This window comes from Prinia subflava, chromosome 1 (assembly GCF_021018805.1).
Source record: "Prinia subflava isolate CZ2003 ecotype Zambia chromosome 1, Cam_Psub_1.2, whole genome shotgun sequence".
NCBI lineage: Eukaryota > Metazoa > Chordata > Aves > Passeriformes > Cisticolidae > Prinia > Prinia subflava.
The window spans coordinates 148,874,610-148,933,529 of NC_086247.1; the positions used below are offsets into that span (position 1 = coordinate 148,874,610).

Below are 58,920 nucleotides of genomic sequence, written 5' to 3' on the forward strand. Positions count from 1 at the left end.
TATTACTAAGCATAAACCTATGTAATAGAGACTAATATTATAAAACTTTTTTATTGAAATTTTTCTGTCTTTGCTTTGAAATAAATATTATAACTAGAAAACCTGAAGTTTGTAATAATATATCTGCAAGTTTCATGCTCAGAAAAAAAATCCTTATATGCCTATTCACTTCTCTAGGATTCTTTTTTGACCCTAGTTAACTTATTTCAGAAAAGTAACAAGTCAAAAACAGTGGGGAAGCTCCTGTGCAAAGGAATAAATAAATACTCACTCCTCCCCACATCCACTTTTTTTTGTGCCACTCAGGAAGAAAAATTTGCTGCTCAGGTTTTGTAATGATTTTTAAGCAAACAAAGGTCACTGAATCATATAGAAGAGTCTACCACAAACCACCTTTCTTTTTTTTTTTTTTTTTTTTTTTTTCTAAGAAGAGAAAGTGCAGTAAACCACAGGACTTACATTATATTCCATCCCTCTAAGTGAAGGTTCAAGGAGTCACTTCTTTCTGTGCAAGAGCAGCATTATCTCAGCCCAGCTGTCTCCCAAGAAATAGTTGGGAAAAACCTCCTCACTGCCTTTCTCATCCCTGTGTCCCCTTCCAGCAATCCCTCCCCACTCTGGAGGTGCTGCTGCTCCAGGAGCTGTGCTATTTGTACATGGGGGTGTTGAGGGAGGTGTCTGTGTGAGCCATGGAAGGAGCTGATTACTCAGGGTCTCCTGGGAAAGGCAGAAACCTCAGCTGGGGAGGCTCCAGGCTGAGCATTGCTCCGTGATCTTGTTTCATTCCTGGATTTCTGAGAGTCTTTCGCAGAAAATCAGGAGTGAACCTGGGCAAAGTGGGTGGGAAACACGGAGGGAAGTGTGTTTGTCACCCTCACAGTGGGAGATGTCTGCCCTCTCACAGATTATCTATAAAAGCCTTTATATAAATATAAATGATATTTATATGTGTATTTATATGTATATGCATATATCTATATCTATATCTATATATCTATATCTATATCTATATCAATATCTATATCTATATCTATATCTATATATCTATATCTAACTCATCCTCTATAATCTATAGTTATAGTTATAGAGTTTTTATTTATATTTATCGTTTTTATTTTATTTTATAATTATTTATATTTATATATTTGTTTATATTTATGTTTATATTATACTTATATGATTAAATATATAAATGCTATATAAAGTTTAAATAAGTTATATTTGTATTTATATATAGATTATCTCATTTTCGATTCTCTGCTGTATTACAGACAAAAAAAAAACCACAACCAAAACCCCCCCTTTCCCCTCCCCCCAAAAAACACCAAAAACCCCAAAAAAACCTAACCAAAAATCTACAAATGTGGATCTATAAATTGAACTAAAAAACTATGTTTTAAGCTGAGTGGAAGACTGGAAAACTGGTGGCTGTTACCTCTCTGTGTCTATGTGTGTAAATTTATGTGTGTGCATGAATATGCACATATATATAAATAAAATGTCAGTGTATGTGTAAGATTCATGTATATGGGTTGCTCAGGGTGTATATGGTCATTCTGGGGTTTCTCAGCCTGGAGAAGACTCCAGGGAGATTTGGAGCCTCTCCCAGTGCCTAAAGAGGGCTGGAGGGGGACTTGGGACAAGGGCATGGAGCGATGGGACAGGGGGAAATGGCTCCAGGCTGAGAAGGGACAGGCTTAGGTGAGATATTAAGATGAAATCCTTTACTGTGACGGTGATAAGGGACTGGAACAGATTATCCAGAGAGGCTTTGGCTGCCCCATCCCTGGAAGTGTTCAAGGCCAGGTGGATGGGGCTCTGAGCAACCTGGGACAGTGGAAGGTGTCCCTGCCCCATGAGTGATCTCTAAGGTCCTTTCCAACCCAAACCATTCTATGATTCTGAGATTCATATTAATTTTATACAGATGATGATTTGAACAAGAAGCAGGTCAGAAGCCTGGGAGGATTCCCTCAATCTGAGACCTGCAGCTCCTCCCTGGCTGAAGCCACTGTTGGGTGGGATGGGAGAGATCTTTGTCTTCACATCTGTGTCTGCACTCCTGGAAAAATGGGACAGGGCTCATTCCCTGGCCTTGAAGCCAAAGCACAGTAAACTTCTGCTCATAAAACTGAGTTTTCTTATTCTTCCAAAACAGGGAGGGAAAGCAAGAGCCCCCCTCTCTAAGGAGGAGCTCCTGCAGTGTTAGGGGATCCTTCCTCTCCTGCAGGGGAACCAGGTTTCCCTTCTCATTTCTCCGTGGGGTTTGCTTAGGGACAGAGAGTGTGATCTTAGTCTGGTCCAGAGGATCAGTATTTCTGAATCACCCTGGCTGATGAACTTTTAAGACAGAAAGAAGATGTCATCTCTGCATTAAGCATTGGCTGCAGAAGAAAAAAGATTAACTTTTAGAAACTAAAGAGAGAAGCTAAAAATTACACAATGGTTACAGATAATACGTCATTTTCAGGATGTCAGCACTACTTAAAATGAGATGAATCCAAGGAAAGCCAACTGACCTCTGGGTGGAATTTGAGATGGTGCCTCTCCAGCAAGAAAATGCATTAAAAATGTGAGCACAGTTTTGACAAATATCATGGTGCTGGATCCTTCCCTATAACATATATTCTCAGGATCAATTAAATAATTTGTTAATCCTTTCTTATTTAATCCTTGCAGCTTTGAGGTAGAGATTGAGGTAGGAGAGAAACTTTCAAGGGAAGTAGTCCTGAAATATCCTGAGAAAAAATCTATTTTATTTTCTGTTGAATTTTGGTTTGTTGCCAATCTCCTCCTATCTTTAAAGTTACCTCTTTCAAAACATGCAGGGCTGTGAGGAATGGAGGAAAGAACTCAGGGTGGAGCACCAGATCTCTGGCTTTGAAAGTTAAATTCTGTCTTGGAGGCTTTGGAGAGGGCACTGCACAGAAAACTTGATTTCACTGGAAGATGCACATGTGTGATGGGGAGGACAACTATCCAAAATGAAATTAGGAAATTTCATGGCAGGTTAAAGGGATCAAAAATTTATTAATCCTTCTGACTTCAGAACTGTCACCACTATCCTACTTCGAAGTAATATCAGGTACAGAACAAATCCAATTCATATAATCTCTTGTTCCCTCCAAGCTATCTGTCATAGGTCCAGTATAGATTTTAACCCATCTGACATTAACTGTATGAAGCGTGAGCTATTTGAAGCTTAGGTATCAATGAAGGTGAGTAAAGTTCACCTCCTTTGTAAGAAGTATCTGCACCTTCCATTTGTAGGAAAAGAACAGACAAATAATAAGGGTAGATTTTAAAATATATTTATGCTACCTAAAGAAATATATAGATGTCAAATAGGATTTTCAGTGAGAATGGCATTGCCATTAATGTGAATTAAGCTCCTAAACACTCTTAAGAATGATACCATAAAAGGTCTCTAGCACCAGTTACACAGACAGCTTTCCTATCCATTTCCAGTGCTAATTTCAAATTACATTTAACCTAAATTTAGAGATTTCACCCAAAGTTCCTTACGTTTCTCCAGAGTCAGAGAAGAATAGCAGACTTGAAGCAGCAGCTGGTCTTTGACCTTCTCCCTATGAGTTATTCTCCTGTACCTAAGGGGAAAATAGAACCTGCATTTTCCAGAGGCAAGAAATAATTATTGTCACCCATGGATGAAGCAAGCAGGAAGGGATCCCACATCCATCTCTGGCTTCCCCAGGTCCTTGTGCTAACCTTGAGATGGCCCAGACTGAATCAGAGGTAAGATCAGCTCTCAGTAATTAAAAACATCCCAGGGTGTTCCTGAGGGGAACTTTCTTTTACAGGTTCCTTTCCAGACACATCCCTGTGTGCACTGAGCTGTCCAAGCCCACTGACTGCTGGTGGCAAGGAGGTCACTAAATCCTTCCTGGCACTCAGCCTGGTTTGTCCCAGTGGCTGCTGAAAGAGCAGGTGTTTTGTGCTCTCTGAGAGGCAAAGTGGCTTTGGGTCACAGCTCCCTGCAGAAGGCAGCAAATGCATGAAAAATGCAGAATTGTTGAATCGCAGTAGCTGAAAAAAAATTTAGTTGAAGGTGAGAGAAGCAGCATTCTGGGCTCCCCTGGCTGTGCTGATGAAATCTCCCTTGATAATATACTGGAATTTAGATGTGTCCCATCTTCTTTTAAGTGTGTGGGGAGAAAATAGACAATCCCTGCTGGACAGGGAAGGGTGAGGAGCCTTTGGCATTGACTTTTCCTTCCTTGTCCAAAAGGAAATTCTTATTTTTTCCCCTGGACTCAGAGCAAAGCTGTTAGAGTCCCTTCTACCCCATCAGAAGGAAAAGTAATGAATCTCCACCCCCAACAAATTCAAGTCTAGAGAGCAGCTGGGGGGAAATAAACCTCAAGCTAAAAGAAACTTTTAAAAGTAGAAATGTAAATGCTGCCATCACAAAATCTAAACCTTGCCAAATGAAGAAGAAAACAAAAAAGCATTCCCCATTTGTAAAGAATAAGTATGGAAATAGTCCATAAAAAATTAAGGTGTTTAGAGGGAAAATATGGGGAGGTATTTAAAGAGCGGAGAGATATCTGCATTCATAAATGATACAGAAATGGCTTAATGGAAGAAGGCAAATATTTGATAGTAATGGATATTTGAACTTAAGAAAAATTAATACTTAAAGACAAGTGAACCATTCATGTGATGTATGTTTGCTATTAGAAAAGTATAAAGCAGTTTAATCTAAAATAAAGCTGGTCAGCTTTAAGTAAGTGTCAAATTGCCCTTCAGTTTTACCCTCCACAACCTAGCAATAACTTTGAGGTAAGGAATGGTTACTTAAAACCAGTACAAAATCATTTCATTTCTTGTTTCTTTTAAAAATAACTGGCAACTTATTTCTGTGTGATTCCTGACGATGCTGTAATTGATATGTGTGCACAGACCCATCTGTTATGATAAATGGTGCTATTTTATGGCCATTTAGGAAGCAAGGAATGGAAGGTAGATTATGAAAAATTATATATGAAATGCAGCAATCAGCATCTCTCCAGGTTTCTACACAGATTTCATCACTATAGCAACAGAAACACAATGGTGAATACAATGGCACCTTTAATTGGGAGAAAGAGGATGAGTTTCATGAGTGCAATCCCTTTTTAATGTATTTTTGAACTCTCACAACATCCCCAGATTTGGTTAAGACTAATTTCTGGCTTTCCTGAGGAGTTAGATAAAATTTGGAAATCTCAGCTATAAAATCCTTCTGCATTTCACTATGCCCTTCTTTTACGGATACAGTGTGGGGTTTTGTTTGGTAACTGATCCTCATTTTTCATGGCATAAGGATTCATCAATCAGAACCATTCCAACTGCATGATGTGGGAGAAAGGAGATGAAAACCAAATAGGAAGTGTTCATGTCTAGTTTGTAAAAACAGATCTGAATTCTTCATCTGGAAAAAGAAAAATATCAGTGTTGTGATGTCTTTCCTTCACTGTTGACTATTTGGGATATGCAATGCAGAATTATATAGTCCTTAATCAAAAAGCATCTTACACATTCTGAACAGCACCCCTCTAACTAAAATAATAAATAGTAGTTTTTCAACACGTTGAAAGCGTTGTAATTTCTAATGCCAGTCAGCACAGACTGGGACAAATTATTTTTTAACTTTGGTGCAAGCAATATTTCAGTTTAAAAGTTATGGTAAATTTAAAATTGCTTAGCTGACACAGTTTTGCACAGAAAAGATAAAGAATCTTATGCTAACCTTATGCTTTTCTTCCCCTCACTAGGATGAGGTTTATATAATAAATTTCCCATTTTTTTGAAATGTGTTGTTGATTTTATTTGGATAATGAAATTATGGTATGAAAACTCACGTCCCAAATGCTGCTTGTCAACTCAGGAGTAATGTTCATCTCTGCATGTTGAAGCTTTTCAGTGTTTTGGGATTTTTTTATAACACAAGAGAAACTGAGACCTCCTGGCCAAGAGGGGAAATCCTCATAAATTGCTGTTTATGGGATGAGTATTAACATATCTGGGATTTGTGGCCCAGTGTGAAACTGAGGGGATGATGCTGCAGAGAGCTTCCAGTGATTTATGAAGGCTGTTTACTGCACAGAGATTAGAATAGCTTTTATCACATATTACATTCCTACTTTGCTCTGAAAGAATGGCTGAAGCTATTTTGTGACCCACATAATCGTGAAGCCTTAAATGGCATAAAGTAGCTAATTGGCATTTTTGTCAAAATAAAAGACCTAGGATAAAGGAATCTCATTTCTTTTTATCAGAGAATGAAATTATAGTTTAAAAAAAAATCATGATGATGTAAAATTTAGACTCTTTTGACTGGATAATTGTTATTACAGAGTAACAGGAAATTGCTTTCTCTGTAAGTATGTATTAAAATCATTCTGTTACATACAATAATCTCCAGCTTGCTAAATGGTCCGATGAACATTTCCATCAGGAAAATTTGCTTATCACCTACTCAAATGGAAAAATATGGATTGCTCTTCTCTCTCTCCTCAGTGGCCTATCAGAATAATACTAAGAGAATTAGAGTATGAAGGAAATAAAACTGTAATATTAATATTCCTAATATTGTTTCATCAAGGAGCATTAGGTATATCCAGAAATTTCCCTCACTGTTCAAGACACAGGATATTTACATGTTGAAAAAATGGGGTTTTTTTTTATATCCCATATATCTTTATTTTTTATGAAGAAACAAAACACAAAAGTTTGATTATCTGAGGTAAAACAGAGGCAGCTTTAGGTACTTGAAGATACCACACCTTGGAATTAAGGTCCAGATGGGTCAGAATAAACCACAACCTTCAGGAGAGGCAGATTTTAAGGACCTAAACACAGAGTACAGTGGATGAGCTATTTAATACATAATAAGATGATTGACTAAAGCATCTGTTTGGCAGAGTGTGGTTATTTAGAGACTGTATTATTTATCAGACAGGAAGAGCTGAAAAAAACCTGAGTGTCAGGCACTGTCTAGAAAATGAGGTCCTCTGTTACAACACAAAATAACTGTAAAGGAAGATCTAAACTGCACAATCCCAACAGATCAGTTGGGCCAGGTGATGCGCTGGGAACCACACCCTTTATTCTTTCCTCCTTACCTGAAGCTCCTCACTGCCTGTTCTTTTCAACAGTTTTCTGCAGGAATTTTCACTTTTTCCTTAGTAATCTTGATATTGTAATTCTGCACCTATGGTGTGTTTCTGTGAGGTCTTTTTTTTCAGCATCTCCACCTCTGGTTTTGTGGTTTCCTGTCCAAAGGTGACCTTGCTGGCTCTTGTAATCTGTATTACAATAGAAGTGAGCATATATATATTTTTAAAGGGTTTTTTCCCCCAATATTTGTATATTTTCAGCTGGTCTTTAAACTTCTTGTGTAACAGGAGTGTGCAAAGAGGCCAAATTCATGGCCAAGGCATCAGTTCATTACCACAAACCTTTCCAATCCAGTGTCTCAAAACAGCTGAAGAGCCCCAGCCAGTCCTACTGATTTGAACCCAGCAGCTTCATTCCAGGTATAAATCCTTTAAATGAGGGCACTCATTTAAATACCTGCTGTGCACAGTCTACCATTAAATCTGGGAACAGCAGCATAAATGGTTTGGGAAAGGAAGAGAAGTTTTGTGTCCAAGAAGCCACATTATTCAAAGGATAACTCTCTGGGTGTTTGCAAACTCTTGTGTACTTTGAGCCACAAGGTTTAATTTGTGATATTAAAAAACAATTAATTACTTCTAAAAATATATGAGAATGTTTCCTGTCTTTTTTTTTCTTTTTTGAAGTTACACTTATGTGGAAATTAAGACCTTTAAACCTTAAAAAGTGATCAAGAACTTTCTTTAAAGAACACCAGGAAATGACTAATACAAATATACAGTGAAACCACCCAGTCATTTACACAAAGGAATCTTCCTCCAGCTCTTTAATGGACTAATGCATGCTGTTCTGTAATGGGGCTAATTTGCTCAACACCTACTTAAGGAGAAGATGCTGGGGTGCCTGATTTTTTCCCCTCTCTTGGGTCTGAAAAAACAATATATTGCCTACATGAAAGCATCCGTGACACTTTGATAGATGCAGTGAGCTGCAGCCAATGCATAATTGGATGATGCTAAGAGAAGTGTCTGAAATTGCCTCCCAGAAGCCAGGTTTTAAAAGTCTATCAAATTCAGAAAACAGAATGGGAAAAAACATCTAGGATTTGTTTCATCACTCATTTCACTCTCACATTTCCAAGCTAAAACTGGAGCTTTGAATCTGTGGCAACAGGAACACGCGACTGGAAGGTCAAAGGGATTTTCTCCTGTTATGAAATGTGTAATGTTCAAATCACCTGCCACAAGTGGTTTTTGTGTCAAAATAATCTAAAAGCAGGAGGAAGTAATAATCTGAAATAACATCAGTGTCTCAGCTGTTTAAGTCATCCTAATATTTCTTGTAAGATGTGAGCTTCACTGTCCTACAGGAGAGAAAGTTCAAGCCTCCTGTTGTCAATACCTGGTATAACATACAATGAACACACAAGCCTATTTACAGATATAAATGCCAAAACCAGGTGTTTTCTTCCCAAATAAATCAAAGGTTGTGTAGTTGGGGGCATGCTTTTATGTTATGAACATTTTCATTCCTATATGCTTACAAGAATACAAGAATTTGCTGGGTGCCAGACATGAAATTTAAAAAAAGATTTGTAGAGGCTGGTTTAATTCTCATATCTTGTCCATCAGGTTTTCATTATGCAATTTCTCTCAACACATAAAATATAAAGAAATTAAGGCTGTAAAGGGAAAAAGATGGGAAAAGGTGAGAGGGAAAAGGTGAGAGGGAAAAGGTGAGAGGGAAAAGGTGAGAGGGAAAAGATGAGAGGGAAAGGGGAAGGGGAAGGGGAAGGGGAAGGGAAAGGGAAAGGGAAAGGGAAAGGGAAAGGGAAAGGGAAAGGGAAAGGGAAAGGGAAAGGGAAAGGGAAAGGGAAAGGGAAAGGGAAAGGGAAAGAAATGCTTGTATTTATCCACAAGCTTCGTAAAACATCCCACTCAGTTCCAAGCCTACTCAGTTCTGCTGAAACTGGATTCAGTTTCTTTTTCTCTGGGTGGGAGGTTGATGTTTGACATAAAAAAATATTTTCCTTTGCAAGAAAACAAAACAAAACAAAACAAAACAAAAAACCAAACCAAAAAACAAAACAAAACAAAAAAACAAACCCACAAAAACACACACACAAAAAAAGCCCCGAAACAATTCATCACTTCACAATACCAGAGCTGATGCACCAGGGATTACTTTTTAAAGTAGCTAAATCTGGTGGTTTTCATACACACACACTATCACACAAAAAGGAACTATAGGAATCTTTATAGCAATGTTGGTAACATAAAAACTTTTATTTCTGAGATCTTGGGGCCATCAACCACCTTTGGTTTAAAATTCAAGCAAAAGCTAAAGGTATGACCTTAATAGCTGGGTTTGATTACATCCAAAAATCTCAAAATTATTGGGATTTATGGGAACATGGAAGCATGCTCCTACATTTCACTTACAGCACTGGGCGACTTTTGGACTCTCTTTATTCATTTTCTGGGTTAAATGCACATGGGGTACATGATATATAATCATGTGATTCCCTGATGTGGGAAGGGCAGACTTTACCTGGGGATTTACTTTGCTGCCTGAAATCTAAGGCCAGACACAGCCTTTCCTCTCTACTGAGATAAAGGACTTGAAAATTCAATTTTGAATTTAGCAGAACTGACACCAGGAAAAGGCCACCAGCCTTATAAATCCAGTAAACTCCTCTATGCTCTTCCACACTATAGAAAGGTGGAATTAGACCAAAGCCTTGCAAGCAGGATGGAATAGCATTTGGTTATGCAGAGAAGCAGGTTTACTAAATCACCTTCAGAAAACCAGAGAGTGTTTTGTGAGAAAATGTTTATTACTCCTCAGCCATTTACAGTGATCCTCTGCTTTAATCCATGAGAGATGGGCACTGTGGAAGCAGTGGCCACAAAGCCAGGTTTGAAAATGTGCATTTTCCAGTGAGGAATGGCCCACTGGGCACTGAGCACTGGCATGAGACAAGTGGGGCAGTGAGGTGGCACCTGGAAATGGAAGCTTCTGCCAACCTGTTTTCCCTTTGTTTTCCCTTTGTTTTCCTTTTGTTTTCTCTTTACTACAGCTGAGTGTGTCATTCAAATCCATTAATTAGCATCACCAAACCTGGAAATTTGGAGACAGATTTCAATTTACTTCTTATATATTATTCATGGAGTGCTAAGAAACATTATGGAGTTAATTTAATTGCACTGCAATTAAAATACCTGTTTCTGTGTACATAGGTAAACATGCAAAATTTAAATGAAGATGGTTGTTGTCACTGTTTCTGTAAGCATTGAGATGAGGAAATAGGTTCAAACCAAAATTTTTGCTTTTACCATTGCCCTATCTTTAACAAATAGAAAAGCTTTTCTCTAAATGTTTGCTCATTTTTATTCTTGACCCTGGATAATTTCAGAAGGAAGAACAGCCATGCCTGGTTCTCAGAGTCCAATAATCCAAGCAGATTATCTCAGCTGTTCCAAGGATGAAGCATGAAATGTTTAATGTCAAATTTATTTATTTCAGTATATTTGATATACATGGGATTTGGATTCAGCCCAATGATACATTATCTGCTGAAACCAGTGGTGGTAGGCTTGCTCCCCTCCCACTTCCCCAGGCTGCACTGAGATCCCAGAAATCCTCATTAAGGCTCAGCCTTGATGAACAGCTCCTGGGCTGAGTTTATCAGGAATACTGTCCAGCTCCCAGGAACTGGGCTGTCTAATGAGCTCCTGCTTTTAACCAACAACCTTGGAAACTTATTTATCTTACCTGGGTAACAGCCCGAGTGGAACAACACAAACACAAATAATGTTTGCTATCGAACTTTTGAAGAAAGTTACCAAGCCAAATCTTGTCCAGGACAGAAAATCATTATTTATTTGCTAAAGGCAAACCTCTTGCAGCCCTATGAGCAGCAGTGCAAAGTGAGACCCTTTGAGCAGTCCTGGTCACAGAGGGCTGTGAGCAGGATCTCCCTCTGCGTGGGGCCTCTCGAGCCTGTGAACTCTCAAGGCTGCTGTGCTCAGAGGGTCGCTGCTGAAAGCTGATGGTGGAGCCTGGGCTGACACTCCCACTCCTCAAGGCTCAATATTTCATCCGCTGAGAAGATGCAAAGGCATCTGCCCTGAGCACGTCACTGAACCCAAGTGGAAGTTTTCACCTTGTACAGACTCCTTTAGGTTCGTGTGTGTGGGTGTGAATATTGTACAAATGTACACGGAATGATTCTCTCTTGGATTCATTCGTATCCTGAGTAGGCCTATGAGCGAGTTACTGCTGTTCTTAGAGCAAATTCTACAGAATCTTTTGTTAAATTGTTTAAATTAGGTTATCAATTAAACCCTGCTAAATTCAAATATTGTTAAAACCTTTAGGCCTAAACTGTTGGTCAAGTCCCAGGCTAAGTTTGGCAGGATGATCCACTGTGAACCTTGTAACTCAATAGGAGGATTTCCCTTATTCCTTTTTATCCTTATGCTTTCCCATCCTTACTCTTTTTCCATACCCAGCCTCCACACCGGTCATTTTGGGTTGATTTTAGTTTTAGACTGATTGATTTTAGATTTTAGCCTGATTTTTCTCTGTGTGCTCTAACCACCTAGTAAGTAGTAGAGTGAACCTTGCTACTGAACTTCATCACGCTTTCACTTTCATATTGAACCTGCTTTTGCCAGTGATTCCTTGAGCAAATTAAAACTCTCATTTATGGCAAAATCAAAATACAAATATGAGGTTACACTTAGCAAAATACAGCCACATAAGATTTCAATCATAATACCTGTGAGAGCTCCGCAACCCTCTTGTTGGTGGATTCCCAGGTGTATTAGAAAATGCAGCTTGCACTGATTTTACCCAGTCTTGTACATTAATTCTCTCTTTCCTATCTGGATTTTTTGGGAGTCTGTATTATTGGCTGTTTGTTAAGGAGCGAGCCCCCCATTTAGGAAAGTAAGGGACATTAACCCATCATATCTGATATTCTGGCAGCCATGAGATCATCTGTCTTGTGCAGAGCTGGCAGACAAAACAATTTATAGGAGGCAGCTGAAGTTAAGTGCAATGGACATAATGGACATGAGCACAAGTGTTTTATTGAATGGGATGTCAGAGAGCCTGATAAATGAGCGATGGGCACCACGTATGTTTAGGAAGAAAATGTCATTCTCTTAAGGTGCTGTGGTGGAATCCCGTTGCTGCTGGGTTCATTGAAGCTGACTGTTATCTCATTCAAAGAAGAAGAAATTTTCTGTACATTTTGTTCAGGATGGGGTGAGGGGCAAGAAAGAGCTGGAAATATTTTGGTGAATTTGTGCACACAGATGTTGGAGAATCTGTCTTCTCATGCAAACATAGAGTTCTGGCTGCAGCAGTTGCAGGCTTCACTGGTAGCAGAAGCAAAAAATACACCAAGTGGAGAACACAAGGATGGCTTTTTATTTGCCTGATCATGTCTGTGTTATTACTTCAGCCACAAACACAAAAAATAGGTAATTGGAGTAAGGGTATGAAATCTTTGCTGATAAATTCTGCAGAGAGTGTTGAGACTAAAATACTATATCCACATCCACCCTCTTCATTTCAAGAAAGGCATGAATATATAAAAGAAAACCTAGAAAAGAGCTACTCTTTCCGGTGACCACTTTAAATTGTCCCTGGGGACAAATTCTACCCAGTGTTTGAGTAGCAAGGTAGGGTGACTGTTGTTGGAAATCTATCCTATGGATATCTAACTTTCCAATGCTCCTGTATAAACCCAACTTCCCTGGAAACTGGAGAGGAAACTTCAATTGCTCTCAGTCTGCCCAGACCTTGAACAGCTCTGCATTAAGGTAATGATTATCATTAAAATCAGCTTGGCCTGTCTTACCTCAACTCCATGGGACCACAAAGCAGATAACTGCAACAGATTTGCCCAAACAGCTATATTGTCCTGAGGAGTTGCCAAAACATCTCTCTTGCTCTTTCAAAAGTCTCCGAAGATCAATAAAACCACTTACTAAGTTGATGCCTTCACATATTTTCCCTGGAACTGGCCGAGCAAAGAATCAAAACTTGTGCCACCACATTCAGCTCTGACACTGCTCAGCACCTTCATCCAAATATATTTAATGGATGAGGGTACTGCAGAAACTTGCAGAAAGAAATCTGACATGATGTTGTAGAAGTCACAGAGGACTCATAATTTAGTTTCCAGGGGTGGGCAGGTGAGAAATCTCTTGTTAATTTGTCCTAGACTAGAGACTAGAAGTGCATGTCCAAAATAACATCAACTGATAGACTCCCAGGTTGTTGATTGTAGAGTCCATTTAGCCATAATATTTAAGTTTTAAAAGCATGTGGCTTGCTTTTAGCTGGTGGTAGCTAGTGAAAATATTTAAACACATTTCCTACATCTTTGAAACTTTTAGCATAAATATTGAGTAATTTGTTCTACTTGGTTCCAACACAACAGATCTCTTCTGCACCACTTCTAACCATAACCCTGACCTGTGCCTGAAGCTGCTCAGGTTGTTTGGTGTGCCCTTCTTATGGTAGTATTCACTCTAAACATGAATTATAAAAGTATATTTTGGGATGTCTTCCTGCACCACCTAAGTTGTGAGGATTTCTGATGTTGAGAGAGAATGTTTAGCTACTGATGGCTTTGGGTAGTGACATTGCAGACCACACACTTGTTAAAGCACAATAACCTCTGGTAGGCTCAGGGCTAAGATGAAATGATGAGATTCTCTCTCTGGTACCTTTCACAGAATAACAGAATGATTTGGGTCAAAAGGGACTTTAAAGATCATCCAGTTCCCACCTCCCTGCCACGGGCAGGGAACCTTCCACTAGAGGTTATTTCTTTTCAAATAACTTACTTATACATGGGGTCTCTTTTGAGTCCCGAGGAAACAGTGGATAGTGCAAACATTGCAAGGTGAGCAGTAACTGAGGGACTCCAGAAAGTAAAAGGACAATTTCCACAAAACCTTTGGGAAGCCTGGTCTGCATGATACAGTGCTACCCGCAAAAAAAGCAGGAAAAAACTCTTATTTTCCAGGAGTCTGTTTCGTTCTATTTCTACACAGGAACGGCGACACATGGAAATGTAAAACAGAGATCTGCACCACCTCTAAGGAGGCAGTGCTGGTTTGTGCTCTACTGCTGGCCCTCAGGAATTCCCTGAGAGTGCCACATTCACTGTTTCCTGACTGGAGGGATCCAATATTTTTGTGTTTATGCTGTTCTCTGATTTAAATATCAAACATTACAAACAGAAAGGAATATTCTTCCTCTGTGTCCCAAGCAATCCTGAATTTCTCACAGAGTTCATATAAATCCAGGCAGTTTTACCTGGAGAGATTCACAGTTCAGATTAACAGAATTGTTCAAAGCTGCCACCTGTTCACTGCCTTAATTCATCACCATTTCCAGGCTTATTAAAGAAACTCTCCATTGCTTCAGGAGCTGAACTGGCTTTTGGACAAACCCAGCAGGAAGAATCTGCAACAGTTGGATATCACCATTCTCCTTCCAACCCTGCAACAGCCTGCTATTTTAATGGCAATTTTAATGCTTAAACACTATTAAAAAATTAGTCAGACTTTTAAATTAGCCCCATAGTGAATTCAGGTGGTTTTTTATGTTGCTGAGGTGACATAATCACAAGGGATGTGTTCATGCTAGGTGTGATTTTGTCCAAAATTTCTGCCCCTGCAACGGAAATAAAGTGTCAATCTTTGAAGTATTTCTAGGTATGGACAGAGAACCTGGTGTTGCATTCAAACAATTTTTTTTAATTGCAAAGATCAGAGTGATTAATATTTAAAGTTCTCTTACATGGCTTTTCCAATCTTTCCTTCTTTTCCAATATGCAAGAACAAAGCAGTCTTACATCTTCTCTTATCTCTTCTCTAAAAAACATTTCTTTTTACAGTGCTACAGAGAAATGCTTGAACTACCCTTCTGGAAAGTCCAAGCACAGGAGAACAATTTTATTTTTTTCACAACCATTAAGGTCTATCAGACACCAGAACAGTCAGCAAACAAGCACTTACTGAGACCTGTGGTGAACTGGAAAGGCCAGGACAGGAAAAAAGAGACTTATGACACTTTTCTGCTGAACAATTTAGAATTAGTTTAGTACCTCTATGCTGAAGTGTGCAAATTTCCCCTGTTTCACTGAAAACTGGCCACATCCTAAACCACAGTAAATGCTGCCATCTAATGGAGTCTGAACGTTGAACAAAATCTTTTGGTTCATTCCAGAGCTCATTTCAGCTCACAATGAATAAAATTTATAGTGACCAGCATCGCTGTCCATGAAACATCCCAGGCTGGACTGGAGACAGACCCACCCAGTGTCTCTGCATCCCACTGCCCAGGGCTGCTGATCCCTGGGTTCTCCTGAGAGCTCTGCAGACCTTTTTTTAATGAACAGAAGCTGGTTCTGAAAATAATCATAGGAACATTAAGGCTGGAAAAGACCCCCAAGATCATCAAGCCCACCCTTTGATTGAACACCTCCATGCCCACTAAGCCACAGCACCAAGTGCCATCCACTCATTTTTGAACACTTCCAGGGACAGGGATTCCACCACCTCCCTGGGGAAGCTGTTCAAATGTTTGACCATAATAAATGTAATTCAAACTATACTGTATCTGATTTGCTTTCCCGTGTCTTTATTTGTCCTGAAAATAGTTTAGTTTTGACTAAATCTATCCTATTTTAATAGTCTTTAACAAGGTAAATGATATTAAAAATTCGTTACCTTGTTGTTCTTGATATTCTTGGCCTGAAAATGCTGAATCTTTTCTGACTCCCCGTGAATATCAAAATATTTTCAGTTTCCTTTTCTAATAGGTAGCTTCTTTGGGAAAATTATATTATTGTTGTTCTACTCCTCAATAATAGATTATGTCTTGCAATAAATGAAATTGAAGATACTTCTTAGAAAATAGATAAAAAAACATGTTAAGCACATGAACTCTTTATTGAACAATCTAGACTAGTCATATTCCAAACTGGAAAAAAAAATCAGTAAAATACTCTTACACATAATTAATACTTTTTTTTTTCAGAATTAGTGAAATAAATGCTTTCTCTAACTTTAATAAATGTTATCTCACAAGATACACCATGAACTTCTTTTCAGTTTATTAAGTAGTGCTTTCTAGGGATAAAGTATCATGATGGAATTTTATGTACAATCACTCTTTTCTGGAAACAATATCTCTTGCACAACATTCTTTGATATTGATTATGATTATGACAGTTTTCGTACACTGAATGATACAAAGAACAAATTATGTACAACTTTCAGGCACAGGCAACTGAGGATGGTCTGTTAAATCTCTTTAGGTGTTCATGTAAAGAGACCTCAAAAATTCTTAGACATAAACAAATCCATTCAAAGACATTAGAAGGAAGAGGATGGTCCCAAAACCACCAAAATTAGAGGCTGATTATACTCAAGTGTCTTGAATGAGCTCTTTTACAGAAGTGCAGTAATTACTTAATTTTGCTACAATAAAGCCTGTTTGGAAAAATTGGTTCTCCCTAAAGACATAAACCTTATTCTATATCCTTGTGTGTTTATAAAGAACTGCTTACAACTGATCTTTTACAGACTTCTTCTGTAAACACATGAACTAATATAAAAATGACAGATGAAAAAATTAACTCACCAACTCCAGTAGCTGAGGGAAAAATATCATTTGATCATCATATCAAAATCTCATAAATATCAGATTTTCCTCTGATATTTATGACATAGTTGTTCAAATCTTAATTGCTTCAAGAAGCATTTGCAAATCTGAACAATTACAATGCTTGAAGGCTGCCATTATTATTCTAAATTTAGAGTATTTGTGGGATCAAAATATGGTCTCCATCTGAAAATAAGTGACACTGGTTTAATTGGAAATGCTGCAGCTGGGGCAACCTCATGTGTCAAGCTTATTGCTGTCTGTCTTAGCAAAGCCATCATAAAGTTAAGGGAGGGATATGGAAGAAGCAGGACGTAATTTATCTGTCTTCTTACCACGATTTTCATTAGGCACTGATTCAAGAAGACTTTGCTTGTCCTGTATTTCTCCTTCAAAGACAGCACTCTTACATTTACAGTGGTATAAAGATACACTTTCAACAGAACGTTGTCTCAAATACCTCCTGAAATACCTTTGAATAACAACAGCTGACACTTCCTCTTGTTTTCTTTTAAGGGTAGAAGAAATTGGGCTGTAACAACTTCTAGACGGATTGTCAGCTGCAATCTTTTCTTCGATGTTTAATTCGAGACTCTCCAAATCTCCAAGTTCTCCCAAGACCCTTTTAGTGAAAGCCAGCAAGATATCCAAGCAGTGGATCTTATCTCCACTAACTATAGGGATGTCCATGGATATGAGCTGCATTTTATTAGGCTTTGGGATGCGCAAGGGGTCTGCCAGTGCATGTGCAAAGTCTGAAAGAGCAGAATAATCTATAAACTGCGTTGCCAGAGGGTCAAACTTTGCCCATGTCTCATAAAACATATCAAGGTCATCCTCACAAAGAGGATTTGTGCTTTCCTCAGTGGCAATACTGAAATTCTCTAAAATGACAGCTATGTACATATTTACAACAATGAGAAATGATATAACGATATAGCTTACAAAATAAAAAATACCAAAGGTCTTATTTATGCAACTGTTTTCCTCTGTCCATGTTACATTTGGAGCACATGAATGAGGTGCTTTCAGAACAGGGGCCAGAAAACTATCCCAGCCAGCTGACGTGGTAATTTGGAAGAGGCAGAGAATGCTACCACGAAATGTTTGGAAGTTGAAAATCTCATCAATCCCATCCACCCTGCTGAGATAGGCAAAGTTTGCCATGCCCACGATGGCATAAATGAACATAATCAGGAAAAGCAAAAGACCAATGTTGACCAGTGCAGGAAGAGACATCAGCAATGCAAAAAGAAGAGTTCGAATTCCTTTGGCTTTGCGAATAATTCTCAGGACTCGGCCAATTCGCACCAAACGAAGAGTTCTCAAAATCGTAGGGTTTCGAAATGCTCCAGAAACTAAAGGGCCTTTGAAGTAAAAAGAAAACAAAATGCTGTCAGGTCAAGTCAGTCAAACTAATGTCTTTTTGTTAGTCTGTGCTTTAGGTGTCAGAATGAATACTGATCATATTACACTGCTCTCAGTATAAACGTCATCAATTCTAAAACTGCTCAGATAAAAACTTAGGTAAAAAAAGAAAAATTGTAATATCTTTCAATAGTAAAGAGGCATCAAGATTTCTGCATAGTTTGGAAGCTACGTTCTTCCAAGTTTCTCTAATATGAGGAGTGAGTTCATGCATTCATTGCTCAAGTACCTAAAAATCCTTTTAAATCCAGTCAGGTGCTGTGCTGGAAGCTCTGGGACTCTCTGAACCACTTTCTGAGTGACGTTTCTTCTGCAGGCCTAAGCCTAAATGTGAGACTTTGACTAATGCTTGGCACTCAAATGAGATCAGAGAAGAACAAGAAGGAAATAAAGGAAAATTTTCTCTCATTGTTTATCCTCCATAACACCTAATTCTATGACCCTATTGTCACAGTAATGACACAGTAGCAATGCAAATGATTACAAAGAGAAGAGTTAAGAACTCCTAATTTTTCTGGGTTGTACAGGATGGCAAAAGGCTACTATGCTTAGGCAAGAAGAAGTCAGAGCATTTTTTCTTTCCCATCCTGTATTATATGATATGACCTGCAGCATGAGTAGGAAGAACAAACAAAATAAACTGTTCAAGAAACTAGAGCTGTATATTGATGCTGATCTACTTTGATCAATCTTAATTTGCAGAGTAAATGATCAGCATCTAGTCTTATTTAAAGAGCCAAAAAAAAAAAAAAATACAAGCCAGTTTTAATAATTTTTTTCAGTCACAAATAATTGTCCAGATTTAGAATGGTGTTGAGCAACCAAATTTTCCTGAGCTTTCCAAGTCTGCAACTGGGCTCTGCCTTCTTAAGAGGAAGTCCTGAAATATTAAAATAATCCCCATTTTTGACACAAATGTATTTTTAACCTGAATTTTCTTTTACTGTGAAAACAGCAGCTAACATGACAACATATAAAATGAAAGCATAAAATGTTAGACAACAGGATAAGTACAACTATAAAAAGATGTTACTGAATTAAATTAATATTCTGTTAATTCCTCAATAAAAATTATACTTAAAAATTTTTGAAAACTCATTTTGCCTTTTCATGTGCTGCAAAAATATAAGGGAAAACAATAAATGCATCCTTTTAGAAGGAATCACTTAGGAGATAGTTTGAAAAAGTACAAAGGATCTAGAATTTCTTTATCAAACATATGTAGGTGGTTACTCCAAACTGGATTTTGGGTTAATACTGGTATTACCTGACCTAATGATTGATACTTACTCACTATTGAAAGGACCACAACAACGAAGTCAAACATGTTCCAGCCGCTTGCAAAGTAGTAGTGCCGTAAGGCTAGTATTTTTATGGCACATTCTGCAGTGAATACAGCCACAAAAAAATAGTTGATTTGTTTAACAAAATCCTTGGTTTTTGGCTGCTCATTTTCTGCCATCATAACGATCATATTTAGACAGATGAAAATCACAATAGTGATGTCAAAAGCTTTGTGAGATACCATGTCAAACAGCAATCCTAGGAATGCGTTCTGTGGAGAGAATGAGAACTACTTAATGCCATTTCTGAGACCCAGCCTGCATTCAAATATTAATCACTAATTTGAGCTTAGAAAAGGAATTTAAGGTAACATAAATTAACAACAAGCTACTAGAAGCATTTTAGGTGATTTCTTTAGACCCTCAAAGAAAACTCACAGTACTTTCAATATTTTCAGGCATTGTGCAAGCACATCGGCTTAGAAAAAAATATATAGCAGAAAAACATTCAGAGTACATTGTGATTGCTCTTTTAATAGAAATACTTAGTGAAGCAGATATTTTAGGATAAGCAATTCTAATTAAAATGTCATAAGCAAGAAAAACTCTGAGTAGTTACTGTGCAAATCCAGGCCTGGAATTAAATTTAAGAAAATGTAAGAAATAAAGCATAAGATTATTTAAAAGCAAATAACAGCCATGGGGCATGTACTGCTCTCTATTCATTCTCACCTGCAATAATCCAATTTAGTTGCAGAAACATCATGCAACTTAAATAACCAAGATCATGTTATGAATATCAAATACTTAATATGAACTGGCTTTAAAAGTTTGTACATTTGAATAGGTGATAAATAGGTTGTAAATTTCCTTAATACACCAAAAACGACTGTGTTGGATGGAATTTTTAAACAGAGTAAAATCTAAATATTATATTGATTAAGGAAGATGAGGGACTCTAATGCAAAGTTTATTTCTTAATGCCTGGCTACTGAGTTTAAATATCATCATCTTTATATCCTCTGTCATGTTCTTCTTAAGGTGGTCTCACCGATGATCTTGGGATGGGTTTTTGGGGTTTCTTGGATCCAAGTTTTTTTAGGGCATTATAGTACTTTTTCTGTTCTTCAGTCAAAAAAAGATCTTTTCCACCTAAGTAAAGAGGAAGAATATTGTTGTTCAGATGAAGTCAAATAAACACCAACAAATTTGTGTTGAAGACAGTAAGTCACAGTTGTCACGAGTGGGCCCTAAGAGAGCAGAGAGACCAAATGTGTCTTCACCATTTCTCCTTTTCCCCTTGATCTTTGATATGATCTGGGTTGATCATGAAAGTCAAGTCCAGGTAGTCATCCCAAGTCAGTTCCCTCAACTGTGAGAGCCTTTCTGAAGTTTTGCAAATCTTTTTCCTATTTTCAAAATTATGTCAGTTTCAGAAGTAGAGTATTTTATATTTTTGGGAGAGGTAGAAACAGAAGTATATTGCTGAACTAACAAGTAAATAGAGGATGATGAATAAGCATTTTGGGACCAAGTTCTATGTGGGGTTCCTGGCAATGAATTTCTTGTTACCATCCACACCACCTGTATTACTGAGCAATCACTTGGACCCCAGTAATCACAAATCACTCATCATAAAAGCACTGAGTGACCAGCATTTTGTACAACAAACACATAACAATGTTCAACAGGGCATCTGCAATTGGAATCCCTTCAGCAAAACCTCTGAAAATTCCACTTCACTACATGCAATCTCCATGAAAAGCCCAAAAAAGCAGAAAAGAAATGAAAGAGAAAAATGAAAAATAAAAAAAAAGTCAGTTATAGCATGTACTAAGAAAAGAAAAAAAGTGTTACATCCACATAAACTTCTAGCAAATATTAAGGCTTATAAGCTACTTAACCTTTTTATCTATTGGGATTATTGTAACTGGGACTTTGTTATAAATGGTAATTCCTTCAGTGAAGTTGGATTGCTGTTCCTCAATCCCTACACATCTTTTCTCTATCCAAATTCAGAGAACAGAAGAACATCTTGTGGGTTTTATTTCAATCTTTCTCTAACAAAGGCAGTAATACTTTGACACTTGGTGTACAAAGTCAGCCTATGGACATAATAAATGATTCCGGTAGAGATTCTGTCTTACAAATGGGAACCTTGAAATTGTAAACCTCCTGCTGAGGTCTGCTTTTCTGGTGTTTTTTCAATGAGCAAGGTGCTTATTTGTTGTAATACTTCCAAGTGGATTAATTGACATAAGTTCTCTCAATATTCTGGATACTTTAAGCCCTTAAATAAGTGAGGAGGGAACTCAAGTGATAAATAACCTTGGCACAAGGAGGGTGAAGTATTCCAAGGAGGGATGAATATTGCTTTTCTTTGCAGCATTTTCCATTCTAAGATTTTGCCTTCCATTTCTTACTGAATAACAAGAACAGGGAATATAAGAACTACAGGAGAAAAGCGGAAGCAGTCATTGCTTCATGGGCTTTAAGCAGCCTTTAAATTTCTACACAGCCTCCTCCTGGGGTCATGGTTTAGATCCAAAAGCAGAATTTTTTTAAAATCTCACTTACTAAAGCTGTACATTTATTTTGTAGACAAATGAGGTTTTAAAGTGCAGCTAGTTTTAGAAGAACTTCTGATTGACAAGATCCTTTCAAGGCTCTTTACCAGGGAAGCTGAGGTTACTCCTTCCATGACTGTTTCTTCCATGACTGATTACCCTGCTCACATTTGTGAGGTGTTTACTCTCAGCAAAAAGGGTTCTTCTGTTGCCCAGAATATCCTCATAGGAGAAGAATTCCACTCTCCTGTAGCAAAGTCTAGGCAACCTTTTTGACTTCTCATTTCTAAAGCTATTCACTCCTTCCTCCTTGTCCTCTACTTAAAACAAATTCAGGACTTAGCAGGAAAATAGAATTCACAGGTAAAAGCCTTGAAGAAAGGGGGATTCCTGTTTTCAAAACATGGTTGAAATGGTACTATTTTAACTTTATCTTGTCAAATACTTATTTCAAAATGTTAGACCTCTAGATGTCAAACCAAACATTCACCTCATCAAACTGGGATTACAGGAGACCATGGGTTAACTCATGTAGTACTTATCTTTTTCCTTTGCTGGTTAAAATTGCTGATAACGACTCCAATGAAAAGGTTCAGCATGAAGAAAGAGCCAAAAATAATGAAAACCACAAAAAACACATACATATGAAGGCGTGCTTCGAACTTTGGTTGTTGATCGATCTGTTAAAAAAATCAAATCAGAAAAATAATATTGGCAAAATGAGATAATCTCAGCTTTATAATTTCCAGTTTATTATAGCATATCTTTTTATTGTCATGAGGGATCAATTATTTCTACCCATTTAAACCTTTATCTAGATGTACAAGCAGAACAACTGTCTTGCTCTATCCTGTCACTCTTTGTAAAGATAATTTTAAAAAAAGCCAAATCCTGCTATAGCAAAGTTTTTAGTAATAAATAAACAGTTCCAATCAGAAGGGATCCTGTGAATGCCCTGATTAGAAAAACAGCTCGGATTAAACCTAATGGTGGATTCCATCCTTTGGGATGCTATCCCAGACAAGAAGCAATTTAAACCAGCCATACAAGGAACAAAATTGTTATTTAGCTGCTATTTTATTTAACTACAGCCAAGAGTACCACGATGGAATGAGCAAGAAAAAATGCAAAGTCAACTAAATATAGAAAAGTTAAAAAACACTGTGCTAGTACGACAGTGAGAAACAGGACATGAAAATAGGGAAGAAATAGTGAGGATGTCAAATGTAAGGATGAAAACCTTCTCAAATAAGTGATAAAACTGCAGGCTGATTCAGTTCTACTACACATGTTTAAAAAGGAAGAACATTTGCTTCAGAGGCACAGTCATATTCTGTTTCCAAATCAGACTGGTACATAATTTTATATTATCTTCCCCTATTTTTTGTGGTATCACTCTATTATGACCAGTTTCTTTTCTCTAAGTTCCAGATATTTGGTACTCCAAGGTTATTGTTTCAATGTAGTTGGATGCACTCATCCATTTGTATTTTTGACCTGATGTTGCAAACAAAGCTGAAAAATTAACTATATGGATAGAAAAGGGAAGAAGGAAAGGGAAAAGAACTAAAATTTCATTTCAGTGATATACCTCACGTGAATCCACTGCTGCATACATAATATCCATCCAACCTTTAAAAGTTGCCTGAAAGAAAATGCATTGTTTATTATAACTATAAAAAAAATATCTATTGCTAATATAAATGTGTTAATAGTTGTAGAAGAAATGAGAAGTGTGCTATAAAACTATGCATCAATTTCAAGATATGCTTGGAAGTATGATTCACTGGAGTTTAATATAGAGAAAAAAATATGCTGAAAAGAAAACAAAAGAAAAGCCGTGATTCATGTCAAATGTGCTTTAATGCTAACTCTTGTTAAATTCATTCTTTTATAAAAACAAAGGAACACTGGAAGTTTCAGCTTAACTAGCAAATATAACCTAAAAGGATAAAAACAATTTCTAACAAAACAGCAGATGGTTCCATCCTGCAGCTTTTATCAGTCATAGAACCTTTTGGAGGATCCAGAGCAAAGAACTTCAATTAGAAAAGATACAGGAATAACAGAGACTTTTTAAAAATGCCTTTCTCTCATTTGCTGTGGTATTAGGGAGGTCAGTGAATTAGCATCCCAACACTTCAGGACTTTTACAATGAAAGAAAACACAGAATTCCAAATAAAATGGTCCATAAGTTTTCTTTCTTATCCAGTCTGAACCAGAGAAAACAAGAATAACTTTAAATACAGTAACAGGCAAACTGTTTCAGGCTCAGTTTGTTAATCAAAATTAAAACAGAATTGAAATTCAAAACAAAATTGAAAAGCTGTGAAAGAGTTCTTGGTTTTAACAAAGACTGCATATGCCCAAGTTTTCCTTAGGAGGAAGTGAGCAACTCATAGGTAAGGAAAATATTCATGGAAACTAAAAAGTTCCCAGTTTCAGTGAGATAAACAGAAGCATAATGGTGTGCCTTGGTTAGGCTGTTCAACCCATTCCCTGAGGAAAACAAAAATGAGCATTTCTATAGAACTTACCACTTGGAGAAGAGCCAAGTATCCCATGCTAGTATTGTCAAAATTTACAGCACTATTTGTCCATGTCCCATTGTAGAAAATACAATCATTTTTGTTTTGAATTAAATGACAATCTTCAAGTGAGCATTTCCAAAATCTGCTTCCAAGCCATTTTACTCCTAGAACATTAAAGAGGAGCCAAAAGACAACACAGACAAGCAGAACGTTGAAGATTGAGGGGATGGCTCCAAAGAGGGCATTCACAACAACCTGAATGAAATGGATGAAAAGAATTAATTATTTGCATTCAAATGATCACTTTTCCCAGAAAGCCACTGAGTTTTTCTTCTTCTGTATCTCTTGAAAATTCTCATCCATATAAAAACCCAGACCCCCAAAAATTTTACCTTTATCCCTTCAAATCTTGACAAAGCTCGTAGGGGCCTCAGTGCTCTTAAAGTCTTGAAAAATTTCAGGCTGGTCCCAGAAGAAGAAGAAAGGGATGAATCTTCAGAAACAGAATCTTGTCCCCAGGAAACAAAGGACAGCTGTGTTCATTGAATTGGAACCGGGATCATTAAATGGCATACAAATTTTTTAGCAGACAATTCTAAGATTAATGTTACAGTATATCTCACCACTAAGTCAAATTAAGAAAATACACATTCAAAGTTATCACAATATAATTTTATTTCATTTTTTTTGTGAACATATGAAAAAATGAATTAATTTTGATTTTTTTAAACAGCTCATATCATTTTGTTTAATAGTAGTAAAACAAACTGGTAACTATGATACTTCCAAATTGGTAACTATGATACTTCCATACATTACCAGCCCAGAAAGGTTTATTCAAATAAAATACTCCCATTTTCTACATAGTTGTTTTCAAAAGTATATACAAGAATTTGTTATCATACGTGAGGATGGGGATTTGGAAACAACCTTTAAAAATAATAATACAAAAGCTATCTGGTTCATTTTGGATATTTCTAAGAGAGAAATGACTAATGACAGAGATGAGAAATGACATTAAAGATGATTTCCATAATGAGGTTTTTTACTGTTCATGATTTGTCCCTTCCTATCTGAATTTGTTGCCTCATTGTTCAGCCATTGGATATTTCCATGCTTATCCTCTGCTCTGGACTGCCATTTACATTAGGAAACTGTAACTGCTCAAGTATTCTTTACAAATAATCATAATACTAGATCTTTCTATTGAAATTTCCTAATACTTCACAGCTTTCATTGCTGACTATCCTGAGTCTATCAAAAACTTCTCTGATGTTACAAGTCTGCAGTTTAGACATCCTTATTTTAAAATATTTAACTTCAGAACAATCCCAGTGTGATGCTGACAAGAAAAAGTTCCATTTTTTTACAGCAAGAATATAATATTTAACATTTTCTACATTCAGAGCAAGTAAATACGTATTGAATACTGCATTTATCTCACTCTTGGTGATTCCAGCATTTCTCTTTAGGGCTGTGCAAAGCAAAAGATACTTCCCTGTCTTTAATTCCCTGGTAAATGATTTTTCTAACCATGCCTTTCAGCTGTCTTTGCCATCTAAATTTCTTCTCCTTCAAGGAAGGATCTATTTCTGTTTCTAAATGCCAAAATCACAGGTTTGGTTTGAGTTGGAAGGAGTCTTTCAGATCATTTAGTCCACAACTGTCAGTAGCTTCACATTTTCTACAGTTTTAATCAATTTATTGTAGTTTTATTTCTGATCACTAATTGAACTCTCTCTCTACAACTGAAAATATTTTTAGAGCCATCATGGTCCTCAATGATGGTGATACCTCATAAATTTTTTTCAGCAACTTCCTGATTATGCTGACAATTTCCATTTAAAGTCCTAAAGCCTCTTTTGCATTGGAAGTTTTTCAATCTGCAAACTGTCTTTAACGCTTGTATTAATTCATAATCAGAATTTACAGGTAGTTCTCTAGATAGAAAATGTCAAAAACTTAAATGTATGATAAGCTGAGTATAATACTTACACACACAATGATGAAGTCAAGCAAACACCAAGAATTTGTGAAATAACTGTGCAAACCAAGAGCTACCCATTTCAGAAGCATCTCCGTAAAAGAGGTGTAGATAAATATCTTATTAGCATAATCTAGGATAATTTTCACTTTTGGGCTATTCTGCAGGTGAATATCTTCAAATGCCTGGAATTTCAGAATTCAGTTTTAAAACAAGTCAATAGTTTTATGGAACATTATTTTTGAATGGCACAAGAATACACAGTTTGGCTTATTATAACCATTTCATATTAAATTATGGGCAACCACCACTTATTTTTTATACTTAAAAGTAAAATACTAAATTTTAAAATAAGTACAATCTCATTTTCACATTGATTGAAAAATCCCATACTTTCAGGTTTTTATGTTCAACACTTCAAAAAATGTCTGAAGAGGGTCAATTGTAGCTAAAAATGTTGGCTTCCCAAGGTAGTTAATAATTTGGAAGGGGTCAGTCTAAAATTCTTCACAAAAAAGCCTGAATTGAATACATTAACAAGTGTCTGTCAGACTCTGACCTTCCAAATGAGTCATCTTGAGTCATCCTGCAGAGTTGTAATACAGACATGGAAAAATGTGACAAACACCTCATCTGGAAGTGCTCATTCCTGAAGTTGCACGTTTTTTCACCTAAGCCTTGACCTTGAGGTTTTAGAAAAAATTTCACTGCTTGCTGTCATTCACAGCAGTGTTTGCTCATGTTTAAAGTATTTGCTGCCTTGCTAATTATTTTAAATTTTTTATATTGCCAATCAATTCTCAATTCCTTTTAACACCTTGCCTTATATTCTCATCGAGCCTTTGGCAAAGTCTGTTATTTTCCTTTCATCCACCTCTCCCCTGCTTTTCTGAGCATTCTTTCCATGATCATCATCTCATTCAATTTCACTAAAAGTCATGGACATGTCTGATGCTCTGGTGCTCATTCATACTCATTCAGAAAATTTCATATCCGTAAACTTTATAAACTAGCAAAAAATGGCCAAGTCCCTTTGTGCAAGAGGATAAGTGTATTTTAGAAATGGGAAATTTCTCAACACTGCAAAACATCTTTGATGACAAGAAATCGTTATTGTTTTGTTATTTTGCATCTGGGTACCAACTAACTTTTTGTTCAACAGGACATTAAAAATAACTCAGTTTCCTTCCTTACTTCAGTTCGGTTCCCCATGAATACAGAGGAGCCATCACTGGAATTCCAGGGAGTTCCCTTGGAGGTTTTGTCAGGACAATTTTAAAGCAGACAGTTCAAATCTATTGTTCAGAGAACAACCTGACTGTAATGCACACAGAACTGACTATAGTTGGAAATTCTGACGTCTACTACATAGATCACCTTCATATTATTTGTTTATGTTCCTTCTGCATTATATAGTATTTTACTTAACAAGTTACTTTCAGTAGACAGCAAATATAATTTCAAATATAATAATTATACCCTTATTCTTCAGTAGAAATGGAGATGATCAGAGCAGCAATGAAACATTACCTCACCTACCAATTTACAGCCACCTTCGCTTTTAGCTTCTGGTTATAATGTTTGGATGATTTTCAATCTACATTTTTACAGAGTTGTTTGTTTTACAAATTTAGAACTGCTGGGGGTTTTTTTCAAGCTTTCCTAAGTAATTTTAGACTCTAGTTTAGCCTTGTAATTAACACAAAATTATAAAGAACTATATTCAATGAAGGGCTATGATTCCATATATTTAAATCCATCTGTGTAAATATCTTATCCAAGTGGATGAAAGCATTATAACTTCTAAGGGTTACATTTATTACACTCTTGTCTCTCCCTGGGGAAAGGAACGTCATAGTAGAAAAAATCAATTCAATACTATTCCTTTAGTGAAAACAATTAATTCAAAAGTGGAGAAATTAAATGACATTTACCAGTGCTGCGCTGCTCAATAAAATCGTAAAAATCATAAAATATTCAAACCCACTGTGGTTAACGATTTTGTAGCAGGTTTTTCTTAAGTTCCACCAAGTTCTGCCTGGAAACTTTGTGATATCCACTACACAACATGGGAAACACCCAACACAACCTGAAAAGAGAGAGAATAGCACATTGGTTCAATGAAAAATGTTGAGATATGGATTGAAAAAGTATAAAACACCTAAAAAGGGGGTTTACATATTATAGGAAGAATGTGCTCTTTTATCTATGAGGTGATGCCATTGTTGAAATGATCTAAAACTAAAGAAAAGACAAAATTTTTATGCCAAAATAATCTCATTTAATAAAGCAACACATACATGAAATAACAGACATCTTTTTGAGTCCTGCAGAAAGTTTTGGGGGCACAAAAGAAGCCTTTACTCCTATCTAGAAATGTGTTTATTTTTTGCATTTTTTCTCTTTTTTATATTGAAAAGAGATATTACTTTACTAGCAGGTCAGTAAATTATTATTCCTACTGATTTTTTCACTTTATTGCACTGCAGATACGTCACATCTGGACTCTGTTCACTGCCCTGCACAAGAAACACTCTTCATAATTCTGTAAAGGCAGCAGAATTGAACCATGAGAGTCAACAGAGTCTAAGGAGAATTTCAGGTGATCAAAGGCTCATCCCATGCTGGGATGAGCAAGAGAACAGTTCCTACTAATCTGGACATGCTCCAAATGGATATTTTTGAACACTAGGTCATTTGGCATTAGTGCAACACAGAAAAAAAAAGAGATTCCTACATTCTACAAAGCAGTCCTTAGGCAGCTGTGAGTTTTTAGTCTGGGAAAACATCTCCAGAAGAACAACTGGATCCTCAGAAAGGCTTCGAACAGTATGACTTTTCTGCAGAGGAGAAGGAGTAAGAAAATAATTTATTTGCTTCTCATTAATATGGTTAACAAACGTAAAATAACGAAAATTATCATCTCCTCTCCTTCCCCAAAAGAAATTTGTAGTCTTTAAATTATCTTGATGTTGCTGAACTACCAAAATCAGTTATAAATAATAGGACAGAAAAAGCCAATCCTTACTTTTTGTTCCCATAACTTTATTTTAACAAGTTTCTTGGATGCTTTTAGTTATCTACAGTGGAATTGCAGGAAGGGAAATATTTAGAAAAAATTATATTATGTTACAACTTTAGAGAAAACTCTGATTTCTTCCAGCCAATCCATTTTTAGAGATAAAAATCATGTCTCAAGAGGCTTGAAGAGGGAAAGGCACGGCATATTCCACAAAATGATAAAAGTTATAATTACCTCTAGTTGCTCTTTCTTTGGGGATGTTACTGTGTCAACTTTTACAGTTTCAGAAGTCCCAGAACTCTGATTGAAGCTGTTTGAATTCCTCCACTGTTCTCTGCGTCTTAATCTGTCTCCCTGCATGAAATGATGCAAGTCAGTTGATTTTCAGGGGGTTTTTTGAATGATTTATTTTTTTCCTGACAGTCATTCTTGAAAGACAAAATTATTTAACAGAATGTGAAACATCCATGAAGTTCAGACTCATAATCACAGAACGATTTGGGTGTTTGGGTTGGAAGGGACCTTAAAGATCATGTAGCTTCAGGCTCTCTGCCATGGGCAGAGGATCTTTCACTAGCAAGTTTTTATTTTTATAAATAATTAAATGGTTTTCCTAAAATGCTTGTAAAAGAATTATGCTTCCAGTTATAGGCATAAGATCTAAGTGATCAGAATGAGTCTTTGGTCCTTTTGACACTGCAAATTCCAAGAAGAGCCAGATTCCACTGCAGCAGGGAATGAATTTCTGACATCAAATGCTTATGGGCAAGACATTTGAAGGAGCCACGGATGATTCTAAGGTGATCAGCAATTTTTGCTTCTTTGAGAATTTGTCCAAAGATATTGCACTGATAATGCTTCCTAATATGACCAAAACCATGTAAAATGGATCCTGGCAGTCCACCTGGAAACTGACCATGTGCTAATCCATCTAAAAAAGGATCCCTCCAACCCTAACAATTCTGTGATTCTGTGAAGAGTTCCTATAGCTCCTGTGTCATATTTGACAATCCCATGTGGATGTGACAAACACCTGGAATATCTCCAATATCCCTAAATGCCTCTGTACAGCTGTCATGGCAGTAAAAATGTCTCACTCACATGCAGAAAGACTTGAGCTTTATCCTGTCCAACACAACAATATCAAGAGATATAAAGGAGAGTCAAAAGTACCATGGAGGTGAACAGGTGATTTAAAAAAATACTAATTTCTTTTTTAAAGTATAGTTTTTGTTTACATTCCCTTTGGATTCCATGCAACTGAGAAGCAACATACAATCAACATAAGAGGCCTGCCTGCCAAAATCCCAGGTGTAAGGGAGAGGACACAAAAAGAAAGAATGTCAGTCTTGATCGAACTTTGTTTATCAATTGACAGTAACAAATGGAAACAAAACAGTCAAAAGCAGAATTTTGACTGTCATTGAGGAGAATGATGAAAAAGTGAATATTCAATATATCATTGAATAACCAAGACTATTTGGTAGCCCTTGTACTAGAAGAACAAAGAAAGTAAAGTTGCAGAAACGACAGGATAATATTTGTAGTTGAGCTTTTGAGACTGTATTTACAGATGCAAGTCACAATAATTTTTCAAATACAACATTCCTTACCTGGTTTCTGTCTTCTACAGCTGTGTGCAAAATGTGCCCATCATCACCTTCACTGGTGCAAGGCTCTGCTGCTGTAATGGGAACACAGGTACTGTGGCTGGTCAAAATTTCTTCATATTTCCTTGCTAGTGAGGAACTCTCTTCCACATGGCAACGCTCTATGTCAAAGCGACTGTTGTCTATATGTTTTCTGACATCTACCATGGCATAATTAGTAACCTCTAGGCTTTTGCCAGAAACTTCTGCCAAAGTCTTTTTCTCTGTTCTCCTGAGGCTTCCTCTCCTTCTTTTGCAGCAGTGATGCCAAATTCTGTCTTTCACAGCCTTCAGGCTCTTGCGAATCTGTGCAATGGCAATCTGGTATTTGGTCCCTTCTCCAGGCTCCTCTAAGCCATCAGTGTTGAAGGAACTCAGCAGCAAAGCAATGAACAGGTTGAGCACCTTAAAGCAAAGAAAGTTGGATATAGTATTGCTAATGGAAAAGGCAATTCAGAGACCCTCAAACTCACTTTCATTAACCACTACAATGAAATTATTTATTATAATGCTGGAATATTGTTATAGCATGACATGGCTCTTTCTGGAAGGAATGGCAGAAGAAAAAACGAGGAAAGTGAGAGTTTGGGTATATCAAATATATTTTCACATTCTTTGATGTCCATAGTGTATGAGGAGGCAGATGTAGAAAAACAGCAGGCAAAGATGAATTTTAATCACATCACCATCAAAAAGGACCTGGCATAAATCAACAAACCAAGCAGATGAAAAATATCTTGTCTGCCAGTAAATTTATATTGGATCTAGTATAAACCTAAAAATCTGGGTTCTGCAAACTTTTAATAACATAAGGGCAACTTGTTAAACATTAAAAGCACTCAAGAGTTTGATTATTTGGTCCCATCAACAGAAAAGATGACATCTGGCACCAAATTATGATAAGTTTTGCACTTCTATACTCTAGCTAGAAGGAACAATTTTATTTTGCTTCTATGTCTTGTGTGAGAAAGCAAAAGAAAGGGGAGAAGGGGAAAAAAGGAGACAGAACAAAACCATATGTCAAGTGATACCCAGAAAAGAGAATAAAGTGAATACTTTTCAAAGAGTTAAGTTTACCGCCAAGGAAAAAAGTTACTGGATGCATTCAGTAGGGAGTGAAAATTGACTTGAAACTCACCACCAGGTTTCCTAGCACCAGGACAAGCAAGAAAATGGTGAGACATTTCCATTTTCCAGCCACTTCCATGCACTCCCACATAGTTTCAATCCATTCTCCACACAATATTCGGAATATAATCAGGAGTGAATGACTAAAATCTCTCATATGCCAGCGTAAATTGCAGGTTACACTGCAGGGGCTTATTTTATCACAATTATTTCTATAATCACTGCCCAAAATCTGCATTCCTGCTACAGCAAAAATAAATACAGTGATCACCAAAACCACAGTGAGGTTACTCAGCACACCAAATGAGTTTAGAATTATTTTCATAAGAGTATTTAAGGCTGGCCAAAACTTTGCCAATTTGAAGATCCTGATCTGTAAATAAAACACAAGGAAAAAAAAAGTTAAGAACAGCCTAGATAGCACAGCACACATGAAAGCCAGACCCTGTGTTTACCATGATGTCTGTACTGCAGTAATATCACTATTTTTTCTCCAAAGAAAGCCTTCTAATTGTTTTGATGCAATTAAAATCACTCCAATTAAAAGCTCATGTTGTCTTACTACTTACCAATAAAGAAAAAAGGTTTAACATTCCTGTCACTAAAATAATATGAGGATATTTCACTATACAACACATGTACTTATTTAAAAAAATATATTTTTTAAATGAATAATTACCAGCCTGAAAGGTGACAAATTTTTTCCAAAGCTTGCTATGCCAATCAAAACAACCAAGCTATCAAAAACATTCCACTTTTTCTGGAAATAGTAGTAAGGATCTAGAGCAATGATTTTCAAGATCATTTCTACAGTAAAAATTATGGTGAAGACCTGGAAAGACAAAAATGAAATTCAGAAAAAGAGTCACTGAAAAAGACTGTCTACTTATGGGAGTGTCCCAATATGAATACAGGGTTATAACTCCACTCTAACATAGACCTAACTTACCTTTTCACTTTCAGTAATCCATTTTTGTTCAGTGCCTTTCGGGCCAGGGTACTCCAGAGCCAGGAATAAGGTATTCAAAATAATGCAAACCATGATTAGGAGATCAACAAATGGATTCAAAATTACCAATTTCATCTTCTCTTTGACTGCTCTCCAGAATGGACAACAATTCCAAATTAGATACTTTTGAGGGAAGTTTCTCCAAAATGTAGGACAATTCATTTTTGACTCTGGCAAAGAGTGACATATGAATAATTCTTTGTAGGATATCACAGAATGAAGAAAAACACAATCATTCATTGAAAAGATTGAAAAGCCAATCTCACATGAGCAGAATGGCATCACTGAAAAAAGTTGTTTAGCTCATTCTGCACAAACTAATCACAGACTAATAAAGGTCAGGCAAAATTTACCTTTGGTAATTGCAAGTTACATGAGATATGAGAATATTTATTTTACTGAAATTTACATTTGGCAGCATAATTTCCCCTAGTGGCTTTTAAAATAATGCTGCTTGTGACAGTTTGATCTCTGAGGTCGAGTTACACAATCACCACAGGAAAAAGAGGAAAGAATGACTTACTTGAGTGATCTGTAAGAATTGTGGCTGCACTCATTAACCTCTGTCTTCGGACAGGATCATTGATAGCTTCCATTGACACCTCATAGGACAGCAGGATCTGCCTCTTTAGTTAGAAAGACAGCAGAAGATAAAATAAGAAACGAAAAAGAAGATATAATAATTACAACACAAATAGTACAATACAAATTGCAATACAAAAATTATATCCAGCATGAGATAAATATGCCTTTTCAAATACTCATTATAGTGAAGCTTTAACAAGCTGAAAGAATGTAAAACAAAAAAATGTAATAATATCAGGTGTTTGAAAACAAAGGACATTTCATCAAAGCCAGTACAATATTTCAAGAAATTTTTTCTGTATGAAGATATTTTATTAGCATTTATAATACCATTATAAAAGAAGTATAGAAACATCAGTGGAGGCAAGAGAAAAGAATCAATTTGTCTTTCCAGTGAATAATAAAAACAACAGACAAAAAGAACACTGACCATCAGTTTGAATAAACTATTGGCTATTTAACTATGAATTACTGATTATTTATAAATAATCATGTATTAATGTGAAAACCAGTCACACAGTTAATACAAGTTATTGGGGGTTTTAGTCCTATTAAGCCTATCAAGATCTAACTAATATTGAACTGCCTAAAACCAGTACTGGTACTATTTTTGTTTTCGTTAGAACTGCCAGATGACAAGGAACCTGACAGACTGGGAGTGGACAGATTGACCACACCCCAATGCACTGTACCTAACTATTCCCTCTCAGAACAACTGGATTTGCATAATTTTCTTTTTTGGGGAAGGATAAATGAGTAAAAATATATCATAATGTTACCTCAAACTTTTACGATATGTCTTTTATTAACATATTCTGTAAAACTTTTATTCAGGGAATGAAACTGATATCCTTGGCCTTAAAGGTTTAATAATTATTTCTGTTTGTCATGCTCATATTTTAATGAAAATCTAAGCAAACCTTAGCTGATAGAACTGTCAGAGAACAGACCTACAAAATGAATCCATAATACAGTGCTAAAATGTTCATTTTTCCCTCTGTGGTTTTTGTTTTTGGTTTTTTTTGTGGTTTTTTTGTTTGTTTGTTTGTTTGTTTTGTTTGTTTGTTTTTTGGTTTTTGTTTGTTGTTGTTTTTTTTTGTTTGTTTTGGGGTGGGGTTTTTTTGGTTTGTTTTTTTTTTTTTTTTTTTTTTTTTGTGTGTGTTTTGTTTTGTTTTGTTTTGTTTTGTTTGTTTGTTTTTTGGTTTTTTTGTTTTTTTGGTTTTTTTTTTAAATCCAAAAGTTTAAACTAGATTATTCTAATCATGTCTAGGGCAAGTCCCCCTTCCATTCTTTTCTCTAAGATTTGGTGTCTCAGAAAACAGAAACCCAGCATAATTTGTGTTTCAGCCTTCACTAAAGCTCTCAATCTTCTTGTTGAAATTCTCAGCTGTTAAGGAACCTTCTTAGTTGTGTTTTTGGAAAGGATGACATTCACCTGCACTGAACTGGTTACTGTGGCTCACTGATCTTTAGCTGAAGGAAATAACTGAGAACGAGGAGTCCTCTGACAAACTGGGATTTAAAATCGGGATGTGCACTAGAAAAATAATGTTTATAAAGTCATTTTATCCTACCAAAAAGCTTATACCCAATATGATTTTTTCTTTGATTTAGCACCTTTGGCCTCTTTTCAAGATGAAAGTAGAGAAGACATTGCTTGAGGAGTCCTCAGTTCCAGCAGAGCTTGTAGTTATCATAACATGAAATAAACTGCCAGATTTGTTGCAGATTATATTTATTTGACTAAAGGTAAAAATCTACATCGGAGCAGCTCACACTGCTTGGATAATGCTTTAGGTTTTCCTAGAGATATTCAAAACTTTGTCATTCCCTGGACAAAGAGAGAGGAAGGGAGCTTGGAAAGGTCTGAAGATGTTATTTCTGAGATATAAAAATCCAGATTAGATTTGGCATCCATCTGTGCAGACTTTGTAGCCTTACAGAAGTAAAGTCTAGCAAACAATCCAAATTTATCTCCTGTCTCATACATCTCCTGCAACACAGTACCAGACTTAGAAAAATAAAGTTAAATGGGAATAATCAGCCATAAAAAAAAATTATACTTCCAGAAGATATGACACCTATTATGAAAAGATTTTTTTTCTGAATAGGTACAATAAAACACTACCATGGGCGGTGACACAGCATTTCTTTTAAGTGCAGCAGAACCAAAGTAGGTCATTGAATTATATTCTTAACACAGCAGGGGAAACATTAACGACACTACAAGAAGCAAATGTTTTACTAAAGGAGATGAGAAGTGGCAATTGCTGCCAAGTGGGTGATTTGGATTCCTTCAGCTCAAATATATAATTTATTATAGCAAGGATTATGGAATTTAGAAGAAATTCTGGCCATGATGACTGTCAGAACATGAATTTAACCAATTTTAAAAAGGATTATATGTCTGAGAAAGACTCCCCCTCAAGGATACTTTTCAAACAGACAGAAGTTGGAACATTATTTCTCTTAGCTCTGCTATGGGAAAATTTCAATTTTCACTGAGATGGGTGGAACAATTCTGATGTCCTGCCAGAAACAAACGAGAATCTGTCACGAGATGAAATTAGTAGAAGGGCATTAGAAGCTTTCTTTTTAGATATTGTTGAAAATAATTAAGTAGGATGGATAATTGCCTGAGAGTTATTTTGATAAAGATTCAGCTCAGGATTAAAATATCTAAATACAAGTATCTAAATGAAGATGTTTACAAAGAGCCAGAGAAAAATTAAAGTTGGGATGGTCTTCTAGAAGATATAGTATTTTGTCAGTGGTAAAGGTACTGTGGAAAAAATCTCCAAAATTAAGCAAAGGAAGAATAACAAGCCTTAATAGCAGTCTCTTATTGGACTTAAAAATGAGTGGTCTGCAGATGAGCCAGAAATCACTGCTGTAAACAAGATTTGAAGCAATATGTGTGAGATTCAGCCTAATATTTAGATATCCAAGTTTAATTAATCCATGTGCGTAATGCATTTAAAATCCCAGTATATGGGACACATATGCTTCTGATAAGTTTGATTCACATAAATAAATGTTTCTGAAGCCATTTGAGATGGTCTGTTAAGACATTTGGTAGATGAGACATCCACAGAAGCAGACATGTCACATAACATCTGTGCCCTTCCATAGAGGAGGTGAAAGCCAAGTAAGACACTAGAAAAGCTCTAATGTCACTAGGCATCAATTTGTGATCTAAAAAATTAAATCTCCACCTCACTCTGGGAGTTCAGAAGCCAAAACACGTACAGACCTAAAAACCTCAAAAAATCGAAGCCCTGGAAACAATCCAGTTGCCTAAATCTAGGAATTTACCAACATTTGAGATGCTGTAATGTTTATGAGATACCCACAAAGTGCTGGAAGATGTGTCACAGATATCAAAGATATCTAGAACATCCAGAATATGCAAGAGCAAATAACTGGCACCAAATGCTTAAAATCAGCAAGCGAATCCCACCCCTAAGATCAGAAGTCTTCATACTGAACTAAACCCTATCCTAAATATTTAGGTCAGAGAATTAGCTGTCTGTAGAAAAGAATATTAATTTAAAAATAAAAACTTAAAAAAACCAGGTCTTTAGGGAAGCTCTAAAACTTAAGAATTTTACACATTTATTTCTGCAGCACAAACAGAGATGTTAACACCACAGCTCCCAGAGCACAGGTCTGTGATGTGCCATCAGTGTACCACTGACAGCCACTACCAACTTCCCTTTCAGGTGCAGGTAGTGCTGGCTCCCTCTGGTCCCAAAATCTCATCCTTGAATTGTCATATCATATACAAATCTAATGAATGTATTTTCTATTTCAAATACTTACAAGCTTCTTGTGGCAGCGATCAGGCTGTGAATGAAATATTTGCTCCTCATTTTCCTGGTCACCTAAAATTAAGTTTTGCCTTGAAGTAGGTGTTTCTCTATTACTCTCTTTCCCTTCTGAATTTTTCAAGTCAGCAACTGACATTTCAGATCCAGCATGCAAGGCCTTACTGCCTTCTTCCATAGCCAACATCTGTAACAGGAAAAGCAAAACATCTGTCTGTTAATTCAATGCATGGATTAGGATCCATATACATGTAATTATTATGCTATTTGAATTATTTGCACTGACAGTTCCTAGGTTTCAAATGTTAAATTGTCATAAAAAACCAGGAGTACAAAATGCTGTTCACAGTTCTGAAAGACAAAGCAGGGTTACCTGTGAGCTACTGTAATTAGTCTGCCCTTGTCACTTTAAATATTGTATTTCGTATCTGATTTACAAACAGTTATGGCTTATCCTTTTACTTTCCTTGTCTTGCTTTGAAAGGACCTTGAGTCTAAGACAGCAGAATACTAAGGGCTCAAACTAAATCCTAAGATGTTAAATTTTCCTAAATCCTAAACCTGTTGAAAGAAAAATGGAAGAAAAAAGAAAAACAGAAGGAAGAAAAGCCTAAGCAAAGTCTGTCAGGCAGAGAAACATTATAGAGCTGTTAACAAATGTAGAGGAGGAACTTGGTAAAATGGTGATGTCTTACAATGATGGAATTTGCTAGTTGTTAGATAGTATTTGTTTGTCCTCCTACATGTCTGACTTTTCTGACTGCTAGCAGTAAATCAGGGATATCTTTTATTTAAGGTAGAAGATAAAATGTATCCACTAATGCTTCCTTCCTGCAGTAATATCAGGAAGGGATACCCAGAGAAAGGAATTTTTGGGCTCAGCAATAATGTTACTGTACAAGAGCATGTACAAACTGCAAACTATGGAGTGCAGCACTCATACAATAGCATAAAAGTTGCTTTCTTGCCAGAAAGCCATGCCTATGCAATGTCAGGTCTGCAAATCCTAAAACTTAGCATGTTTTAACTTGGATGTTTTCCAAGTTTTCTTCATGATGTTTTTTTGTATCGCAGAAATGTTTATGTATTTAAACATAGATATACATGCATGTGTGCATTTGTAAAGACATAAAGAGAAATGAAGTGTTAGAAAGTATTGTAAGAAGCCCATTTAATTCAAAACATTATTTCCTTGGTTCACAAACAGAAGAAAACAAAAGGAACTGCAAATTATGTATGTTAATTTACAAACCTGTTCCTTCTCTATAATCTCTTTGGCATCCTGAAGCAGTTTTTCCTTTGCCTTTGTGTCAGCACGAGTACATCTGTTTTCCTCTTCATATGCCATAGTTACCACAGCCAAGATCAGATTGAAGAGATAAAATGAGCAGAAGAAGATGACTGCCATAAAAAAAAAGATGCAGGACACTCCAGAAGTACGGATGGTCTGTGAGGAAAAGGTAAAGGTGGCGATAAATTGTTAACAAACTACCATTTACAATGCAATTTCAAAATAACTTTAAACAATTTATTTTTCCTATGCAATACAAAAGGTTACTGTACTGCAGTGTTTTCAATGAACAACAGTAGGATCTGCTTCTGGTCTAAATTACACATAAAAATGTCACATACTGCAGAAAAGAACAAATCACATTCTTAAAATTAAATCAAATATCTTCCAGCAAACCAGGCAAATGATCAGCAGAGTTTAAGCTATGAGAAGACAACTTCATCTGTAAAGACATAAACAGGTGACTGTGGAAGAAATTAATGAAACTCAGTAATAAAGATGAAAGCTGGAATTATCTATGCAATCATGAAAGATGTTTTAGTAACAGAATCAGAGGCAATATAAACTGATTACCTTATTCTTATATATATATATTAATAGTAGCAGATGAGATGGTTCAAAATTAAGCTCTGAGACATTAAAAACTAAAAATCACATAACCTTCAAATGGGAAATGACATTGCATCCATTTAAAAAATCTCAGTTAATAAAAACTGATGGAAAAAATGAGTTAAAATGGTGATGAAAGGTATAGAACAAGGCAGAGAGTATTGTTTCTGTCTGGCAAAGGCACTGCATAGATATAAGGGATCCAGGGAGTTCTCTACAGGTATCTTTACATCATTTTTAAAGAAAACCCACAGAATTGAGAAGTTACATTCAACTCTCAGAATCAAAACATAAAGGCTTCAATTTTTTTTCTTACCATGTCCTCAAAAATGAAAGTGTGTGCTGAGCCCAAAGGTTTGGTGAGGAGTCAGCACTTAAAAGGAAGACAAACAGAGAATGTGACAAATCCTCACATTCCCAGAAGCAGGGAGCTCCCTGGCTGAATCTGCTCCATATTCCAATCCTTTGGTAGTTACATACAAATATTTAACTCTTATTTAGCTCTTAAGCACTTCCCAGCATGTTCTCCAACAAATTATGAGCATTCATAGCAGGATTGCTCCCATCCAATGTCACTTGCAGAAGGTGTTACAGCTCAGTCACTTGACTCAACTTCCTTAATACTGACATTGATTTTAAAAGAAAATTGGTGTCAGTAATGTTTAAACCAACCTTTTTAGTAGACATCAAGCTCTGAATTGCACATCTAAAGTCATTCCAGCAGGTAAAACAAAATACCCACTTGTCTGTAGAGACGTTCCCAGTAGTCCTGGGTCATCAGACGAAACACAGAGAGGAAGGCCCAGCCAAAATGGTCAAAACTTGTATAACCAAAGTCAGGATTGTTCCCAAACTTCTTACAGGTGTAGTTTGGTGGACACTCATTACTAGCCACAAAAGAAATATTAAACAACATTTATGTGGAGATTCAATTGAATCTGAAAGCATCCAATACACAGTGACAAATAAAGATTTGTTCCGTTTGTCAGAAATGGGGTATCATTATTCTCCAAAATATTCCTGCCAGAAGGGCTGATTCATATCCGACCATCCCAGAAAGCATTTGTCTAGTAAAGAAAACTAGTCAGAAACCTTAGTTTGGGACTAGACAAAAACTCTCACTGATTTAGGATATGTCCAAACAAATACACAGAGAGGGGAAAAATGGAAATACCTTTACTTTTAAATAATTCAACAAGATGAAGAAAGGAGAATTTATTAGTATCCTAAAAGTCTTTACTGATCTGCTTCTCTTCTCATTTGTATCATTCTACTTTACCATCATACTCCCAGGGGTTACCAACAAAGTACATATAAAATTGGCTACATCCTTGTACTTCATTCTTTTTCTGGTGTGAAATATCTGGTTTTTTAATTTAATAACACACCCACTGATCCATTTCTTCCTCCTGAAAAATCATCACCATTCCTTTAAACCAAAAATAAAACCACAGTTCATCAGGAGGAAAAAAATGAGAAAGTACAAAACCTGCTTTGTTCACTTACTCGGGTGTTGCACTGTACCCACAGAGCATTATTTCACGAGAGTTTTCCAATCTATAGCAGGGATCTAATGAAAAAAAAAATCAAGGAATCATAAAACCAGAAGTTTTCAGTTTCTACAGCTTTCTGACAGAAAACCAAACATTACTGCACTTTATAAACATTCTGATGGATCAAACCTCTGTGAAAGATCTTTTCCCAACAAAGGGCATACAGGACTGGTTCTCAGCAGATCTGTCTCCCTGACAATTTAAAATAAATAGTAACAATTTGCCCAACTAACAATGGAAGATTTTATTTGATCTTTGGTAAAATTAACAATTTCTATGAGAAAGAGACAAAGTCCATGAAACACAGAGTGAATGATGGAAAAATCATTCTCTGTGCAGTACCCCTAAAATTAGGATCCCTGTGCAATGCACAGATTAAGAAGAAAATGCTTACAGAAAAATCAGTCCCTTCTATCCCACAGACTGCTGATCTTTCTCCAGTCCAAGATTCACTAATCTTATATTCAGTTATCCCAAAGATTTCATACTATTACTTGTGCAAATGGAAGGACAAACCTTCTTGGCAGAAATACATGCAACTGTATTTTAACATCTCTGTAAAAAATCAACACACATAGGAAGACACACAGATTATGCAAAGGGAGACACGGAAAACATTTACCTTCATCGTTTGGTACATATATCTTGGGATCTTTACATGAATCATTGGGCAGAGTATTGTTGAGGACACATTTGGATTTTAAATTGCCCATAAAAAGCTGGAGGCCTATTAGTGCAAATACACTCAAGCAAAATACAGTCAGGATCAACACATCCACGAGCTTCTTAACAGACTCAACAAGTGAATTTACGATGACTTTCAGACCTAGGAAAATAAGATCCAATAACATAGAAAGTGAGAAAAGGAATGCAATGATGTTCCTATATGGCAAGACACAACAGCTGCAAGTTTGTTAAAGACAAAGGAAAAGTATTAATGTGTGGCTTTGACACTAAACTTAAATACCTTCAGTGTTTCATTCCTGCTATAATTTCATAGCAAAATCAAAAATATATTTATAATTACATTGAAATAGTAAAGTTAATATATATTATGACCATGAGAGACATAGTAATTTATAGATTTTCAAGTGAATTTTGGCAGTTGGACTCTGAATTCATTTTTTGGTACTCTAATTAAAGACACAATACAAAAATATTGACTATCTGGATGGCATATGCAACATACTGTTGAAAGTATTACACATAATCCAGACAGTGACTGTGGTCAATAAGGAAATAAATGAAAGTCTTTCAAATTGTGAAATCAACACTCTGAGAAATAAACCACAGAAGGTTAAGCTAATGAGGCAGAATGTGAAACCAGAAATAAGGTGGTACAGATATATTATGTTAAGAGAACATATTACATATGGTGGGGTGCTCCAGGAAGACAAATTATAGAGCCAAGGGCACTGGGCAAAGTAAAAATGTACATCAGTGATGGGATAAAAAAGATATGGAATATTAATTTGACTTTGTCAAAACCATTTGAAGGAAAGACAATTAAAAAAAATGTGTTAGGGTGCTGCTGAGGGTGCAAAACAGTCACACCTTGGGATTCCTTTGGGTCACAAAAAGTGACCAGAGAACTGGAAGGCAAGAACAGGAGTGGAATTAGAATTTGCATTCTGGTGAAGCAGAGAGAAAAGCAGTAAGATGTGTTGTTCCTTACTTGGTATTACTGAAATAGCTTTCAAAGTCCTCAGTACTCTGAAAGTTCGAAGAACTGAAACATTGCCAAAAGGCATAAGCATGGTAGCGTACCTGTAAAATGAATCCACACTCAAATGAATGACAAAGATGGAACTTTTCAAAGCATTTGCTTATGGAGCAGGCAGCACTGAATATACTGTAGAAAATAAATAGGTCAAATATGTCCTAAGATATATGCCTAAAATTAGGAATCTACAAGTCCATTTCTAGGCATGGATATAAAGTTATGGGGCTTTGGAGCAGTGCCTCTGAAAAGAAAGACAATAAGCTCCTACTTAGTGTGGATTTGGATGCTTTAGCTTTAGAAGAGTTTATCCATCAAAATGTCAATGTCATAACCACACTCTTACACTGACACTTCTCTCATGAAAGTACACGTTGTAGCTATCTCAAAACAAAATACACACTTCAGGAGAAGGAAGTTGAACAACAGTAGATTTATAATGTGTTTATTCTGAACCACGTGGGTCTTTCTAACCTTTAACAGTCAGTGAGAACTTGAGTATTGCAACTTGTTTCAATTTTAACATTTCAACAATTAGAAAATTTCATCAAAACAGTATTTTGAAGCATTGCATGTTCTATACAGCACTTTAACAAGCTGACCCAAATTTTCTAAGACTTCTTTCATGTCAGAAAGGACATGAATTGCGACTCATCTCATGACAAGGTCATAACTGTAACAGAATTCCTTAAAAAATAGTCTCAATAACAAAACCCAAGACAACAATGGTTGGAAAGGCAAACTCCCCCTCAAAGCATGACTTTGTAAGCAGCAGATCAGAGCACATTGGCTTTGCCTAGTCTGTAAGATTGAGTAATTATCATGGACCTCAAGTAATAATTACACTTGAGTTAGCAGTTGAGCTTATTTCCAAATAGTTTTCCTTTTTGTACAATAAGAAATGGAAATACATAGGTGGAGGTACTGTATTGTAAAATTGAACACTAATTAATTAGGGGTGCAGACAGGGAAAAACAACCATAAATTATATTTTTCATGCAGCTGTTAGACTGTCTTGTGATACTTGTAACTATCAGTAACTATCTAATGATAGATGCTGATGAACAACAATATTCAATCTCCTTAGCAGTTCATTATTGCCCATAAAAATACTTGTTCATACATGTATAGATGTGTGTGATGACAGCTGTGTACATATAACCTATTATTTATAAATAAGGAAAAACCTACATGTAGTGTTACAAATTACTCCCTTCTTTTTTATTCTGCCACCTGACAATTTCATCTGGTGCCTTGAGTTCTCATTGTAGGAAAAAAAAATTATTTATTCTCTTTTTGTCTCTGTGCTGTACACTTCAACTGTGTTCCTGCTCTGCAATTGTTTTTTCATGCAGGTTTTACTCTATTTAGTTTTTTGGTATGTGGAATCACAGATACACATATTCACTGCAACTACTTTAATTCTGACATCTTTTGACGTGTGAGGAGCAAAACCACACAAAGTCCTGAATTAAAATACAGGCTACACAGAAATAATGCGTGTTCTGCTTCCTTACTTCTCATCCACGATGTCTTCATCTTCTACCTGCTTCTCTGACCATGACTGCATGCTGGAGTGGTGCTTTTACAAAACTCCAACATCACCTCCCCAACAAGTGAAGGCTATTTTGGAGCGTATGAATTTGTATGTAAAGCAAGGTGTGTTCTTCCTTGAATATCACTTGACACTGGGATTCAATCAGTTATTTACCACTAAGTCATTCAACACCTTGTGACTCATTCTGGACCTTCTCAAATGAGTTTCATATGATGCACAGCTAAGACAACATAAGGAGGCAGGCTTGGTTTGGGCTGTTTATGCAATTACTTCTTGACAAAATGCAAATATTGAGAACAATCACACAAGTTCTAAGATGAGTTTTTCATTTAGGGCTTATTTTAAAGTCTGCTTTTCTCATTGCAGACCTGTAAATTGTGATTCAAGCACAGTTTAGCAGGAAAGATGCCTACAGCTGTAGGAATTTCAGCAACACCAAACAGCATTTTCTCTGTGTTTTTGTCCTCTGAGTGTAAAAGAAAAACTGAGTTCTACTTACGTTGTAATAATAATTAAAAAATCCAACCAGTTCCATGGATCTCGAAGAAAAGTAAATTCATCCCAAACAAATCCTCTTGCTACTATTTTAATCAATATTTCAATACTATATATGGCAGTGAAACCATGTCTGAGGAGGAAAGTGTATATTAAAGTTAATGAGAAATAAATACACTAATGAACCTGATACACATTCAAGTACATTTCTATCTTTTCTCTGATTTAGACCCTGCATGGAGATAAAGGTGGAAAATGTGAAGCAAAATAGGACATGTTGCATTACTTTCAGAAGGAGTATGGGGACAAGATGTCTTCCTGAATTTTAGTAAATTTTCAATGTAAATCTACAAACACAAACATTCACATAAGCATATGATATTATTTCTGGATAAAGGATTGCTCACATTTCCTTAGGAAACATTTTTAAGACTGTGTTTATATTCTAAAGCAGGCTGGAAAATTTCAAAGCCTCACCATTCTGGCAGAACCATGACAACAAAGATTTATTTCAGCCTGTAAAATTTGCACGTATTCACATATTTAAATTTTACATATTTATTCTGACAAATATACTATAACTGAAAGAAATCCTACAGAAAATTATCACCATGCTTATCCCAAAATAAAAGGAATTAAAATTACAGAACTTCTGAGGCTCCAGGCACATTTTCCAGATTTAATTCTGGAACATTAGCTAAGTTACACTGGATACAGTGCACAAGGACAAAAGGAAGCAAGACATTACAAATAAGTGGCTTCCTAGTGGGAACAACAGATTTAGGAGTCACCAGGAAACAGAGGAAAGAACAGAATGAATATTTATTCCTTTACAGCTTTTGCATGAGGCAACTGTAACAGACATTCAGGTTACTGCTGTAAAATGAGAGCTATGAAGTTAAAATCCTGCTGCACAGTGTCTCAAAAAGGTTTATTCCTCAAAAGGAAAAATGGGCCAACCGCCTATGTTACACCAGATGGCAGAATTAGGCAACACGGAAAAAAGGGCATATGGTGAGAGCCTCTAAGAAAAGCCACTGAAGCGCCACAAAATACTGGGTGATATAATAAAAACCCTCAGCTTTCCAAAGAGGTCTATCCAAGAATTTTCAAGCCCTAGAATTAGATCACCACATAATTTAAATTTTTCAGTCCTGCAATTATTATCCTTGGAAAAATAGTGAGCACATGGCCACTGAGGTACTTACTCAAAGAACAAGGTTCTTTCTAAAAATAGAGGGAGAGTCATAGCTATACAATTGAGAAACACAGTAAATGTAATAATGCCAAGAAAAAATGTGAATAGTAAGTTAAGGAAAAAAACACTGCATTGTAAAAAATGAAGTTCATACAAGCTGCTGATTTCCACACACAAAAACCACACAAGCATTCAAATAATTACTTTTCCTTTGAGTATGCTCAGAACTTGTCATGTGTTTTCCAAAGAAACTTAGAATAGAATCACAAATCATCCTGAGTTGGAAGGGACCCACCAGGATCACTGAAATCCAATTCCCATCCTTGCACAGAACCATCCCAAGAATCCCCCCACAAAGATCAAACCTTCTCAGCTGGGTAAAATTCATATTTTAAATATAAAAATTAATTACCTGCATGTGGAGACAGTTTTGGAAGTTAGCACACTAGTGGAACATAACACATTTGACATGTTCAGACATGTTTACCTAAAAAGACCTATTTCCACTAATTAATAATTTCAAATAGAAGCAGAAAAAGCAGAAAGAGAGAAACAGAATGATAGAAAATACTACAGAATATTTTAAGATTCTAATCAGGGAAAGCAATAAAAGGATATGAATGGACCAGAATTTTAATTGCTGTTTTTCTGACTGGATTAAAAGGACCAAATATGAACAAGGCAGGCGTGGCAGAAAACCGGAAAATAGTCCTCCTTTTATTTATCACCATAAAAGTCTACAAAAAAGAGGATTCATAGTATATGAAACATTTAAATGAATTAAAAATTTCTGCAAAAATTACATGTTCAGTTTTTCAAGCCTGTATCTAGAGCTATACCTAACTGCAGTTAGGAGTACAGCTTTCCTTTATCCTGACTTGGAGCTGTGACCTGATTACACACATTTTGAAGGAAAGACAGCAGCTCTGTAGCTGCTGTCTCTCATTACTGCCTGAGAGGAAGCAGCTATAATGGGAACGAATATGAAAAGCAAGTAATCATATTCACTCGGTCAAAGGAATTAAATTACTACTCTGGGACTGTAACAACGGTCTTAATACCTTACTCTTGGACAGTTTTATTGGCTACAAGAGATTATTTACAAGATACACATTGTGTAGCACTGGTAAAATCCTGGACAGTCAAAGCAAAAATTTTAATTTTGAAATATCTCTGTATTTTCACGTAGCACTGTAAATTCCCTCTAAGCTACCTTAAGGTCCATGCAGCTCAGCACTTTTGCCATATAGTAAAAATGAAATCTTTTGAACTAAAAACACGGTTTTCTAACTTTAACATAAACTTCTTCAACTCAATCAACCTTCGTTCCTCTTCCTCAATAGTATCACTTTGATTACTTTGAGAAAAAGGTATCTGGAAGATCAAAATATAAAGCATGTTCTGTTAAAAAATTATTACACTCCAGTACCTTGCTGGCAAAAAAATGCAACTAAGACCGGATGGAACCTTTTGCTCTTTAGATCAAGTCTTCCTTGACAGTAGTAAGGATTTAAATTAATAATTTAATTTAAGTATTTAATTTAGAAGGGATTCCTAGACTATCTACTTTATGCACTGCTATAGTCAGCATCACCAACCACCTTGGAATACCATGGAGTATGTGCAATATAAATATGGAACAATAAACAAAGCCAGTGAGACATAAAGTTACAGAAAATTAATTTAAGACAATGAAAATACAATGGCTTTGCTACACAGAATAATGAAAATATCTCAAATGGGCCTCCCTTAATTTATATAGTATTTGTAATTCAGTGAAAGCATCTGCAAGTACGGCATGACTGACTGTTGGACAGGCACTGTTTATACAGCAGGGAGTTCAGCCTCACAGAATCAGAGAAACTGCTCTGGAAAACAAAGCATCACTAATCCCAGAATATATTTACTATTAAAGTGAACCAATCACATGTTTTCATAATTAATTTTGATTCTTGACTGGAAATTAAAATACCTCTTCTTTCCATAATGCAAAGCATACCTTAGAACTCTCCCCCAAAAGTAATGCTCAAAGGTCTGTCTCCAGTCAAACCCCAGCACTCTTGAATAGAGCTTTTACTATCTCTTAAGAATTCTGCAGGCAAAAATAATAAAAAGAAAGCTTTAGGAAGTTTTAACCTTGTGATCATTGTAGAATGGATCAAAATCCTCCAGGGGTTCCCCAACCAGCTCTGCTGGAATGTCGCCATACAGAGATGGCAATTTTTTGCAGATTTTCAGGTCAAGCTGAGGAGTAAGTTTATCTTTTTCAACTTCTTGGTCCTTTTTCTTCCTTTTAACTTTGACTTGCTCTTTTTTTTTGTTGGCAATCCTTTCCTCGATTGCTGCCAAGGACTCAGGGGTGAATCGTCGAAATCTGTTAGTCTCTAACGACCAAAACGAGGGATCCATCTTTCCTTCTGAGTGTTTCTTTCCAGTATTAGAGGTAACTTAAGAAAGAAAGTTCTTGACAACTAGAAAACACCAGAAATAATACACAGTTTTAATATCTAGTAGATGAATGGTTTTTTTACTTCTCTGAAACCCAGTGTCAAAATAGAATGAAATGGAGTAGAATATGAACAGACTATTTCAATTGAAAAGCATCTACAATGGGCTACAATGACCATCCAGCCCAACTGCCTGACCATTGGAAGGCCTTGGGCACTGCCCAAAGGCCTCTTAAACACTGACAAGCCTGGGGCATCAACCATCCACCTAGGAAGCCTGTTCCAGTTCTTGGCAAAGAAATGCTTCCTCATGTCCCATGTAAACCCCCTGCAGTGTGGCTTTGGATCATTCCCACACATCCTGTCACTGGATCCCAGGGGAAGAACTCAGCACCTTATTCTCCACTTCCCCTCCTCAGGAAGCTGTAGAGAGTGATGAGGTCACTCCTCAGCCTCCTTTTCCCCAAAGCTCTCAGCAGCTCCTCTCAGGGCATTCCTTCCAGCCCTTTCACCAGCTTTGGTGCTCTCCTCTGGACACACTCAAGGACCTTCTCATCCTTCCTAAATTGCAGGGCTCAAAACTGCCCACGGTGCTCCAGATGAGGCCACATCAACACAGGACACAGCAGAACAATCACCTCTTCTGACCAGCTGGAACTGCTATGCTTGAGGCACCTAGGATATAAGGCAAAACCAACTAGAAGTACATTGATTTAGAAGAATGAGTAATGAAATACAGACCCAATAAAGATCAACTACTTAATCTGGATCTACCCTGTGCGATTCACGTTACAGAAGAGATACTTTTTTTCTTTGCCTTTCCAGCTTGGAAGCATCAAATTCCATCTCTATCACAACTCTGACAACCATTTAATTGTTTCTCATTGTAGATTAAAGTATCAGCAGCCTTGCACCTCAGTTACTTCTCCTCTGTATTTCCTGAAAACAGAATTTAGTTCCACATGTCCCACCTCTAACACTCATCAGATCCATCCCTTCCACAGAGCAAGGCCAACACCAAATTTGGCTCAAAGCTTTGTCCACTTGCATTTTCAGTTATTCTGCTTGAGGCTTAAATCCCTGACAAAGAGGAAGGGTGGCAATGCAAGCACTGAGGTGACAATGCAAATCACTGTAAGTATTCAGTTACTAATGCCCGAATTTACTCCACTACTGTAGATGACAGCAATTTGCATGGCACCAGTTCTCATCCACAGAAGAAAATTTTGACCCATTACAGAATGATTTTCCTTTGTGACTCATGTCAAAACTGATTACTTCCATTTAATAAACACTTTTGGTCACGGCCAGGTCTGTAAAACACTGCATTTTTGATTGCTGAGGTCCAGCTGTGCTGCTACTTCTTGGACCGTCTTAGAGAATCAATACTCTCTTGCAATTACAGCTCTCTTCTTTAGATGCAGATATATTTATTTTAAAAGAATATGCACGCAAGAATGATTGTGCAATGATTTTGTTGGGGTTTATGGGGCTTGGGATGGGTTTTTTCTCCTCCTCTGGGACTTTCCAAGCATGTTCAGATCTGATCAGGAACCGCAACTCAGAGATCAGAATTTACTATGGTAACAAAATGGAAGGACATAACCAAAGAGCTGTTACTTTGCCAAACCACACAGACCCATTTCCAATTGAAAGCTCAAACGATAAATTGAAAATCAAGATGTTCCTTTTTTTTTTTTTCAATTTTTAATAATTCTAAGAAGATCAATTTTATCTTTAAAGCAGTTTTAAGGACAACAGAGAAGCTCAGCTTTTAGGAACCTATGTGAGCTGAAATAAATGAAGCAAAGAAAATGGTTTTAGCAAATACAAACATCATTTTAGTATTAAGGATTTTAGAGATAATTTTTTTTAAAAAAAAAGGATACAAAAGCATTGATCAAGAGTAAAAAGATGCAGCACATTCCCTTCAGCAACTGTGACCAGAAGTCATAACTGGACAAATATTCATGGACATTCATTTGAGGATTTCTTCAGCAGACCTGTACCAGAAACGTACTTGTGCTCACATGGAACAAGACTTTTTGGCCTTTGATCAACTGCCAAGTATTTATAGATTGCAGCTTGGGTTAAGAAAAAGGAAGCTAAAAGGATGTGACTGAAAAATCCTTCCAATACAAAGGACTAAGATGATATTAAAAAGACAGAGTGACTACTTGGAATTCCCGAAGCTCAACTAAACTCAACCACCTCACCATATATTGATGACAAGACACTAAAGTAAAGTGTTACTCTGAGAAAAAATTCCAATTTTTGCATGGGACACAAAAATTTCCAATGCTCGGAGGGAAGATACAGAACAAGTTTTCTTAGTAGTAGTCTAAGCACAAGATTTATTCTAGAAGAGAGAATGAGAGAAGAAACTTGGGTGTGTGACTACAAGTTGGTGTGAAGAAATTGTAGGTCAATATGTGCTATGTCAATATGTTGCTGAGGCAGATGCAAGACTACAGTTCAGATCTGCTAATTTCCAGTATAGCAAATGAAAGAAATTTGCATTTAAATTAGAGTTGAAAATCCTACAACAGGTTTTGATATCTTTGGTCCTGTAGTAGAGACAAGTTCATCAGTAACAGATACAAATGCAATGGTACCTTCAGTTACCAAAGTACCACTTTCTACAGGATCATAGATGCATAAACACACCTTCAAATTCAACCTTTTCTTTTAAATTAAAGTGGAAATGACTTGGTTTTCTCATCTTGAGAGGAAATGCATTCAGTGTACAAAGTTAGGCATTGTTTGAGGTTAGTTTCGCTGGCTTATGTGTACTGCAAAAATGACAAAGAATATTTTCATGTCAAAACCCAAGGAATTCCAGATATACTGATGAAATTTACTGAACAAATTACCTGCAAGGTACTAGAAAGGGATGAACAAAGAGTCATTAAGTGAAACAGACACTGGGCACCATTCAAGTACAATTTGCTACTAAAATTTCTTAAGATAAAGGGTTTTCAGACAATTTTCTGGAATAGCAAAGCACTGCCAAAAATGAGTCTATTAATACAATGTTTCAGAGATATTAATTACAAAATGCTTGCTGAGGTACTGAGTAATCAGTAGAGATCATAACTAACAAATTTAAACTTTTAGATTGAAAAGCAAAATACAAATTGAAGCTTTATATACAGCTCCCAATTTGGCTCCATTTGTACGAATTTTGGAACTCTTTTCAGATCCCTAAAAGCACAGAGTTCCTTTTAAATGCAGGAAGGAAATAGTCATCAAACTATTGACCATAAGATATCCAACAATCCGCAAAAGTAGAATTGAAACTGATAAAACTGCTCAGTAAAATACTATAAAGTCAGTAAGGAACATTTATGAGATGTTTCTCAAAATAGGAAAACTAGTAGGAGCATAAATATAAAAATGTCCTTATTTGTGTTTCAATCTAGTTTTAACATGGATTACAACCAATTCTGAGTGCCAAATTATTTCTATCAACTCCCTTGTCAAGGACCATGCACTGAATATTTCCTGTGAGCACCTGGAGATGGAAAAAACAAAGGGTAAACTAACTGCTAGTTTGGCTTTAGTGTGCATTTAGTATAGTCTTTCACATGGGAATAAAGAACAAAGATATGTTCACCTCTCCACCTGAAATAAGAAAAAAAAAAGAGAAAGCAGCTCAAAGCAACACCTTATGAAACAGGACAGGAATTCCCCGTTTTCTGTTCTGTACCTTGGCAAAAGCTTCTGCTATCACCTACTCAGTCTCAATAAGCAGAAAAAAAATCTGTTTCTGATCACCATTTCCTTCTATTTAACTGCCAGTGAGGGCGAGCAGATTTGTTAACAGATTTGAGTTCTTAGTAAAATCCAACTTGCACATTTTAGAAGACTACTGCTATTTCTAAAATACAAGGCCATTTCCTCCACCCAGCACTTTGTCCCCCACTCTCCACTTCTCACTAATCACCCCATCTCAAGGAAAAGTTTGTGTTTGGATGGGTTGGATTAATGTCTGCCAGTGTGGTTTTTTGGTGGGTTTTGTTTATTGGGGGGTGTGTGTTTGTTTTGGGGTTTTGGGGGTTTTTTGTATCATTTGTTTTGATTTTTTAACACATGTAATAGACAAAGTGACTCACAGTATCAATATTAAATAATGTAATAGAATATACTCACTCATTACTTCCAAAATCAGGAATCTATGCAATGGGCTAGACTGTGCATTACTTAAACATCCTGAAAAAAAAATCACTCACCAGTATTGTGAAAAATACTGTTTGAGAAAAACATTCCAGACCTGTAGGGAAAGAACTTTTAGTATGTCAAGTTCAGTGTAACTAAGATTAGATAATACTAAAGCACATTTGAGGAATACTCTGCATGAGGAGTCAGTAAAATCATTAATTACTAAAACTAGAGCAGTCATTAATTAATATGGCAATAATTAATATGACAGTAATTAATATGACAATAATTGATAGCAATTAATATGATAAATATATCAATGTTCAGCAAGATGTTTCACTGATACATGTAAATTATAGGAAAAGCTACATATTTACAGCAATGTAGAGTTTTTACAATAATGACAGATTTTCTTACATAGATGCTCTCTGTACTTAAAATAAAACCACATCTACATCTAATACTTAGAAACATGTCTGCACATATTTTGTTTATATACAGACACACACATTTGTATACATATATCCCCAAATATTTTGATCAAATAGACATCAATTAGGATAAACTGCAACTGAGTTTTCTAACAGTATACAAATATTTAGCAAAAACAAAATACTTACAATATCCCTTTCAAAATAAAAAAGCCTTCACTCTGATCTGTAATGTTGGCTGGCTGTTATCTCCAAGAAGACAGAAAGTCTTGGTTTCTCACCTTCACCTTTCCATTCCCAGCAACATCATTTCTCCTGAGCCAGCTCCCATGCAGAAAGTTTTCTCTGTAGTGGGATGCCTGTGGGAGGGATGGAGGGAGGAGCTTGGTTGCTTCTCTGAAAACAGTAAATGAAATTTTGCGCTCTCACTGACAACACTGTAAGAAAGGGAAAATTTCTTGGGTAATACTTTTGAAGAATAACCCCCTAAATATTAATCAATTATTTTCTTTCTGCTGAAATCATAGCTACATTTATTAAAAGCAAAGATGGATTTTTTGTTCCATTGTAAAAATATATGTGTAAAATGGTAAGAAAACAAAAGCTTTCCTATTTCACATTTCATTCCAAGCTTTTAACCATGCAGACATACATTAAATATTGGCCTTTCATTAACAGCTTTTGGTTAGAAATAGAGTATATACTACTATTTTTCATTCGTTAATTTCCACTTTTATTATTTCCAGGCTCCAAGGTATGTTCATTATATCTTACACAGAAAAATCTGAAATTCGAATATTCTGTCTGTTGTACACAAGACCAGAGCCCAAGATGCATTAAACAGCACATGCCATAACCTCCATTAAAACATGCAAACCTTGTTTGAGCAAAATGAAAATCACAGCATTTATCCTCTCACCTGAAATTACTTACCTTTATTTTTTAAAAAGTGATGGATAAAGCCTGCTAGCAACCGGTATTGGACAGCAACACACCCACATTCATGGTCAGTCCTAATGCTAAGTACAGTTATTTCTCTTAATTACATCAACAAAACCCATTACTGTCTGAAATTTCTTTTCTTTTTATTGAGTAGAATATAAATCTTTCCCATCATCTTTCCTGATGATAAGAGAGGTACTCTGGGTTTTGCTGGAAGAATTCTACTGAAGGAACTATGCTGTCCTTAAAAGCCAGGCAGCACTAATGCACACAAAGAAACAAGCAGTGATTAAACATTTTTCTGGGTAGGTACTACTAGATGGTTTTAAAAGAAATAAAACTCTAAGTGTTCTGTGGTGCAAGCAGCAACAGGACATTTTAAGTTCCAGTGTAAGTTATTTTTCTAGAAAGCAAGATTATGTTCTCAAGACAAGTTCAATTAAGAGAGTAGAATTTTAAAGATCACTCAAGCACCACTCTATAAAGGCACTATAACTGCTACATTTACAGTGCTGTACCAGCTAATACCACTAAATGAAATAAAGATCTCAACCTCCATGTATTTATTCTGCTGTATCTTCTCCATCCATCTGTCCCTGTGAAAAAAGGGGCACAGGCATTACACTGTAATGTTTAAAATGCAAAAAGCAAGAGCTCAGAGAACAAGATCTTTTATCTTCAGCAGTTTAGGACTTGCAGCTAACCACAAAACACTTAGAAAAGTTACATTTCTTGTGCTACAGTGGAAAATTTCCTTTCTTTCATTAGGAAGGCAATTTCTTACAGTGGAGAGAGGGCAGAAAACCAGTCTCAGAGTAACAACACTCTCTTCTGCCCTTTTTCATTCATTATTCCTGTGGAAATAGGAGAGGAAAATTGAGGAAATAAAAAAAAGCTGATGTTTAACAACAAAAAGATAATTTTTGTTATATAAATTATGAAAATTAAATTCATTACAGAAATTACTGTTAATTTATCCACCGTGCTCTTAACATGGATCTGTTTCCTTCATTAACTAAAAAGTACAGCACTTTTCTTTTTCCTTTTTATTGCCAGAGCACAAGACAGATATTTCTTGTCGGTAGCATTAGCACACCACCATTAGTTTAATGACTAAGAGTGTACAGATGTCAAGAGCTGAAAAAAACCAGGTTTTTGCATAATTAAATGTATCTTGTAACTGTGCCATAACTCTAAACATTAGCTGCCACTTTAAATTACAGATCAGAAATGCAGTCATGAAAGCTATCAGGGCATCTGACAACTCATGCCCACTGTATGACCCTTTATCCTCAGATTTCACCCTGCCATCTCCTCCACCAGCTTCCACCTACTGAGAAATGCTCCGTGGAACAATCCCAGAAATGTGTGTCTGCTGTTCAGTGGGATAACAGACACACCACCCATGCCTCTGCTCACAGGGAGAAGAGTTCATGCAAGGTCTCTCTTCCTATTTGTCCCATTTATAGGAAAGGGGCAGCTCTTTTAGTTCCTAACGAATTCAGCACAATTTACCTCCCTTTCCTGTCTGACTGAGATTTTCCCTCAAGAACTTGCCAACCATGGAACCCCTGCTGTGGGATTCCTAAAGTTAAGATCATCAAAAATCTCTTGCTCACTACATTATCCTCCAAGATCTATCCGTATTACGATACTGTGTCTCAAACTGGCTAAAATCACAAGCTGGACATAAGATCCCAGATGGATACAACAGGAAACGGAACAAGAATTTCAATAAACAAGTCATTGCCATCAGTTGATGTATCTGTAAATCTAATGCAGAAATTTGTGTACTGACCTCTCCTCTCTTTGTGTGATTCATACAAGAACAGAAACTTTGAGTAAAGAAGTGTTTTACAAAATAAATACATTTATCAAAATTTTAATGGAAAAATCAACATCACTTTACTTACAGGCCAAAAACATCCAGTAACTTTGACCATTGGAAGGAAAATTACTTGAGCCTGAGAAAGATATTTCATATTTTCAAGCAATGGCTCCAGCAAAACAAAATCATACACTCCATAACTAGATCATGTCATCCACTGACAAAGAATGCAATTGAATTTGGTATGAAGTATCTTTTTGAGTGTTTTAATTTAGGTCAAGATTCTTACAGAGACAAATCACAACTGTTAATTACAGAGTTTATGGTTATGGTTCACTGTCCATTAGCCAGCACCAACCACAAGTGAGTCTGAGATAAACACAGCCATGCCAATGATGCTCCATTAGAATCAGCAAATGCAAATCACTCTTCACACAGAAAACCCACAAAACACAGAAAATTCAGCTGTGCACATAACAGCAAAGAGGTATGAACACAGACACCAAAATACTCTCCTGAAAGCAAAATTCTCAGACTCAGGGGAGCAGAGAATGGAAATCATGTCAGAGGGAGCAGGGAGATTTTGAGTTTTCTTAAAGATAGACACCACAGGAATAGAGGTTGTCTCTTTTGGGCAAGATGAAAATAAACACATAGCATAATCATAGCAAAAAGCTTTTATTAATAAAAATCAAATGTTATTTTTGCCTCCTTACAATATGCAAGGATAAAAAGTTTTCCAAGTAACTTAAAGGTAAAAATCAGAACGTTCCATTGATGAGGAGGAAGTGTTTAAATGTTGTAAACCTGAACAAGTGATTGCACGACAGACAGAATTTCTTGACAGAAAATCATTGCAGGTGAATGAGAGCTTTAATACTGGATGGCTCTTCAAGCTAAAGTCAAAACACGTCAAATGAAGACCAATAAAATGGCACCAGTATTTAACAGGATGGACAATTTTCTACCAAAACAACTTGTGAGCACTTGTGGCCTTCTCAAACACCCCAAATCATTAGTGCCTGATAGTGTCAGTGGAGCTTTGTTTTTGCATCCCTGCCTTGCTTTATGTACACAAGGAATTCACAGCAGATTTTTGGAGGGCAATAATTCAGTATAACACAGATCCCGAGCAGTGTAACAGTTGCTAACTCTGATGCTAACAGCTCATAAATGATATTTCTTACAAATCTATGTTTAAAATGTACTTCACTGCTCACAAAAAAATTTCAAACTCCTTGGTAATTCAAGGATTTGCATTGGAGACACTTGCAATGAAAATTATTTGCAGAGATTTTTGTTTACTCTGGCTGCAATTTCAGAGAATTTGCAATCCTCCCTGCTGTCTGTAACAGAAACTGGCATACAGGGAGTGCATGCCCACAATTTGGGAGGCACCATAACCTCTGGAATATGACATTAAGAGTGATCTCTAAGTAATGCACACACTTTTATTACAATGCAAACTCAAATGCATCCTTTGTGGGCTGAACTAATTCAGCTGCTGGCCAGAAGCTTCAGGATTCCCCTTAATTTTGAGGATGACTAATTTCAAGGTGTAGATGAGATTCCAGGAATGTCTTATAAAATATCATAACCCTGGAAGAAGAACAAAAGTAATAGGAGACATCAGGGGAAAAAAAAAGGTGGTGGGGAAATACAGAAATATAGAAATATATGTGCTTTGTTACATTTAGAACACAGAATAACTACATATTACTTATATAGTAAAACCAAAACAATACACATAGAAAGTAAAATATAAAATCTCCAAGGACATGAATCCAGAAAAAGTGAGGGGCTTTGGCAAATTATCTGTGAGATAAACAAAATGTGCAACTCAATCTCCCTTAGAAAAGAATCTAAGAGTATAAAGGACATGCTGTATTTATCAAGACAATAATTTGCATGATTGCAATTTCCCTTTTTTCATGCTGCACAATGAAATAAGAAATCGACAGACATGAAATTTGGTAAATAGCTAATTGACTTTACAGAACAACAGGAAATAGCTTTTATGGTAAGTACACATTAAACTCATTGTTACACAAAGTAGCTTTCTGCCTAATGACCTAATGTACACTGAAGAAGCCTGAAAATGATCTCAGTGCCTAAAGTTCAAGTTATTCCATCTGTTTCTTCTTAGTGTTCTGAAAAACAGTATTAGTATTTTTGAAGTATTTTTTTACATTTCTCCAGAGTCAGATGCTAAGAGCAAAATTCTGCTGTTACAATCTCTGAAAGATTTCCAGCATTTCTGACACAGTCTCGTTAACACAGTTTATGAAGCCTCACCTTTTATTGCATTGGCCTCCAAACACAACCATGAAATGAGAAATGCCAAGAGCCCTAGCAAAGGCTGGGATATTTGATTTCACACCTATTTCTTACTCTAACTCTCTGTACAATTAAAGTTTAAACTTCAACATGTCAAGAATGCAACTCGTAAGAAAACTAATGTGGAGATGTTTCTGTTGGTGCTGTGCAAGGCTCACACAGAGCCTGCTTTTCCTACTGCCACACTGGTGAAGGAGGCTGGGGGTGCACGGGAGGAGACACAGCCAGGACAAGTGACCCAAACTGACCAAAGGATACTCCAGGCCATGTGACATCATGCTCAGGGAAAAGTGTAGGGAAGAAGGAAGAAGGGGGGAACATCCAGAGTGTTGGATTTGCCTTCCCAAGTCACTGTTCCACGTGATGGGTCCCTCTCTCCTGGGATGGCTGAACACTGGCCCAGCCGTGGGAAGCAGGGAGTTAATGCTTTGGTTTTCCTTGCTTGTGTGCAGGGCTTTTGCTTTCCCTATTAGACTGACTTTAACTCAACCCACAAGTTTTCCAGCTTTTGCCCTTCT

At 36.4% G+C, this 58,920-nt stretch overlaps 1 protein-coding gene across 1 annotated transcript; it reads right to left on the reverse strand.

Moving 5' to 3' along the window:
* Positions 1-17,055: 17,055 nt before the first annotated feature.
* LOC134547980 (sodium channel protein type 5 subunit alpha-like) lies at positions 17,056-48,665 on the reverse strand. The gene is given in 26 exon segments (XM_063392247.1): positions 17,056-18,176; positions 19,519-19,801; positions 20,581-20,681; positions 22,635-22,776; positions 23,688-23,741; positions 24,635-24,883; positions 25,021-25,090; positions 26,559-26,797; positions 28,547-28,701; positions 29,350-29,452; positions 29,869-29,988; positions 31,248-31,688; positions 32,422-32,784; positions 33,091-33,243; positions 33,361-33,590; positions 33,944-34,046; positions 37,828-38,019; positions 39,085-39,279; positions 40,475-40,619; positions 41,239-41,302; positions 41,908-42,111; positions 42,961-43,052; positions 45,063-45,191; positions 46,267-46,356; positions 46,875-46,993; positions 48,393-48,665. Coding segments are annotated over 26 exon segments (5,430 nt in total).
* Between the last annotated feature and the right edge of the window lie 10,255 nt (positions 48,666-58,920).